Source organism: Chiloscyllium punctatum, chromosome 5 (assembly GCF_047496795.1).
Source record: "Chiloscyllium punctatum isolate Juve2018m chromosome 5, sChiPun1.3, whole genome shotgun sequence".
NCBI classification, from domain to species: domain Eukaryota; kingdom Metazoa; phylum Chordata; class Chondrichthyes; order Orectolobiformes; family Hemiscylliidae; genus Chiloscyllium; species Chiloscyllium punctatum.
The window spans coordinates 44,128,023-44,180,366 of record NC_092743.1 but is presented as its reverse complement, the minus strand read 5'-3'; the positions used below and the strand labels follow the sequence as shown (position 1 = coordinate 44,180,366).

At 39.6% G+C, this 52,344-nt stretch overlaps 1 protein-coding gene across 4 annotated transcripts; it reads left to right on the top strand.

The window, feature by feature from the left end:
• Positions 1 to 1,398: 1,398 nt before the first annotated feature.
• Positions 1,399 to 50,881, top strand: LOC140477026 (phosphatidylserine synthase 1-like). 4 transcript variants are annotated; one of them, XM_072570143.1, is made up of 13 exons: positions 1,399 to 1,621; positions 1,947 to 2,038; positions 2,162 to 2,206; positions 4,590 to 4,714; positions 7,899 to 8,057; positions 10,802 to 10,953; positions 15,254 to 15,395; positions 17,416 to 17,528; positions 25,348 to 25,413; positions 30,529 to 30,628; positions 33,383 to 33,451; positions 38,253 to 38,331; positions 49,423 to 50,881. In XM_072570143.1, the coding sequence occupies exons 1-13, from the start codon at positions 1,443 to 1,445 to the stop codon at positions 49,530 to 49,532; spliced, it is 1,431 nt and encodes a 476-aa protein (XP_072426244.1). In that variant the 5' UTR covers positions 1,399 to 1,442; the 3' UTR covers positions 49,533 to 50,881. The 4 variants fall into 4 exon arrangements, with proteins under 4 accessions (XP_072426244.1, XP_072426245.1, XP_072426247.1 ...); XM_072570144.1 differs by having other exon boundaries at positions 1,463 to 1,621; positions 1,947 to 2,013; XM_072570146.1 differs by having other exon boundaries at positions 1,556 to 1,621; positions 4,567 to 4,714.
• The last annotated feature ends 1,463 nt before the right edge of the window (positions 50,882 to 52,344 follow it).

Below are 52,344 nucleotides of genomic sequence, written 5' to 3'. Positions count from 1 at the left end.
TATGGTCCAACTAGTGCCTTGTATAGTTTGGGCAAAACTTCTCTTCTTCTCTACTCCATTCTCTTTGAAATAAATGCCAACATCCCATTTGCTCTTTTCCTGGTTATGGATGAAGAAAGTGAGGACTGCAGATGCTGGAGGTCAGAGTCAAAAAGTATGGCCCTGGAAAAGCACAGCATGTCAGGCAGCATTCGAGAAGCAGGAGAGCCGACGATTCGGGCATAATCCCTAATCCATGCTGCTCCACACAGGCTGGGGAGTTATTTCTTTCTCTTGTCAAGCTTAGTAGGCCTCTCTTTCTCTCTCCACTCTGTGTCCTGCTAGGTTGGGTATGAAGGCCTCTCTTTCTCATCTGCTACAGCTGAGATTCAGGACACTCTCATTCTAGGAACTCAAGATGGATTCATAGCTGTCTCTTTCTCCCTCCTGGTAGAGTTGGCTGGGAGATGTCTCTCTGTGTGTCCTGCTCGGCTGGGTTTGGAATTTCCACTGTCTCTTTGTGCTGTTGATCTATGTTAGCTGATGCCTCTGTGTCTGTTTTGAGAGACATCTCTCTGCCTTAGTTCAGAACATTTCTGTTTATGGCCTGTTAGTCTGTGTAAAGATATCACTTTCTGTTTAGATTAGTAAATGTATCTCTTTATGTCCTGAATATCCTGGGCTAGGGTGCATCTCCTGCTATCTTGGTTAGGAAGTGTGTGTGTCTCTTTCTCCCGCTCTGACTGTGTGGCTGGGGTAGGAGATATCACTGGCAGACTGAGTATCTGGGTTACAATGTTTGTGTATCTCTCTTCCTCTCTGTTTGGGTAAGAAGCTGTCTGGCTTAGTAAATCTCTCTCTCTCTCTCGGTTAAGTGTCTGGTTGAAGAGATGTGTCTCTCTGTCTGTCTGGGTTCGGAGGTCTCTATTTCTCTCTGTCTGCGTTAGGAGGTGTGTTTCTGCTTCTAACTGTGTAACGTAGGAAGTATCTCTGGGTCTGGGGGTTTGGAGGTGTGTGTGTGTGTCTCTCTCTCTCTCTCTGTCTATCTGGATAGGAAGCATCTCTCTGTCTGTGTTAGGAGGTGTGTTTCTGTCTTTCTCTCTCTCTCTGTCTGGGTTAGGAGGTGTCTGCAAATTTTCTAGCCTGCTCCCGTACCCCCACGTGCACCAAGGACGTTCTAAAATGTAACATTTACCAGAATGGAATAGTCCATCACAAAAAAAGAGGAGACATGTACAAATCTCTTTTAGATTTGCTATCAACAACACCTCTATGCAAAATATTCCAGCTTTGTTTTAAATCCTTTGCCATTTAATGTCTGATAAATGTCCTTCCGTTTTGACCTGAGGAGGTTGTTTGTATTTGAGGATGAGCTGATTTCTTCTCCCCCCCTCCCCTCCCGCAGAGTGTTTGGGTGGAGTCTCTCGGCTGCTGCTGGCAGTGGGAAGCGGAACGGCGCAGCTATGGCGCCCAGTACAGGCAGCAGGACAATCAGCAAAGATGATGTGAATTATAAACTGCATTTCCGAATGATCAACGAGCAGCAAGTGGAGGATATCACCATCGACTTCTTCTACAAACCTCACACTATCACCCTGCTCACTTTCACCATCGTTAGTGTCATGTATTTCGCTTTTACCAGGTACTGGTTGTATCCGGCTCTCTGTCTGCTATTTAACAGCTGACTCTTTCCATATCAGTTCATGTATGTCAGGCGAGTTCTGCTGCTAGGCCTGCTTGATAATGTAGCATTTTCCAAGCTAATGATTTGCTGGTTTGGGATATATGTCTCGGGTGGATCTCTCACCCCCGCGGTACACAGCCCGCTTTCGACTTAACCTCGCAATAACACATTTTTGCGAATGGATTGTAAAATGAATATTTTTTATCATTGTGAAACTTTATGTATGACCGATGCATTTCTAATACGTTGATATGACAAATTCTGCAATTATTTTTATATCTAGGGATGATTCAAGTCCGGAAGACAATATATGGAAGGGGGTTCTTTCCGTGGTGTTCTTTTTTCTAATTGTAAGTGTTTTAGCATTTCCTAATGGTAAGTTGTTTGTTACAAGTGAGAATTGTGATTGATCACACTTCTTGCATTTTATTTTCCACATTCTGAAATAATTTGTTTATTCACGCAATGTTGTTTAAGGATTTTCCCTTAATGTTTCAGGTCCTTTCACCAGACCACATCCAGCAATATGGAGGATGGTTTTTGGTAAGCTCTGAAGCTACACTATAAAGCTGAAAGTCTTTCCTGACATTTGGGACTTGAATTTCTTTTTTCTCCCAGTTAGTTTAGTATGTTATCGTTTTGAAAATTATTTGCGAATTGCTTATGAAAACTTGGCAAGTGAGTCCAAAAGGTGAATCATTAATTCTTGGTTTGATTCCATATGAATAAATGGTTGTGAATGCCTATAACTAATGGCGAGACCTAGCCAATACCCTCCTTGCCTCCCAAATTAAAAAGGTTTTGTTCCAGGAACTTATTAAAAACTTGAGCTGTGTTTGTTGCTTCTGATTTAAGGTGACACTTCAGTCATCGTACTGTACAACACCGGAGAAGAATATTCAGCTCATCATGCCGGGAATTCGTTTTAGTTAGACCTCACTGACCTGTTACAAATGCTGAGACACATAAGCATATATTACGACAGGTGACCAAAAGCTGAGTCAAAGAGATGTTTTATTGTCAAAGTAATTTACATACAGTACAATTTCACAAATAGATCACAGCAAATTCTTTGATAATAGCTTTGGTTTTGGAACAAATATTGCCTAAGATACTCAATTTCTCAACTCTTCAAACAAAAACTGCAATCCTTCTCATCTGGCTGAACAGGAATACAAGAAATAATTTAGCACCTTTGCTTTTGTGGGTCATTTTGGTCCTTGATCTCTTCACTGATAAATGCTCATGACCGTCATATTTGTTCTATCCATCACTTGACTTGTAATTTTTCCTGTAATTTGCAGCCACATAACAACCCTGGGCATGTTGCATGAAAATGGTGGGCATTTGTCTCCAATGTACATGTAAAACCAGTATAGGAGCCCACAGTATTGGAAGTAGTACATTAGTATTGATAACTAATAGAGACTTGGGATAAAGAGTGCATTTTTAGGTTGGCATACTGTAACAAGAGATGAGCCACAATTAGAGTTTGGAGTCATCGTCCATGAATCACAAAAAGCTAGCATTTAAGTTCAGCAGGTAATAGGGAAGACAAATGAAATATTGCCTGCTATTTCAAAGGGAGTGAAGTATAAAATTATAAAAGACACTAATCATGCCATAATTAGAATAATATGAGGAGCTTTTGGCTATTTATCGAAGGAAAGATATACTGGCATTAGAGACAATCCAGAGAACGTTCACTCTGTTGATGGAGGGACTGTCATATGAGGAGAGTCTGAGTAGATTGGGCTTGTACTCTGGAATATAAAAGAATGAGAAGCGACCTATTGGACATACAAGATTCTTTGCAGACTTGAGAGGAAGAGTTCCCTCTGTTTACTCTTCTGCACAGACCTCCAAGGACAGTGTGTGGAAGCAATTTCCAGATTCGGAAGTCAGTGCTGTGAACTGCGTCAGCGTGGCAATTGTGGTGCACAGAACATTGGAGTCACTGCATGCGGATGTGCAGCGAGTTTAGGACAAGAGTACATAATCTAAGAATAAGAGATCACACACTTAAAATGCAGGTGAAAAGGGATTTCTTCTGAGGGGAGTGAGTCTGTGGAATTCTTTACTGCAGAAAACTATTGAGGCTGGATCATTAAGTATATTCAGGACTTGGATGGATAGATTTTTAATCAGTGAATGAAGGGTTAATCAGTGAATAAAGGCAAGAATATAGAATTGAGGATTTTTCGGGTCTGTCATGATTTCACTGAATAGCGGACCAGATTCAAGGGACTTATTTCCTGAATTGGTGAGATGCAAAATTCAGAAGCAAGTTGACATAATGGATCACTGCTGACATCTTGTGTTGGAGTTTCAACTGCAAACTGGGTGATTCCAAATATGAAATTTAATTCAGCTTCTGCTTTGACTTAGATAACGTAGAATCAGTACAGTGCAGATAGAGGCCATGTTACCCATCAAGACCATACTGACCCTTTCCCCATCTTTACCATAGTTAATCTACCTTGCCTGGGCACTATGGGCAGTTTAGTATGGCCAATCCACCTAATTGGCACATCTTTGGACTGTGGGAGTAAACCAGAGCAGCCGGATGAAACCCACACAAGCACTGGCAGTCACCCAAGACTGGCATCGAACCTAGGTCCCTGGCGCTGTGAGGCAACTGTGCTAACCGCTAAGCCACCACGTTGGGGGTTGCTTGTTTGAAAATTTGCACATAATATGTATATTGGTATGCATTTTTGTTCTTATGCCATTGAATGACTCAAAAATTTAGTTCTTGAATTTTCACTTATTCTAAGCTGTTTTCTTACTTGGTTGTTCAGAGGGTCTGTTAATTGCATTTACTAAAAGCTTGTAGATCTGAACAAGTGCACTTCATGATTTCATCTCACCATTAGCTAACATGTTGTTTCCTATGTGTTTAGCTTTGTCTTGTGCATCATTTCAGGTCTCAGCGTGCTGTATTTCCTTTTCCTGGTATTTCTGTTGTTCCTGAATTTTGAACAAGTGAAATCTGTAATGTACTGGCTGGATCCTAATCTACGCTATGCCACACGTGAGGCAGATGTAATGGTATGTAGAACAAGAAGACGTTCAGATTATCAAGTTGCTGCCTGTTGTAGCAATACTTTCGTGAATATTAAAAGCCTGGGGCTCTTATCATTTGTCATTTTTTTAGCATTTTCCTACAATGAGAAAAATCCAAGATGCATTAAAGTTTTTTCCTTCATTTAAATTCATTTTGCATTCATTTACAGTATCCAGCTGTATTTAGCACTTTGATAATCTTATTTTTCTTCACTTCATGATATTTAATGAAGTGGCTGACTTGTATGGTTTCTGTAAACATCACATGTTTTATTGTTTCAGTTGATGTGATGCGCAATTCTCAAGTGATCAGGATATTATTTCATGGATGAGTGGAATTGCTGTTACTTTGCCGTAAATTGAACTAATGGCAACTGTGTTGTACATGAAATAGAATATTCCTGGAGTCAGTCAAACTCAGTTTAACAGATGAGCATTGATGCAGTTTGATCCTTAGGTGTACAAACGGTAACATTTTCATCGCAGCAGTGACTAGTCAAAGCTTGTCATCAGCATTAGAGTCATAGAGATGTACAGTGTGTAATCCGACCCTTTGGGCAAACTCGTCTGTGCCAGCTAGATATCCCCACCCAATCTAGTCCCCCCTGCCAGCACCTGGCCCATGTCCGTCCAAACCCTTCCTATTCATATAGCCATCCAGATGCCTTTTAAATGTTGCAATTGTACCAGCCTCCACCACATCCTCTGGCAGCTCATTCCATACACGTACCACCCTCTGTGTGAAAAAGTTGCCTCTTAGGTCTCTTATCCCCTCTCACCCTAGCCTCAGGCGACTCTCTGTGTGGAGTTTGCACATTCTCCCCGTGTCTGCGTGGGTTTCCTCCGGGTGCTCCGGTTTCCTCCCACATTCCAAAGATGTGCAGGTTAGGTGAATTGGCCGTGCTAAATTGCCCGTAGTGTTAGGTAAGGGGTAAATGTAGGGGTATGGGTGGTTTGCGCTTCGGCGGGGCGGTGTGGACTTGTTGGGCCGAAGGGCCTGTTTCCACACTGTAAGTAATCTAATCTAATCTATGCCCTCTAGTTCTGAACGCCCCCATCCCAAGGAAGAGACTGTCTATTTATCCTATTCATGCCCCACATGATTTTATACATCTCTATAAGGTCACCCCTCAGTTTCTGACGCTCTAGAAACACAACCCCAGCATATTCAACCCCTCCCTATAGCTCAAATCCTCCAATCCTGGCAACATCCTTGTAAATCTTCTCTGAACTCTTTCAGGTTTCACAACATCCTTCCGATAGGAAGGAGACTAGAATTGCATGTATTATTCCAAAAGTGGCCTAACCAATGTCCTGTACAGCCACAACATGACCTCCCAACCCCTGTACTCAATACTCTAACCAATAAAGGAAAGTATACCAAATTAATTTAGAAATATTATTTTTGGCTATCATTAGTTGAAAATGTTTAATTGTTTTCTGCTCATGTTATTCTTGCAGCATATAACCAAATGTTTTTGTAAACACATGTTGTATATATCCTGACATTTATTAAGAAGTTGAGAAGAAAATTGCACAATTTGGAATCCAATGCCTACCTATTCTGTTGTAAATAAGTAACCTTTGAAGAGTAATTCTATGGAAATTCTTGGCTAAGATTGCTAGTTTGTTCTAAAATAGGTCAGTACCTAGCAAGGAGACCCAAATTCAACAATAGACACAGTTCGTTGTTTGCAGTTGAGGTTTCTTCCTATTTTTAATCAGTTTCTGTGATCACAATTATTAAGAAAAGTTGCAACTGCAGTGCTTTTCAGAGGCAGTTGGAAGTTTCTTTCTCCTGCTCAGTGAAGGAACAACATTCATAATTTTACAGGAAATGAATTTAATGGTTCTTTTGTTGATTTGCAGTTGAATTTTTTTTAAATGTCTAAAATTTTTTTAAAAATTATACTTTTGGTCAATTTTATTTTAGTTTCAGGATTTTAAACTCTCTCTCTTTCCCAATGATTTTGGGTTCAATTCACGTACACATTATATTAAAAAAATCGCAGATAAAACACTATGTCCCATACAATTATGCTCATTTCCCCATCTCCCACATTATCCCAGTCCCAAGCCTCCAACTCAGCAGCGCACTCCTGACCTGTCCATTACCACTCCACCCCACCCCAACCTATCGCCTTCTCCCTCACCTTTATCCATCTATCGCTTTCTCAGCTACCTTCCACCCCCCCCCAAACCTCACCCCCTTCCATTTATCTCTCAGCCCCATAAGCCTCATTCCTGCTGAAGGGCTTATGTCTGAAACATCGAATCTCCTGCTCCTCGGATGCTGCCTGACCTGCTGAGCTTTCCTAGCAACACACTCTCAATTCTGATCTCCAGCATCTGCAGTCCTCAGCTTCTCCCTGTATAATTATGCTGCATGGATCAGCCTGAAACTTAAATACAAACTTTGGGAAGATTTTTTCCACTGGCAAGGGGAATGGAGTAAATTTCTGTTCAATAAACATTGGATGGCTTTGAATAGAAATACTGATCTAAACAAACCACTGTGTCAGGTTGTGCATCTGGTGGTAGAATAGTTTCCTTATTTTAAGTGAATATGCACAGAACTTTGATCTTTGGGAATGAATCACATTTTAAATGAGATTGTCTTTGTTTAAAATATTTATACTGTCTCAGCTTAAATATTCATTTAAATTCATTCATTTTGCATTCATTTACAATATCCAACTGTATTTAGCACTTTTGTAATCTTATTTTTCTTCACTTTCACTATGGGTATCCGATTATGGAGGGATTTGGGCTGGGTCCTGGCAGGTGGGACTAGATTAGGTTGGGATATCTGGTCGGCATGGACAAGTTGGACCGAAGAGTCTGTTTCCATGCTGTACGTCTCTATGACTAAGTGACTATGACCTGTTTATAATAACAGCTCAGCAAATTTACCAGCCAGGTTATTGTGATTGTTGTTCAAATCATGTAAACAGAAATCCAGTTAGAGTAACCAACCCCTCAGTGTCTTTGAGAACTGTTCCCCCTTTAGTTAGTGTGCTGTTTTATTGTTGTATGAATATCTCAGTTTAATCTTTTTCTCTGATCTTGAAATTATGTGAGAGGAATGCTGGATAAGGCAATCATCTATGTCAGGTTAAAGGTGATTTAAAGGTGATAGCAATTTCCTTGAATATTTTGTTTTTAATAGGAATATGCAATAAACTGCCATGTCATCACATGGGAAAGGATTCTCAGCCATTTTGACATCTTTGCATTTGGACACTTCTGGGGCTGGGCTATGAAAGCATTACTAATACGCAGCTATGGACTCTGCTGGACTATTAGCATCACTTGGGAGTTAACTGAGGTATGCACTAATAGAGCAATAATGCAAATGCAATTAAGTTGTGTTAACCAAATTACAGATGGTATTGTTTAAATAGGACCTCCTTAAGATTTTGAAGCAGTGTTGTATTATTTTGAACTGCAGCTGCATCTTGACATCTTAATCATTTTAAATGAGGAAGGGGACAGAATATAAACAAAACATTATTTTTTAACTACCAAACCAAGGAACATAGTGACAATAAATTTTCTTGTGCTGTTGCACAAAACCATATAATTGGCAGATGTTGGTGTTATATTATTTTGAGTTTTATTAGCATTAAATCTGAACATTTGAGCATTTAATAAGGAGGATGTTTCTTGACACAGTCTAGGTTCATGTCCCAATCTGTACTGAGTAAGCAATTTTTTCAATTGGTAAATTGTGACACACTTCCCTCGACTAGTGGGGGGAGAAATCAAAGTCCCTGATCCTGTTTGCAATCTAGTTTCCTATTGCTTGGAGTAAATCTGTAATGATTTTTTAAAAATTGAAAATTTGTATAAATTTATGAATCTCAATAGTATTTAGGAATTAGGAACAAATGCCAATAATGCCCATGACGGAATTTTAAAAATTTGATTTTGTAAAAATAATTTTGATAGGCAAAAGCGCTGTGGTGGTGGGAACTTGTTATTGGAAAAAGTGTGCTGCTTTTATGAAGCCTTCCTCAATTACAGTTTGCAATCTCTTTTGTATACATTAAGACACTTAATCCCACGGAGACTATAGCAACCGTTGAATTTACAGATCGATTCCAGGAGCATTTACTCATTAGATATTGTTCAGCCAACATTATAATTGATCACCAGACATTTTGTAACTGACCCAAGAATTGTTCCCTGGAGAGTATTATGTGGGTTTGTGTTTTCTGCTGCAACTATTCTTTGTCGGTCTGCAGAAAGTGTTAATTTGCAACCCTGTTATTCGTAGTAGCAGTTCCAGTTTTCATCACAGAATTGAGTAGTGGAATAGCATTTATTTGGTGATCTAATTATTAAATTGGCTCTTAAGATATACACAATGTTGGTAAGATCCCATTTATTCACATAAATGTTTTAATTTTTCTGCAGAGTTGTGGGGATAGTTTACTTCTCAGTAATGGGTGGAAAAGGCAGAGTAATCCCCTGGTAACAACTTTGTGTTGTTCTAATTCCAACAGATGATCATCCTGGAAATGTCATGTCATTATTCCAGAATGAAACCTGGCTTGATAAGATTTTTTTTTCAACATTTTGTGATTGGTTAATGTTGTGATTAGTTACTGAAACTCATGTATTTTCATAACATGAGGTTATTGTACAAAAGATGAACAAAAGCAACCAAAGGTAGACATATATAGAAGACAGTTGGAAACATCTTAACAAGCAGAATAAAACAGTTTCAACCTGTTTCCCAACACTCTCTGTTACAGACACTCCATTCCAGAGAAAGAGGAACTTTTATTTCTATATCAACTCATTAAGTTTTTACTGAATTAACTTCCCCCAATTTCTTTTCCTTGGAATTGGAGGCACTTTTTCAATTCCTTTCTGAGTCTGCTAGCATGAGCTCATCATAATTTTGAGAAACTAAACTTTCTCAATTCTAACACTTTAATTCCTATTCTACCTGCTTTGGCTTGTAAGTTCCATAGAGTAGAAACTACTTCTGCTAATGTCACTGGTTGAATTTCCCTGAACTGAGTTGATTGTTCTGTCAGGAGAAATTGTTCTCTCTTGTGACTGAGCACTGGATTATTCTGAACTGAGACATGGAACCTTCTGTTTTGAAGTCAAAACTGAACTGCTTTTTTGAGTCATAGTTATACAGTACAGAAACGGACCCTCTGGTACAACTTTTCTATGCCGACAAAGTTTCCCAAAGTCCCATTTGTCTGTATTTGGCCTATATCCCTCCAAACCTTTCCTAATCATGTACCTGTCCAAATGTCTTTTAAATGTTTTAACTGTACCTGCATCTACCACTTTGCTGGGAGTTCATTCCACATATGAGCCATCCTCTCTGCGAAAAAGCTGCCCTTCAGGTCCCATTTAAGTCTTTCTCCTCTCACCTTAAAAATATGCCCTCTAATTTCGAACTCCCCCACAAAAGGTAAACAGAAAGGTCTTTTTCCTAATCTATACTCCACATGATTTTACACACCTCTACAAGTAATGCCATTAGTGTTTTTATTGTATCAGTTATGAACTCAATATTATAAACATTTATCCATCAACTCTACAGGCTTCTCGCAAGTGCTTAACCGAAGTCATGTAACCTACCTGGAATTGACATATCCAGGTCACTATTCAAATGACTTTCTGACCTTTCCTTATTTAAAATAAAATCTTGACATAACTGACCAAAGTCCATCTGCCTATATTTTTTTGAAAATCCAAATTCCAGAAGTATTGTTGCATATTGTACATCTTAATGTGTAGTGACCTTGAGGCAATGCAGGAATTCTAACTGCTTCCTTACTATACCTGTTTGAAACTTGGTGTAATGGAGAGGTATTTAGGGAAATTTTCTAATCAACCTGTTCAGGGTTGTTATGACATAGCTCTGGAGCAAATGAGATGTGAACCCAGATCTCCTGGCTCAGATATAAGGACACTACCTGTAGAGCCCGGTGAGAGATATTTATATTATTCTGTTAATAAGTTTTAAACTGTTAACTGCTGTAAATTACCTTTGAATTTGTTCTTTTATATGATGTAGCATTCCTTTTGTTTGTCTTTTAGCTGTTCTTCATGCACCTGTTGCCCAACTTCGCTGAATGCTGGTGGGATCAGGTCATTCTTGATATTCTTCTGTGTAATGGGGGTGGCATTTGGCTTGGTATGGTGGCCTGTCGCTTCTTAGAAATGCGAACCTATCACTGGGGAAGTTTTAAGTAAGTGCTTTTAGTTATATGTTCCACATTGCAAAAAATAACAGCACATGAATCATTCCAGCAGTTCATGCTGGTGTTGACACATAGCACAGCGGCTTCTTACTACTTTATCTGACCCCACCAACTAGCATTGCCTTCCTCTCTTAGGTGCTTATCAAGTTTCCATTTAAAAGCATCAGTGTTATTTATTTTAGCTAGTCCTCCCGCTCTCTGGGTGAAAACCTTCCTCTTGAATTTTCCATTGCATCTGTTAGTGACTGCCTTGTATTTATGGCCCTTATTTCTTGTCTGGAGCACAAGTGGAAGCATTTTTCTTCATCTTTACCCATATAAAACATTTTCAAAATTTTAAAGAGACCTCTCTTGTAATTTTCCTTTTCTAACAAAAAGAGCCCCAAACTTTCCAGTCTTTTCTTATCACAGCCTGTTGTTTCTGATATAAGATCAGAAGATGTCAGAACAAGTATAGCCCAATTGCCAGCATTTAATCCATAATCTTTGATTCCCTTTACTGATTACAAATTGTCAGTTTTGGCCTTGAAGAGACTTAATGACTCAGCCTCGACAGCTTCCTGCAGTAAAGAGTTCTACAGATTCAATATCCTGTTAAAGGAACGAAACAAATCCTGGTCATCTCTGTCTAAATGTATGAACTCTTATTCTGAGATTATGCCCTCTGGTGCCAGACTCTTCCACAAGGCTAAACAACCTCTCAGCAGCTATCCTGTCTAAGACCCGAGGAATCTTGTATGGTTTAGTAAGGCTATCTTATTATTCTAAACTCCAGTGAGTACAGGTCCAGTCTACTCGTCCCCTCCTTCTTTTAAAAAAAAACACTGAAGAACCTGGCTTGACCTAATATTCCTTCCCTGGAGTGTATCCAGTAGTTCAGAGTATTCTTGCTGTGGTCTAACTAGTGCCCTGTATAGTTTTGGCAAGACAACCCTACTTCTATATTCTATTCAAATTAATTATAGTAAGTCTCTTTTTGCACCGTCTCCATTGACTTAATATCCTCCTCACGATGTGGAAAGTAATATACTTCATGGTGTTCCAAGTGAGATCTAACCGAAGTTATGAGACAGGTTTATCAAAGCTTCTCTGCTTTTCAGTTTTGTTCCTCTGGAAATTTTACTTTGTTACTTTGTTTGCTTTTGTTTTTAAGAATCATTGATCTGTGTACCTACTGGTAATGATCTCCTTTCTTTTCTATCCTATTTTAACTCACTGAGGAGGATGTTGCCTCTTATTTATCATACTATTATTTAAGTTCATTCTGCAAGTTTATTAATGTGTTCTTATATTTTGTTGTATTTCTGTATTAGTTACATGTCTCCCTCTCAAAAAAGAAAGGTTTCACTCTCAAATTGTGACATTTTACTTGCAGTTCTGAATAACAAATTCTCTGTGTACCTGGTGAATGGTGGTGGTCCCATTGCTGATTCTTGTGAAATACTGCTAGCTACCTTTTTCGATTCTATCTAATCCTTATTATCTTTTTCGTTTGTAACCAGCATGCTGTCCGTTTTGTTATTTGTTTCCCTAAATCCGTATGTTATGATATAATAATGATTCTACTGTGCAGTTTCAGAAACGTTTCTGAATCCAAATGTATTACCTTTAGCTATCCTGTTATTTCAAATCATTTAATAAGGTTGGTCAGGCATGACCTTTCTTTTTGGAATTCATGCTGACTACTCTCATTTTTAATTTCTCAATATTTTACGCGTATAGATTTGAGTAAGGATATCATTATCTCTTTTACCTTTTAGCATTTAGCCAATTTATGTATAGTTCTCAAGATGTTTTCTATCTCCGTTTTGATATATATATAAGAAGCATGTAAGCACATTGCCAGTTCTGTCGCACTATTCCCTTTTCTAATGACTTTTTATATGTGTGTAGAAATGCCTAATGTTTTTTAATCTGCACCTTGAGGATGAAGGGTCTATTATTATTTTATCTTCTTCACTAGAAGCCATCAATGAATTTCCAAATAAGCTCAAAAAGAAGATTGTCACCTTTTTAGATTAAGTATATTACAGCCTTTCAGATCTAAACTTGACTCCGTTGATTTCAGACTGCAATTTCCGCCTTCTTTTTGTGTATTCCTGCGCAGTTTTCGGTTTTCCCACCTTCTCCTTTGCTCCAGGCTGGCAGCCGTCCATCACACCTTCTCAAGCCATTTCTTTTGTTTCTTTCCTTGTTCTATTATTACTGTCACAAAAACAGAAATTGCTGGAAAAGCTCAGCAAGTCAGACAGCATCTGTGGAGAAAAATCAGAGTTAACATTTTGAGTCAGTCTTCCAGCAATTTTTGATTTGCAGCATCTGCAGTTCTTTTGGTTTTTATCTATATTATTACTGTTCTGGCCTTGCACCATCAACACCTTTATTTCATTTAATTTTGCCTCTCTTCCACGTTAAAAGAGCTTCCCTTTTGTTCTGTTCCAACTCTTCTCGTTTCACATGTTTAAAGACCAGCATGTTGCCTGACTTGAGTATTTCCAATATTTTCTGTTTCTTTCTTTTCCTTTCTGCAGACTGATTACTTCATTAATTATCATCCCTTCTTCTTCCCCTCTATCCCTCCCAATCTTTCTGTCCTGCATGTATTTATGCCTTTTCTTAGTATCTTTTTGTAATATCATATCCACCATGTTAGTTTCCTTATTAATTACTTAAAGAAAGCAAATTTGCAGAAATATTATCAACTGTATTCTCTAGTGAACCCATCCCAAACCTGAACTGTAATGTTTAAAATGGTGCTCATGGACTAATTTTGTTTTCCTTTTCTATTCCTTCATGGTTTTTCTTAATTCTTTCTTTTCCTGCAACTTTTCTCATTCCCCTTTGTTGTCATCTCCTTTCTTGCCTTTCTAGATCAACCTGATTCAGGCATGTTATGACATCGCTCTGGAACAGGTGGGACTTGAACCCAGAGCTCCTGGCCCAGAGTAGGGACACTACCACTGTGCCACAAGGGCCTTATTATTCCCCTTTCATTGGGAATTCTTATGAGAAGTGCACACTCAGGAAGCGAGTGGAACCTATGAGACTGCAGGTGTAACGATGTTTAATAATAAGGGCAATGTCACAGCAGTTGGGGTGGTCAGATGGTTCATGAGTTATTTTCACCAACCTACCCGGACATACTCTGGCAGGGACACTGCCGCTATGCCACAGGACCCCTTTCTTTATTTCTCTTTCTTTAGTTTCAGTTTTACTTTTATTTGCTTCTCTATCTGTTTGTCTGTGTGTTGGTCATGGCTGATTTGGTAGAACACTCACCTCTGAATCACAAGGTCACAGGTTCAAACCCGCTGCAAATCTTGATTGTGAAAATCGTGATGGACATTGAGTGTAGTTGTGAAGAGGCCCCAGCTGTCTCTTTGAACGGGATGAAAAATTCACGGCACTATTCTGAAGAAGAACGAGGGAGTTATTTTTGATGCTCTCATTAATGCATCCTTGATCAACATCACAAAAACTACAAAAGATCAGGTCATTATTTTTAAACACCGAAAGAACTGGATGCTGTAACTCAGAAGCAAAACGAGTTTGCTCAGCAGATCTGTCGGCATATGTGGAGAGAAATCAAAGTTAATATAATGTTCTGAGGAAGGGTCGCCGGACCTGAAACGTTAACTTTGATTTCTCTTCACAGATGTTGCAAGACCTGCTGAGCTTTTTCAGCAACCTCTGTTTTTGTGTAAGACATTATTTTTGTTGTGCGTGGGAGTTTGCTGAGACCAAATAATTAATACCTGCATTAGAACAGTTTGTACACTCTGAAAAATACTTAATCCCCTGGAAGGTACAGGTACTTGAAGGCATCCTATGCTTGTGAAGAGCACTATATAAATGCAATTTGTCATTCCTTATTTATACTGTGCTGTTATTAGCTTTCTCTTGTTTTATGTGCATTTGTTTCCTATTTATCACCATTGTACATGCTTCCTATTACTCTTCTATTTCCTTGTTATCTTTTTTAATGATTATTTTCCCTAATTTCATTCTTATCACCTCAAAAACTTTTTTTTTCCCAATTTATTAGTTTGGTCTTGGACTTATTTGCATCCTTCTTGACCTTGATTTTAATACACTGTAATTGCTGTTGCCTAAAGGTACCCCAACACTTGCTTCTTATTATGACCTCTCCTGCCAGTTTTGTAACTTCACAGCCACTACAACAGCTAACAAAAGCAGTGATTTACAAAACGTATACTTTTTGTGTTCAATGACAGAAAGGTTTTTCATTTTCTGTTATGCCCGTACTAATATTACATGTCTTCATCAGGGCAATACACACAACCAGTGGAAAGCTGAAAAGGGCAGTGTTGCAGTTTACTCCGGCCAGCTGGACGTACGTTCGGTGGTTTGACCCAAAATCCTCCTTTCAGAGAGTGGCTGGAATCTACCTCTTCCTAATTATCTGGCAGGTAACAAACCTAAATCTGCAGAACAAATGTGACCTCTCATTCTGAGAAAGATGTTTCTTTGTGACTTATTGGATGGAACTTTCAATTTCAGTGGGGCTAGAAATTGGGTGAAAGCAGATCAGTCCCCCATCCTGTTGTGTTGATGATGGATCTGCCTCAACACTCTACCTTCTAGCTCATACCCACTCCTCCTGAAATTGCACCTCTCACTCTTCTGTCACTTTGTTTAACCACATGTTGTAGTGTCAATGGTGTGGGAAGTGTAGGATAAAAATGAAGGAAAGAGAGGAAACACCAAATGAGAAAGAAAGAACACAATGGGAGAGAGTAAAACAAGTAAAGAGGAGAGAGGGAGGACTGGCTGTGTCAGTAAGATAACTGTGAAATCTCGGACCCATTTTCTCACTTCCATAAGCCAGTGGTTCCATTCCTGCTGAAGGGCTTATGCCCAAAACGTCAATTCTCCTGCTCCTTGGATGCTGCCTGACCTGCTGTGCTTTTCCAGCACACACTCAACTCTGTTGAATGTGGAGCTTTGAACTGATGGGATGAAAACCTGATGAGAATTGAAGCATATTTTGGTAGTTATTAATTAATTTTAATTTAAGTCTGGGTGGAGTGGAGGGAGAATGAAAGCTGGTGCTTTAAATTGTATGGAACCTTCAACATAGATACTATACTTGGTTGGAAATCTTGTAGTTATAAGGATAGCAACAGTCTCTGCAGCCTAATTCATTTCTTGTTTGTGGTACAAGGAATTAATGTTCATGTAACTGTGAAGGATGTAGTCTTATCAAATTTCACTGGTTATTTTTAATATACGATGAAATAAATACAAATCTGATGTCTAGTTTGCATTTCTACAACATGTTACTTGATTGATTTCGTTCTCCTCTGAAATGATCTTGAAATCCCTTCTTCTTGCCTTTGTTATCTGCAGACTCCATTATTCCAGTACACTCCGGGCTAATCTCCCACATAAACGTCATAAAGTTGAGCTTATTTAAAACTCTAAGGCCTGTATCTTAACTTGCAGCAAGTTCCATTTTTCTGTCACCATTGTGTTTGCTGATGTTCATTGCCTTCTAATCAAGCATCATAATGATTTTAAAATTTTCATCCTTGTTTTCAAATTCCTCCATGATTTCATTCCCTCCTGACTTTTTAGTTTGCTCCAGCCCCATAACTCTCTGAGATTAGCACTCTGCTAATTCTGCCAACTTGACCCCCTCCATTTTGACTTCTGCGGCATTGGTGGATGTTGTTCAGCTGCTTAGACCTCAAAGCTCTGGAATGTTTTTCTTGCATCTCTCTGCCAATGTCCCTTTCCTCCATTAAGCTACTCCTTTTAGAATTAGCACTCTGACCTAGGTTAAAAATCACACAACACCAGGTTATAGTCCAACAGGTTTAATTGGAAGCACACTAGCTTTCGGAGCGACGCTCCTTCATCAGGTGATCTCCAAATCTCCGAATCACACTGACCTTGTACTTGGTCACCCGATCGAATATCATCATATGTGACTTGCTGTCATATTGTGTTTTATGATGTTCCTGTAAAGTGTCTTGGGACATTCCATACTTATATTTATATTATGTCTTCAATTAAATTGTTGATATAGTTGCTGATCACAGATTTAAAAAGGTGAAGGTGGATATTTAAACTGCTCTTCAGGTTAATTCTGTACTCTTTATCAACATGTATGTCATTACATACAGATTTCATGTCGGTAACATGTTTCTTGTATACCCAGTAAGCTTTGACTGAGTAGATTACATTAATATCAACCTATTTTCATTAGAAAACCTTGAACACATCTGTTGAATATTTTATGAAGTTGTCATTCAGTCTATGGATGATACAACTTTTAGCTTTTGAAAGTTAGCAGGTATATTGTGAAATATTTAATTGTTCTAATACCTCCATGCGGGACAGTGAAATTATTTACAATTTTATGTCATGTTAAGAAGATTTAAAATGTTATTTGACTTTATTAAACTTTTTTTTCTGTTTTTTTAGTTGACTGAACTGAACACCTTTTTCTTGAAGCACATCTTTGTGTTTCAAGCAGGCCATGTGCTGAGTTATGGTAGAATTCTCTTCATTGGTGTGATCACAGCTCCGACTGTACGGTAAAGCTCCCTTATCACTTGTTTTCAAATGTACTGTTGATCTCCTGTAGCATTGTTTACGTGTAAAAAAAATTAATAACTTGTTTTCTAATTTTCATCTGCTGATAATTTGTTTCCTTCTGTTTATTTGTCTCCAGCCTTTTTCTCTTACATTTTCCTCAATCTTGTTCATCACTTTTCCCTCCCAAGTATCACCCTTCCATACCGTCTCTTTTGGAACAGCTACTTGTAGGAAATTTTACATGAAGGCAGTGGAGGACTTTCAAAAAGGAAATAATGAAAGCACAGGACCAACATATTCCTGTAAAAGTGAAGGGTGGGACCAAGTCCAGAAAATTCAGGATATCGAACAAGTACAAAATTAGATAAGATTTATGTAAAAAAGGTAGAAATGGAGGGCTCAAAGCACCAATAGGCCTAGAAGTGTATAGAAAGCTCAGATTACTTTATATTTAAAAAATATGTAAAAACGAGAGGGGCATGAAAATATATTGAATGGTAAAATAAAGAGAAGTCCATTTTGTAAGCATATTAAGGGCAAGAGGATGACTAGAGGAAGAGTAGGGTCCATTAGGGACCAAAGTAGAAAACTGCATGGAACCAGAAGACACAAGTGAGGTTTTCAATAAGAACGTTTTGCATCTGTATTCATGATAGAGAAGAATGATGTAGGATTAGAAATCAAGGAGACGTACTATGACATATTTGAATAAATTACAATTGAGAGAGAGGGAATATGAGCGATTTTAGCAGGATTGAATTTGATAACTTCCCAGGCCTAGAAAAAAAAATGTCCCTGTCTCTTTTCAAATGCAGTGGAGGTGATTACAAAGACACTGACATTAGATGTCAGACTATTTGAAAAATAATGTAACAGTGTTCAAATGGGTGATTGGGATAGACCAAGGAACTGTGGACCAGTAAGTCTGACATCTGTGGTAGGGAAACCTTTGGGTGAAATTTTGAGCAACAAAATTTTGACCTACTTGCAGGAGCAAACATTAATCAAAGATAGCCTAGCTTTGTCAGTGGGAGATAATGTGTGATGTAGTGTATGTGGATTTCAGCAAGGCTTTTTACAAAGACTTGCATGGGACATTGGTCAAGCAAGTAAGAACTCATGGAATCCAGGGCAATTTAGCAAATGGATCCAAAACTGGCTTCATGGCAGGAAGCAGAGGAACTTGCTGCCTGAAAAGTTGGTAGAGACAGGAACCATCACAAAATTAAAGAAGTATTTAGATCAGTTCTTGAAATGCCATAGCTTAAAAGGTATAGACAAGTGCTGGAGACAATAGGAGCAGAGTAGATAAGTGCTTGATGAATGGCGTGGAGATAATACGTTGAAGGGCTGTGCTGTAAAACTGTATGACTCTTGCTTCCTTGCTTATTTCACACTTTTTTGCTGTGTTCAGTTTTTCACTTGATCCTTTTTGATCCTTGATCCAAAATGTCCTACATTTTGTCTCACCATTTTACAATGTAAGTCACACACAACTGGTTGGAAGCAGAAGTTTACTTCCTGAAAGGTTGACATTGAGATGGGTGAAGACAGGCCATCGCTGGTCAGATCAGTCTAGCAAGTGTGACAGTGTGCAGAAGCTATGAGTTGGGGCAGGACTGAGGGACAGGAGACAGGAGGAGGAGGAGTTTGAGGCCTTCCATTGAAAAGGAGTAATAGCACTGGTGTGGGCAGGGAGTGATGGCAGGTTGGAGCATTTCTGGAGGAAGCTAGACCCATCAAATTTTGGTTTGTTCTAGAGTTTTGACCTTGTACATTTTAGGTCAGATGGTGTCCTGTTGATAATGTGGTCCTGATCAATGCTAGCATATTATGGGACCATTGAAATACCAGTAAAAATGAAATTAATTAGGAGAGCATCTTTGAGTGGAAAGACATCAGAAACTGTGGTTTGATACGAAGGGAACACATTGTTTCCCAAGGCCTAATGCAAGAATAGGGCAGCAGCAAAGCTCTGACATAGATCTGGTGCAAGTAGTTAAGAGGGTGAGCATGAAGACTAAAAAAGGAATTATTGAAAGTGTGATAGTATATAAACTTATACTGCTTTAGTCGTGCAGAACTTGAGTATTGATGAAAGAAAGCACATTTTGTCAAAGCTTTACATCTTGCACTCATCAGGACAAATCACAAGAAATACCAAAGTTAAGGGAAAACAGCAGTTATGAGAGGAGAATGCTAATTGGTCAGCAAGTGGACTGTGATTGATAGGACTGTTGCCATGGGGAACACAATTAGAGTCATAGAGATGTACAGCATGGAAACAGATCCTTCGGTCCAACCCGTCCATGCCGACCAGATATCCCAACCTAATCTAGTCCCATCTGCCAGCACCCGGCCCATATTCTTGCAAACCCTTCCTATTCATATACCCATCCAAATGCCTCTTAAATGTTGCAATTTTACCAGCCTCCACCACTTCCTCTGGCAGCTCATTCCATTCACGTACCACCCTCTGTGTGAAAAAGTTGCCCCTTAGGTCTCTTTTATATCTTTCCCCTCTCATTCTAAACCTATGCCCTTGAGTTCTGGACTCCCCAACCCCAGGGAAAAGACTTTGCCTATTTATCCTATCCATGCCCCTCATAATTTTGTGAACCTCTATAAGGTTACCCCTCAGCCTCTGATGCTCCAGGGAAATCTCCAGTCTCCCATGGGGAACCTTGATAAACGCTTTACTGAAGTCCATATAGATCACATCTACTGCTCCGCCCTCATCAATCCTCTTTGTTAATTCCTCAAAAAACTCAATCAAGTTTGTGAGACATGATTTCCCACGCACAAAGCCGTGTTGACTATCCCTAATCAATCTTTGCCTTTCCAAATACATGTACATCCTGTCCCTCAGGATTCCCTCCAACAACTTGCCCACCGCCAACATCAGGCTCGCTGATCTATAGTTCCCTGGCTTGTCCTTACCACCCTTCTTAAACAGTGGCGCCACGTTAGCCAACCTCCAGTCTTCCAGCACGTCACCTGTGATTGATGACAATTGACTGTTGAATTTAAACAAAACTTGGCAGTTGATTATCAATTATCTTTAACTAAAATTCCATTGATAGATGTTTTCCAATAAATTTCCCATTATATTCTGACAGAGTTCATTATTTTATTTTATTTTCAATGTCCTTTATTTGATCATGGGATATAGATATTGTGGGCAAGGCCAACAATAATGCCATTTTTAATTGTCTTTTCAGAAAATAATATTATTAAAACTGGAGTGTTTAAAAGAAGATTTACCAGGATGTTGTCAGGAATGGAGACACTGGATAGACTGGGACATTCCACACTGGAGGTTGAGGGATGACCCATTGAGGTTTATGAAATCACTGGGTGTATAGATAACATGAATGGCAGGTGAAATGTCCCTAGGGTGGGGGATTTCAAGAATAGGGGGCATATTTTTAAGGTGAGAGGAGAAAGATTTTTAAAAAGACATGAGGGGCAACTTTTTTTTAATATGGCGTGGTTAGTGTGTGGAGTTAACTTCCAGAGGAAGTGGTGGCTGCGGGTACAGTATAATGTTTAAAAGACATTTGGATAAGTACTTTGAATAAGAACTGTTTGGAGGGATATGGACCCAGTGCAGGCAGGTGGGACTAGCTTGGGATTATATGGTCGGCATGGCCCGATTGGACCAAAGGGTTTGTTTCTGTGCTGTATACCTTTATGTCTATGAGGGATAGAAGCAGGAATAGGTCAGCCAGCCTTTTGGGTATGCTCCGTCATTCCGGAAGATTGTGGCTGATCTTCGACCTTGATTCCACATTCCCACATACCTGACATATTCCCACATTTCCTGTCCTACATCCCATCCCTCCCTTTAGTGCCCAAAGATCTGTACTGAACCACTGACCATCTCCAGCTTGCTGCAGTAGAGAATCCCAAAGACTGTTAAGCCCATTGACTGACCAGTTGTTTTGAAACTGTGACTCCAAGTTGGAAACTCCCCAGTCAGGGGGAATTTCTTGCTGGTGTCTATCCTGTCAAGTCCCTTAAGAGTTTTGTGTTTCAATTAGATCATTTCTCATTCTTCTAAATTCTAGGGGAATATAGGTCTACTCTACACAATAAATCTTCATAGGACAATCCTCTCATCCCAGGAATCAGTCTAGTGAACCTTCGTTGCACTCCTTCCAAGGCAAGTATATCCTTCCTTAAGTAAGGAGACTAAAACTTCATAGAGTACTCTGGGTCTGGTCTCATCAGAGCCCTGTGTGATTATAGTAAGACTTCTTTATTCTGAAGCTCCAAGCCCTTTGTGATAAAGGCTAGCATTCTCGTTACCTTCCTTAAGCTTGTTGTATTGACATGTTGAGTATCTGTTATTCCTATTCAAAGTCACTCAAGTCCCTCTGGCTAACAACATTTATCAGTCTATCACTATGAACATATGTACTCTAAACAGAAGCAGGCCATTAAGCCACTCATACCTGCTCTGCCATTCAGAACAGTTGTGGCTGATCTGATTGTGTTTCAGATTTCTCATTCCCATCCATCTCTGATAATCTTTGACTTCCCTGCCTAGCAAGATTCTATCTACCTCAGTCTTAAAAAACCTAACTCAATGATACTGCCTCCACCACCTTCTGAGACAGAGTTCCAATTTTTTTTTAACCAAATTCTATTTCTGGATTTTTCCTTGCTAAGTAAATACGTTTATGTTTCCACATGTTAATATTCCTTTGTTCTTATCCACTCATTGATAATGTCTATATACCTTGTTTTCCCACATATTATTAGTCAACCTGGTTTGTGAAAATCAGTCCCCTCATCATTATTGATTTAGATTGTAAATGATGTAGCCCAGGCACTGCTCCTTGTGGGCCAGCTACATACAGCCTGCAAACCCAAAAATTCCCATCCATTCCCACTCTGTCTTCTGTGAGTAATTAATCCTCCATTCATGCTAATACATTACTCCCCATGCCATGTGCAGTAATTTTGTGTGATTCTTCCTGAGTCACACTTCATTGAAGGGATTTTGAAAAATCCATATACACTACATCTACTGATTTCCCCTTGTCAAAGTTTCCCTTTCCTGACTAAAAACAGAAAATGCTGGAAATCACAGTGGGTCAGGCAGCATCCGTGGAGAGAGAGAGCAAGCTAACATTTCAAGTCTAGATGACTCTTCAGTTTGCTCTGACGAAGAGTCATCTCACTCAACATTAGCTTCCTGTCTTTCCATGGATGCTGCCTTACACACTGTGATTTCCAATATTTTTATTTTCAGTTCAGATTCCAGCATCTCCAGTGATTAACTCCTTTCTCTTTCATGTCAACTCCTGTTAATCCCATTATGATTTTTGAAATAGTTGAATTACATTTGCTACCTTCCAGTCCATTAGGACTGTTCAGGAATCTAGAGTCTTCTAGAAAATCACAACAATTTGCGCATTCCCGTTTTAGATATCCCTTTTAAAACCCTACAATGCAGACCATCTGATCTAGGGGATGTGTCAGCTTTCAAAATCACTTCTGCACTATTCCTTTACTAGTACTAATTTCTTTAATTTTCTCATTCTCACTAGTCTCTTGATTCACTACTATTTCCAGAATGTTCTTTGTGTCTTCTGTGGGAAGACAGGCACACAGTTCTTGTTTGAAGTGTCTGTCATTTCCTTAAACTTGTAATCTGTCAAAGGACAATAAGAGAAATGTTGATGTAATGAAATATTGAAATGAATTGGTTAAACATTAATAGTGTCTGTGCTTGGAAGTAACAAGGAGCCTAACAACAATAGCATGGCATTTTGATCTAAGGTGACATAAACAAACACTAGAAAGAGTTAAAGCTACAAGCACTATAAATGAAGAATATTTCCAAAATAATGCATAACACAGGTGGAAGCTACTGGGTTTGATCTAATCATCATTGTGACAACAGGGAATGGAACTTTAACTCAATCAATTTAACTCACTTAAACTCACGCATTTTCAAAGTAAAAATAGACCCACGATTGCAGTGTGCATTAAGTTGGGTACAATATATTGCAGGATTTTCTTAAGAAGGCAAAGAGAACAATTTTAAAGCAGGATTTCTACATAAACTTCCTTGGGATGTAAAGGAATCCAGACGGTGAAATGGAACCAAGGGCTAATAGAAGAAACTGTATCGAACCCCAAAGAGGTCTTTAAAGAGGAAATATTTCAGGGACAGACTTCATACATTCCAACAAGTTCAAGAGACAGAAGTTTGAGGTGATTCCTTTTGGCAGGAACAATATTAATATAAAGAGAAAAGTATAATGTTCTGAATAGGTGTTGAAGCAGAGCTGAAGAGTGTGGTGCTGGAAAAGCACAGCTGGTCAGGCAGCATCCAAGGAGCAGGAGAATCGAGATTTCAGGCATTAGCCCTTCATTAGGAATGCTCATTCTTCATGAAGGGCATATGCCTGAAATGTTGATTCTCCTGGTCCTTGGATGCTGCCTGACTGGCTGTGCTTTTCCAGCACCACAATTACCGACTCTGATCTCCGGCATCTCCGTCCTCACTTTCTCCATATAGAAGCAGAGCTTCTGTGTATAAATGTGTATCACTGGAGCTGGTTGGAAAGGTTTAGAGTGCAGTGAAGTAAACATGTAGAATCTGAGGCTTCAGTAACAAGAGTTCAAGAGCAAGGAGGTTATGCAAAACCTCAATTAAGCACTAGCTTAGTATTAGTTGGACTACTGTGTCCAATTCTAGCTACCATACTTCATGAAAGATATGAAGGCATTTGAGAGTGTACAGAGAAGATTCACAGATGTATCTAGAGATAAGGAACTTTAGTTATCTAAGTAGTTTAGAGAGGGTGACATGGTTTTCCTTGGAGAAGGTTAAGAGCTGATGTAATAGAGATGTTCAGAGTAGAATTGGTGGAAGGCTCAGAATTCAGAGAGTGTACATTTAAGAAAATTGGCAGAAGAAAAGGGAGACATCAGGGAAACCCTTTCACACAAAGTAGGTAAGATTTAGAATGTGCTGCCTGTGAGTGAGGTGGAAGCTCAATCATGACATTTAAAGGGAATTGAATTACCCTCTGAAAAAACATGAGAAATTCTGTGATTCATCATTAAGGATCATTGGTTTATGATTGCCTGTCTGCAAATTTCTACTTCTGTTGCACTGCTCACAACACCAGTAACAACTTCTGTTGTGTCACCAATTGACATGGTCTTGCATAACTTTCAACTGTTGTTTGCCTTCTCAGCATTGTCTTTGCTTGCTTACACTGTTGGCTGTCACAATCTAACTAGCACAAGTTTAGCATTAGTATTGCTTCCCCTCCACTCCTGCCTCATTCACCTTCAGTGCCCAAGTTTGCAGCCTTGGATTCATTTTTTCATTACACAGTACTCATCCAATGTCATCTAATCAGTTTCCACATATTTTGGATAGTGCAGACTCACCGCTGCCCTGAATTTGCAATCCTTCATTCTCCACAGACACATCTCTGGCATAAGGTTGTGGATGAACTTGAACTTTTCTCAACTTTTTTCCATCCCAATTCCCAATTTCTTGCTATATTACAGAGAAAGCCTGAGCTCTAAACATATCTGTTCATTTATCAAAGTCAGAATAACTTTAGCATTACACTGAACACTCTAGTTATAAGTAGCTGTTGAGCAAAACTCACTTCTTGATGCACATGAGCTGTTTGGTAACTATGTTTGTTATGAGAGTGTTGAATGGCAAGTTATTTAATGTGTAGTAAAATGTAACATGAACTACAAAAATGAATGTGACATGCAGTATAGGTTTTGTGACACTTTTGTGAGTAACATACTTGTTTAATGCTTTGTTTTCAGGCAGTATTATGCTTATCTCACTGACACTCAATGTAAAAGAGTAGGGACACAGTGCTGGGTTTTTGGGTAAGTTGGTTATTTTCTTAACACTCTCTTCCTCAGCTGTGTTAATTTTATGCATGTTTTCTATGAATAATTGACTAAAGCAAAACCAGATGCTCTTCCTAATCAGCAATGCAGCTTTCCCTTGAACATTTTGATCAGTCCCCAATTCATCTAGCTCCCAAAAAGAAAGCAGATGTTCTTTCTACCCTTGTTTCAAACCTGCCCTAATACAAAGTGAACCAAAACTTTAGAAATGGAGAGATTGTGAATTAAATACAAACCTATCTAACAGTGTTTGTGTGCCCTCTGGTGGTAGGTTGAAATAAGTTGAAAATACATTGTGATAAGGAGAGAGCAAAATAATTTTACAAGTAATGTGTGATAGAATTGTATGATAGCTGATACCTTAATCACTTAAAAACATAGGTTATGGAATAATTGATTTATGAAATTATTATTATTACTACTAACAGGAGCATCATGAAATGTATCATTAAATTCAACTTTATAAAACTGAAATTTAGGGAGACATTGAAAGTATAGTTAATATAATCCTGGATTAAAGCAAACATCAGGAAGGTTTATTTAAACAAGGCTGCATATACTTAAGCATATGCCCTAAGGGGCAAAGAACTGTGTTTGTACCATTCAGAACAATAAAACTGGCTGTATGGTGAATGTAAAACAGAATGTTGGAAAAACTCAGCAGGTCAGGGAGTATTTGTGGAAAGAGAAACAATTTAATGTTTTAGATCTATGAACTCATCAGAACCAGGAATGCTGCTTGCAGTTAGAACATGTTGTCAAAATCCAACTTTTTTATCACTCTATACTACAAATGTTGATAAATCCATTTTGTTCTTAAATGTTCAATATGATTTTGTGACTAGGTTGTTAGCAAAGTTCTACTTGAAGGTACAAAATAGTGGTACAATTAGACAATGAGTTTTGTGCTTGTAATGTGTTATAGAGTGTAAGTAATATAACTAAGAATAATGTGCTGCTCGTCATGGATTTGTACTTGGTGTCAGGAATAACTCCGTGGTAATGTTTTCATCTTGAGTCACCAATTGGTGAGTCAAAGACCTATTCAAGAGTCCTGAGAACAAAGTCTAAACTAACACTCAAGTGAAATCATGCAAGAGTGCTGCACTGTTGCAAGTGTGGTCTCCCACATACAATACGTTCTCCCTGCTACTGGGCCCTAAATTGTAGAAAGAGGGGATGGCATGGTGTTAATGTAACTGCACTAGTATTCCAGGACCCTAGGCTAATGTTCTGAGGACGTGGACCTCATTGTGACAGATGCAAATAAAAAAATCGGTAAATAAAGGCTAATCTAATGGCAACTGTTGATTGTCATAAAAGCCCATAAGATATAGAATCAGGTGTAGGCTATTAAATTTGTTGAGTCTGCTTGGCCATGGGTTTATTAATGTCCTTTATGAAAGTAAATATGTCTACCTGATCTGGCCGACATGTGACTCCAGAGCCATAGCAATGTATTTGAGATTCCATTAATGGAAACTTAAAAAAAAATTCATAACAGATTATTTGGGCATCATCACATTGTTGTTTGTAAGATCTTTCTGGATGCAAATTAGCTTCTGTTTCCTACATTACAAAGTGACTTGGATGTTGATAGATTGAGAAAGGTTGATATACAAAGTGACTTGGGTGTTCTTGTATACCAGGGCACTGAAAGTAAACTTACAGGGACAGCAACCAGTTAGGAAGGCAAATGGTATCTTGGCTTTCATTCCCAGAGGGTTTAAGTTGATATTTTCCTTATCAGCCTGTTCAGAGATGTTACTATGTACCTCTGGAGTAGGTGGGATTTGAAACCAGGCACACAGTACTGTTGCTGTTTCATACCATTCTGGCATAACCTCATTGCTTTTAAAATCTATGCCTAGATTAATAAAGGCAAGTATACCGTATGCCTTCATAACCACTTTACCCACCTTTTCTGGTACCTTAAGGGACCAGTGTACATGCACACCAAAGTCCCTCTGATCCTTGGTTTTTCCCAGGGTCCTACTGCTCACCATGTATTCCCTTGCCCTGTTTGTTCAAGTGCATCACTTCACACTTAATCAAATTGAATTTCATTCGCCAGTGGGTGGTCCTGCTGCCTCACAGCACCAGGGACCTGAGTTCAGTTCCACCCTGGGTGACTGTGCAATCTCCATATAGACATTCTCCTCGTGCGTTTCCTTCGGGTGCACCAATTTCCTCCCACAGTCCAAAGACGTGCAGGTTAGTTTGCCGATAGTGTCCAGGGACTTGTGAGTTAGGCAGGTTAGCCATGGAAAATGTAGAGTTGTGGGGATTTTGAAGTTGGTTGGTTTGGATTGATTCTGTATGAAGGATTGGTGTAATCTCTATAGGCCAAATAGCCTGCTTCTATACTGTAGAGATTCGATAATCGATCTGTCTGATCAGTTCATTTACATCTTCCTATAATATAAGGCTATCCTCCTCACTATTTACCCCACCACCAATTTTCACAACATCTGCAAACATGCTGATCAACCATCCTACATTCAAGATTGAGTCATTTATATAAACTACAAATCGCAAGAGACTCAACATTGACCCCTGTGAGACAGACTTCCAGTCAGAAAAACACCCCGCAACCATCACCCTCTGCTTCCTGCCATTCAGTGTCTTGTGGATCCAATTTGCCAAATTTCCTTGGATCCCTTGGCCTGTTGCCTTTGTTATCAGTCTCCTCTCAGGGACCTTATCCAAAGCCTTGCTGAAGTCCAAGTAGACTGCACCAAATGCATTGCCCTCGTCTATACACTTGGTTACCGTAGTAAAAAAACTCAATCAAGTTGGTCAGACATGAATTCCCTTTAACAAAACCATACTGACTTTTTCCTGATTAACCCCTGCCTCTCCAACTGCAGGTGAAATGAGAGCCCTATGCCTGCTCCTGTTTTAGGATTAGAATTAAATGTTATTGTCACATGCAAAAGAATACAGTGAAAATTGTACAAAGTTGCTTTTCTCCAGTGCCATTTTGGTAATGAAAACCAGATTTTTTTTAAAAAGCAGTAATAATGAAACAGAGTCAAAAGGAAAGAATAACATCCTGATACTAAAGAAAGAATTATGTCCGGATTTAAAAGTCCCATCTCGGAATGCTCAGCCTCCGATGCAGGCTCTCTGGCCAAGCTGTGGCCTACAGCTTTTTTACTGACGCTGCCACCTCCAATCGCTGGGAGGAGTTGTGCTGCTTTCCACTTCAGCATAAGCTCCAGGAACAAGAAGTTAATTGTTTAGATACTTTACAGCCATTCTTAATCATGGTAGAATTCAACAGTTTATGAAAGGTTATGATTAAAGTTTCCCCATTTATACCTCTTCTGTACACTACCTTTTTGTTTCTTTCTTTGTTCCATAACAACAACTTTTTGCCTTTCACTATCTCCTGCTCTTTGGTTCATCATTTTGGCTTTCCACTGTGTGTCTGTTTGTTAAATTCTCCTCTTTCACTTTCCATGCCTTACTTTACAACTTGTCTCTGAGCATTCCGTTCCTTGAGAATACCTTTCATGGTCACAGGAACTCCTAAGGTGCTTTGCGACTATTTTTGAGGTGACCCTTCCTCGGAACTGATCCAAAACCTTATGTCTGATTTCTCTCCGCAGATGCTGCCAGACTGGCTGAGCTTTTCCAGCAATTTTAGTTTTTGTTTCTGATTTACATCATCCACAGTTCTTTTGATTTTTACTTTTGAAGTGTATTATAGGAAATACAGCAGATGACAAATCCCACAAACAATGTGATAACGATTGAGCATCTGTTTGTTTTTCATTTTGGTTGAGGGATAAGTTGTTGTCCAGGATAATCAAACTCTCCACTGCTCTTTTTGAAATAATATTACGGAATTCTTTATATTCAGTCTGATGGGCAGAAAGAAGGCACCCAGAATAGTGCAGTACTTGCTCAGTTTCACACTGGAATGATAATCTTGATTTTTTTTTGTGCTTCGCTCCTGGCATATGTTTGTATCCCAGTCTTGTCACTTCAAGAGCTGAGAGTGAAATTCTTTCCCAGCCACTGTGATGCACAGCAGTTCGCAAGTTCCTGCTCATGCCATTCACAAGTGCCAAAATGCCCGTGGACTCCAGAGAAATGAGTGAATATGTTATGTGAGAATAGTACTGATGGAGCCACAGCTAACACCTGCATACCAGTTTTAACCTCCGATCCTCCCAGAACTCAAACATCTTGTCTAGGCTTGGAATGAGGAACTATAGAAGTTTCCCACACCACCATCACCATAGTCTCGTTTCTGACTCACTGCCAACAATGTGACATTAAATTTGTTATTGTAGCCGTGATGATACTATGGCTTTAAGAGATGTATTTTATTTTTTTTATTCCTTGAACAGGAGTTTTGAGGCAGAGGTGTTGAGCTGACTATTGAAAGTTCTTAAATTAAACAGCTTCGAAAGCCTTGGGTTTGTTTTTATTAAAGTTTGAAACAATAGAGGCAGCCTGAATGGGTGGGGAAAGCTCCCACAGAACCAAGAGTTTTAATTGTTAGCTTTCAGCAGTTGTTGCTGGCATCTCCACGCATCTCTCACTGACTCTAGAAATAGTTTTCTCTTGGTGTGTTCCTGCTACGAGAGTTGCATGTGAGACCATCTGTTTTCTTAGTTTGCCTTTGTCAAGGATGTGTTTATGGGATGTTACTATATTGGAACAGTTAATTAGTAAAAGCTAGTGTATCTATTATTTTGTTAAGCATTTCAATAGTGTTAAGCCAATTCTCCTCTTTATTTTTTCTTTTGTATTTTACCTGTAGTGTACAAATGAAGTGTGTTTTGCTTAATGTCAAGTAGTTTGACCAAATTGCATCTGGAATGCAACAACTTACGCCTACCTTTTAAAATAAGAAAAGGTTAGAGTCTAGGCTACCTTCTTAATACGTCTGAGAGAGTTTGGTCTTGTCCATAACACAGCAAACTACATAGCAAGAAGAAATTTGTTTTTATTGAATGCATTTTGTGACATCCAGAAAACTTCAATTTAACCCTAAAAGCTGTAGACTATGGACTGTAGGTTGTGACTTGGACTTATTTGATGAGATCTGTCTAACATTTTTTTAATTGTTAACAGTGCCATTTCCTTTCTGGAAGCACTAGTGTGCATCAAGTCTGGTCAAGATTTGTTCTCCAAAACAGTGGGACTATATGTTATTCTTTGGCTTATTTGCATGGTGAGTATTTTGGTGTTATTGTTCTGGTAAGTTTCATATTAATTTCAAGTTGTAGCAGGATGTCTACATTCAGCCTAAAGCCTGTTAACTGAGGCCCTGGTGTTTATGTTGAGCTGGCTGTCATGGGATAGTGTGTAGTCACAGTAGCCATGAAATTCTGGCTTAGTTTGACAGCAAGGGCTCAGTAATTTCTTTTCTCCCTCCATGTCCCAACAGCAGCCAGTTGGATTGAGGCTTGACCTGGCTGGCTGTAGGATGAGAAGTCTGCACCAGGGGGTCACAGTCAGGAAATGGAGAGGTGTGAAAGAGGATTGGGGTATGGAGAGACCCTTTGTGACGATCCCAGATTGCACAGGGTCATTTCTGGGATAAGGCATTGATTTTGTTTGTGGAGTGAGGGGAAGTACACCACCATATGAGCTGAGGTTGGTGTGGAGGAGATGGATTCTCAAGGGCAGTCATCTTTGTTTTCCTTGTGAGCATGTGCAATGTGGCTATTGCCCACCTGTCCTTGTCACTTGGTACTTTTCTGGTCACTGTGCAAAGTATTCCTTTTTTATTTAATGAGAGTCGGCCACTTTATTGGGAGAAGAAGGGAATTTGGGAAAGTGTAAATTTATTTATAACTGATAGAGTACTTTACCATTTAATTATAATTGAGGGAAGTTCAAATTTTTGTGAAATTGTTTCCTTCACTGCTATTATTGTAACTCAGTTTCCCTCAAGTTATAGAGTCATACAGCATGAAAACAGACCCTTCGGTCTAACTAGTCCACACCGATCATGTTTCCCAAATTCCTGCTCGCCTATATTTGGCTCATATCCCTCCAAACCTTTCCTATTCATGTACTTACCCAAATGACTTAAGTGTTGTAACTGGTACCCACATTCACCACTTCCTCTGGCAGTTCATTCAACACAGCGAGGGACTACTTTTATCAGTCTAGTACAGTATGAAGTTAATACTCCTTTCAAGGTTTAATATATAAAGTTGAAAATACCTCAGGTTTGATTTTGTTCTATTATTTTGTGACAGAAAGCTGGTAATCTTTACATATTACAGTGCAGTGTTTTGTACCCAAAACTGTTAATGTTTCACTTCTGTAATATTTCTGGTTTATAGCTCAGCTTCAGTCTCATAGAATAGAGATTTTCAAAGTTTTTGCTTCTGATGCATTCCTGCCTTGTTATGAAAGTTCCACAGGCATCTATAACTTAATCAAAATTCTAAATTAAACTTATTATTTTATCATTTTTGCTTTACTTGGCATGAAACTTGTTACCAATGCCTAACTACATTTATGTTAAGATGTGAGTGATACCTTTGACAGTCATGTTTGTCTTGGTTAGTGTTCACTCTGACTCAACACTTTATTTTGATTGGTGTTCCTGTTGAAAATCGAGTTTTGCATATGTGGGTTGTACAGTAACAAATGGGGCTAACCATTTGTACTGCTGCACAGGCAGCAGTGTATTTCTATGCAGGAGGACCTCCACTTCTTGGCTGCCCCATATACCACGAGCTCCCTTTGCATAGAAGCTTAAATCACTGAACAGTCCAAAAATTCAAACACAACAGTTGATTTAAATTCAGGGCTGGGAAGGTTGGGTCAGATAATGTCAGCAAATACCAGTTTTAATTTGTTGTATGTAGTGAAAATTTATTTAAAGCATTGTCAGCTGTACAGTTTTAATGTCGGACTTTGTACATGACTCGATGTCGCCAAGTTTAAAGGTTAGTCAATTAGACACTGCAGATTTCAAGCCTCAAGTGTAACACACAAAAGAAAATATCTGCATAGCTCACTGAGTGGATAAGTTTTAAAAAATGAAAAGCTTCCAACTGGAAATCTAAAATGAAAGCAGAAATGTCTGGAAATGTGCTCACTAACCTTCTGCACATGAGAGAGAGAAAAGGCTAGTTGCTGTTTCAAATGAATCATTTTCCCAGAATAGTGCCACACAGCACAGAAATGGACCCTGAGGTCCAACCAGTCCACGCTGACTGTAATCCCAAACTAACCTAGTCCCACCTGTTTGTCCCATATCCCTCCAAATATTTATTATTCATGTACTTATCTGAAAGTCTTCTAAACATTGTAACTGTACCCACATCCTCGGGAAGTTCATCCCCCGCACACAAAAGTTGCTCCTCTTGTCTTTTTATAGCTCTTTCTCCTCTCGCCTTAAAAATATGCTGCCTAGTTTTGAAATCACTCACCCTAGGGAAAAGACACCTGCCGTTCACCTTATCTATACCCCTCATGATTTTATAAACCTCAATAAGATCACCCCTCAACCTTTTATGCTCCAGTTAACAAAGTCCCTGCTTATGATGCAGTGTATTTGCAGCATGTTTTGTTTATTTCGTGAAAAAACATTTTGTTACCAATATGTTTCTAGATAAAAGGGAATGATTTAATTATTGGATCATTTTTCCTGCCTGTATATACGAGAGGAATTTATTTACAACCTAATGCAAATTAAATTGTATGTAGACCTCTTGAGTAATGCTGGACATAGCTTTGAGAAAGCTCCTTAGCCAGGTCTTGGTCTTTTGAAGTTTACTGATTAACTCCCAGCCTCCTCTAAAAATATCATTTTGTGGTCTTGCAAGAGTTTTGTACAATGGCAAAAATGAGTGAAGGTGTTAGATGATACTTCATTTTACTTTTGTTAGATTGCTTGTGAGGTAGACCTGGAATATATAGAATTCAGTACAGACTACCTAATTAGGTGTTTGGTTTATTTCAGGCTTTCATTACCTTCCTTTGCCTTGCTGTAATGGTGTGGTACGCTGAACATTTTGGACAACGTGAAAAAGTGAGTTTTTGAACATGCTATAGCCTCCCTTGTAAACTTTGTTTTGCTGTAAGGTTATTTAGATTTGGGGTACATTACTGTTGAGTGTGAGCTCTATTTTAATTCCTTCTGCATTGTGAAATCACAGAAGTGTTATGATGCAGAAGGAGGCTATTCGGCCCATCAAGCCTGCACCAGCTCTTCGAACATGCATCATTACTTAAAGCCAGTCTCCAACTTTTTATTTCTATCCAAATAATCATCCAATGCCGCCTTGAATACCTCAATTGAACTTACCTCCACCACATTTCCAGGTAGTGTACTATATACTCCAACTACTCACTGTGTGAAGAAGTTTTTTTCCTCCCATCACATCACCTTGCTTCTTTTGCACATCACTTTAAATCTTTTCCCTCTCCTCCTTGTTCCTTTTAGAAGTGGGAACAATTTCTCCCTATTTACTCTATCCAGCCTGCTCATGATTTTGAAAACCTTTATCAAATCCCCTTTTAGACGTTTTCTCTCCAAGGAGAACAGTCTCAACTACTTCAATCTCTTTATCCTCAATTGCTGATCATTGTCAGGCCAGCCATGAGAATGCTCTAGTTTGCTGTCTTTCTTCTGGATTAGTGAGAGGAAAATGTATCAGGTTTCTGATCCTTAGCTGTTGTTCTTGGGTTGCTCAAACAGACTAGCAGCAAGTTTTGAGAAATTAACTAATGCTAATTATGTTTTTCTCCTCTTGGTATTTAGATTATAATGACACTTAGTGCACATTGAGAGATCACACCCTCCTTTTGCCCTTTGCATCAGTTTTCACCAATAACCATAATAAAATCACAAAGTTATTAAATATTCAAAGTATATAGAGAGCTCCTCTGCCATTTCTTGAATCCCAATTATTTCCATAATCTCATTCTCTAAGGGGCTGACAGTCACTTTGGCTTCTCCCTTTTTTTTATATATTTAAAGAAGCTCTTGTTCTCGATCTTGATTTTATTTACAAGCTTACCCTCAAGGTTTACTTCCTTCCTTTCTTTCGGTTGTGGTTTATTGGTTCTTAAAACTTTGAATCCTCTGGCTTACCACAAATCTTTGCCATGTATGGTTTACCTTTCAATCTTATGCTATCTTGATACTGAGTTGATTAACCAGCTCAAAGAACGAAGAAAATTTACAGCCCAGGAATAGGCCCTTCGGTCCTCCAAGCCAGGGCCGATCCAAGTCCACTGTCTAAACCTATCGCTCAATTCCTAAGCATCTGTATCCCTCTGCTCCCCATCTACTCATGCATCTGTCCAGAGCACCTTAAATGAATCTATCGTGCCTGCCTCTGCTACCTCTGCTGGCAACATGTTCCAGGCACCTACCACCCTCTGTGTAAAGTACTTGCTGCGTATATCCCCCTTAAACCTTTCACCTCTCACCTTGAACGTGAGACCTCTCGTTATTGAATCCCTCATCCTGTGAAAAAGCTTATCTCTATCTACCATTTCTATTCCTTTAATGATTTTGTAGACCTCAATCAGGTCCCTCCTCAATGACCTTTTTTCTAATGAAAACAACCCTAACCTACTCAACCTCTCTTCATAGCTAACATCTTCCAGACCAGGCAATATCCTCGTAAACCTTCTCTGCACCCTCTCCAAAGCGTCCACATCCTTTTGGTAATGTGGCAACCAGAACTGTACACAGTATTCTAAATGAAGCCAATCCAAAGTCTTATACAATTTTAACATGACCTGCCAGCTCTTATACTCAATATCCCATCCGATGAAGGCAAGCGTACCATGTGCCTTCTTGACCACTCTATCCACCTGTGCAGCCACCTTCAGAATGCGATAGACCTGAACTCCCAGATCTCTCTGCTCATCAACTTTTCCCAAGGCTCTTTCCAAAATGCATCACCTCACATTTTCCTGGATTGAACTCCATCTGCCATTTCTCCGCCCAACTTTCTAGTCTATCTATATTCTCCTGTATTCTTTGACAGTCCCCTATGCTTTCTGCTACTCCTCCAATCTTCGTGTCATCTGCAAACTTACTGATCAGACCAACCATGCCCTCTTCGAGATCATTTCTGTATATCACAAACAACAGTGGCCCCAGGACTGATCCCTGTGGAACACCACTGGTCACCTTTTCCCCATTTTGAGAAACTCCCTTCAACTACTACTGTTTGTCTCCTGTTGCTCAACCAGTTCTTAATCCACCTAGCTAGAACACCCTGCACACCATGTGACTTCACTTTCTCCATGAGTTTACCATCGGGAACCTTTTCAAACTCCTTACTAGAGTCCATCTACAGTCCTTCCTTCATCTATCAACTTGGTCACTTCCTTAAATAACTATTACGTTTGTAAGGCCCAATCTACCCCACACAAAGCCATGTTTCCTATCACTGACAGGCCCGTTCGTTTCCAAATGTAAATAGATTTTATCCCTCAATACCTTTTCCAGCAACTTTCCCACTACTGACGTCAGGCTCACTGGTCTGTAGTTACCGGGAATATCCCTACTACCCTTCTTGTACAGGGGGACAACATGAGCAACCCTCCAGTCCTCTGGCACTTCACAAGATGCTACAAAGATATCGGTCAGGGCCCCAGCTATTTCCTCTCTCGCCTCCCTCAGCAACCTGGGGTAGATCCTATCCGGTCATGGAGATTTGATCCTTCTTTGATTGACTTAACCCCTCCTTAGGATCCTCCTTCCTCACTGGAATATGTATTGGCTATGAGCTATGAACTATTCTCTTAAACATTGCCCGTTGTTCTTTAACAACTTTTGCTGTTTCACCAGTCTATGCCAGCCAGTTCTGCCCTTATGCCTTAATAATTCCCTTTATTTAAGCAGCTGTTTCAGATCTAAGTTTCTCCACCTCAAACTGAACGCTAGGTTCTACCATGTTTCAGTCACTGTTTCTGACGGGATCTTTTACTTTGACGTCATTGGTTCAATGCCTCATTACACATAAAACTGATCCAAAATAGTCTGATTCCTGCTTTGATCCATGACATAATTTCTATTAAACTGTCCTAAATATATTCCATGAATTCTTCCCCATGTCTTCCTCTGTTGATCTCACAACCCCAATCTCCATGAAGGTGAAGGCCTTCATGAAGGTAAAAGCTACCCAAGATTAATTCACTGCCTTTGTAAGTCGTCATCTCCTGACTTATTCTCTGTCCCACCATATAGCTACTCCTAACAGTGTCTTCTTTCCATTTTTTTGATTGATGTTTTATACTTTCTCAGCAGTTTTCATCTCCCATATATATTCTGCCATTCAAGCTGAAACCAAAAGTTGTGCCTAATGAGGTGGCAAAGGACTAATTTCTGACTTTCAATTGAATCTGCATACAATATGTCAGCACTGTTATGATGTAAGTCGAACTGTAATAGAGAAGACTAGCCCTGATGGACGTAACTCACTTGAAGAGTTGCTATTTTTATGAAGCGAAAGAGATTTTACAGAACTGGAGTAGTGCTAAAGCGGGGGGGGGGAAGCTATCAAAGCCCTTACCTTGCACTCATCAGGACAGATACCCAAATACGCAGCTAAGTCAACCTCTTGTCTATCTCACAAATAATCCCAGTGGTGTTTAAATTTCACTGCTTAGTTTGGCGCTACTTACATAGGCCATGCATCTCAACAGCTGGTGGATTATACGAAACAGCATGTCCCTTTGGCTGCTCACAGCAGGCAGGGAACTTACCGTATTGTATTTGCAAAACTCAGGTAATAGTGACCAACATTAGATGTGATTCCGTCGTCAGCAGTAACTGAACAATTCTGAGTATCCCAAGAATTACACTAACAGCCAATCTAAGCTTATCAGTCATGCTCAAGTGTGGATCACATATAGAGTCATAGAGACATAGAGATGTACAGCATAGAAACAGACCCTTCGGTCCAACTCGTCCATGCCGACCAGATATCCCAACCCAATCTAGTCCCACCTGCCAGCACCTGGCCCGTATCCCTCCAAACCCTTCCTATTCGTATACCCATCCAGATGCCATTTAAAGGTTGCAATTGTACTAGCCTCCACCGCATCCTCTAGCAGCTCATTCCATACACGTACCACCCTCTGCATGAAAAGTTGCCCCTTAGGTCTCTTTTACATCTTTCCCCTCTCACCCTAAACCTATGCCCTCTAGTTCTGGACTCCCCACTACATATGCTTGCTTATTTAAACTACAGCTGTTCATACATGAGGCCTGACCCTCTGCAAAATAAAACATTTTGACAAGGCATTGTGCCTTTTCAATTAAACAAAACATTGTGGATCAATCTGAGCCATGTTGCCTTTTCTGAATTTAGACAGAAGCTTTGGGGGTATTGCACCCTAATGTGTACTCTGTGGTGCCATTTAGAGTCTACTTATCGAACGATCAGCACCCTTTTTCTAACGCAATGTAAATTGTTCCCTTTGAAATTCTTATGTCTGTCCTCATTAGTGCAAGATGCAAAACTTCAACAGCGTTCCTCTTTTGAGCAACAAGAAAGGACCTTTTTGTAATGGAATCTCCAGAAGTGCAGAAGGTGGGGTGTGGGATAATTCTAAAGCTTAGCCCATAGTATTATTATTCAGGGTGTTTCACTTCAGCACTTTGTTATTTTCATAGGCTGATATCATTAAATTATATATACTAAGAGGAGATGTTCTGGGGTCAAAAACCAGTTGGACCCAATAGAATGTTTCACTTCTGTAATGACAAAGTAACTGAAGTCTGAAATTGCCTAATCATGCTTGAACATTGCTGAACAGGACGCTTTTCACTGACTCCCACACTCAATATTTTCTTTCTTTTTTAGACTCTTTCTGAATGTGAATGTGATGAAACAATCAGCAGCACTGATTCCTCACCAGTACATTTTGATGCATATGCCAAAGGTTTGTGAATTCATATTTATAATTGAAAACACTTCGTTAGGCAGAAGCCAACTGCAGGTCACTGCATCCAGTTGTCTTGTCTGTTATCAGTCTACTTATGAGAGCACTGATTCAGTATTAGTGATAACATTGAAATTGTTGTTATCCCTTCAAACTGACACAAATTCTGTAGATTGCACATGCACAAGAATGATCATAAAATGCCAACAGTGTTAAAGCAGACTGTTCAGTCCATCAAGTCCACCAACCCTCCAAAGAGCTCTCCACCCCGATCCTCCACTATCCCTGTGACCCTACATTTCCCATTTGCATTCCCAACGCCCCTCCCCCAAGTCCCTCCTCCCTACCTTTTATCTTAGCCTGCTTAGCACACTTTCCTCATTCCTGAAGAAGGCCTCAGGCCCGAAACGTCGATTCTCCTGCTCCTTGGCTGCTGCCTGACCTGCTGCAACACATTTTCAGCTACATTTCCCATTGCCAATCCACCTAACCTGCACATCTTTTGACTGGGAGGAAACCAGCCCAAGCGGAGGAGACCCACACAGACACTGGGAAAACAGGCTAGAATTGAACCCAAGTCCCTGGTGCTGTGAGGCAGCAGTGCTAACCACTAAGCCATCATGACTTGCATGCAAAAATCCAAAAATTGCTCTGTGATTCATCACTATAGGATACACTACTAAAGTTCTTACCCCACCCCAGCAATTAATTAAGTAGAAATGGCAGAATTTGCCAAAGAACTATTCCATTGACAGCATTAGTCTCACTAAAACATTGGAAAAGCTATACCGCGCTGATCGGGATGCTATTGAGTACAAAGTTAAATATTACTGCTGAACAAACACAATTTTGTATTTGTGAAATGTTATGATGGGAAAGGAAATTATATTTTTTAAAGCATATTTAAAAGTTATTTGACAATTTTCACTTCTCCCTTAACCCCACGTGCATATCCTAGCCACTTATTTTGTTCCCAGTGAAAACAAAGATTGGTGCATTTTATTTCCAGAGCTTAAAAATGTGTTGCTGGAAAAGCGCAGCAGGTCAGGCAGCATCAAAGGAGAAGGAGAATCGACGTTTTGGGCATAAGCCTGAAGAAGGGCTTATGCCCGAAACGTCAATTCTCCTTCTCCTTTGATGCTGCCTGACCTGCTGCACTTTTCCAGCAGCACATTTTTAAGTTCTGATCCCCAGCATCTGCAGTCCTCACTTTCTCCTTGCATTTTATTTCCAGCTTTATTGGCTATGAGAATATTGCAGTGTGATTGGCTGCTTGCCACACTTGATGATATCACTGTTGGTTGGCCACTAGACACAGTGGAAATCCAGACCACAGAAATGGTTAGATAGTTAGAGGCAGCATTTGTTAGGGCATGTGGTGCACACCATCTTTTTGCCATTGACTAAAATGTGTGTCAATGACTTCTGAAACTGATAATATCGATCCTTCTACCATTAAACAACTCTATTGATTTGGGTTCTGACGTCAATATTTACTCTTTGACTCATTTTTAGACAAAAACTTGAGTGGAAACACTCTGGATTCAAGATTTCAAGTTCTTTTTATGATCAGAACAGCTTGCTCTGTGCCACAGAACTATCATTTAACCAGAGAGATACTGTGTTGCAGCAACAATGCATGAAGTCATAGAGTAAAGATTCAAGCTTATGCTTAGAATTCATAACTATGCAGAGTCTTTTCATTGTGAGGAAGGACAGATCATCACAGGGAAAAAGAAGAAAAATTATGAAGCCATCATTGGGCCACTCTGTAATGTTCCTGTTGGTCTAGTGCAGGATTATGAGGGGTATCATGACCATCCATCCACATATATAGTTCCTTTTGAAACAAAAGTTGCAGTTTTTAATTTATATTTGTTATTGTCCCCTTAAACTATAGCTATTTAATTGTCCCTTCATTGGTTTCATAAGTGTTCACATCATGCCATAATACTGAAATAAAAGAATGAACTGCATAAATATCACAACAGCAAAGCACACCAACCTGCTGTGAGGGTTCGACCCAGGTTAAAGCAGTCTCAGCTATCTGGAGGAATGCAGAGCACTGTAGGAAGGTCAGTGACCTTCACTATTCTGCTAGGATTAGTGCCACCATCTTCTCTCTGATAGCTCACACTCTGCTCTCTTTACTAATGTACTCTTTTCACAATAAGATTCTTGCTCTGTCTCTCCATTATCTGCAACATCTTTCCTCACCTGCTGTCACCTATGCCCATCCCTGACACTGCCAACTCTGCATGCCCTCTGGGCTACCTGCTCACTCCCCACCTTCCCACCTGCACCAACAGTGATAGCTGTGGGAAACACTTCCATTTCCTGTTATGGCCACCTCTCTCTCATTCCATTGGAATAGCTCCCAATAAGGCAGAAAGACTCAAAGGCTGGTGCATTACTTGTCATTTGGCTTCTCACTCCTTATTAGGAAATGACCGCACTGAGCAGGGCCTGGACTGCCATCCGAGACAGTCCTTGACCTACTGTGCCAGGAACCCCTGAGTGAAGGTTATCTCTCTTGATTTGATCGAGACTCGCTGACAACTAAAGGATATTAAGGTGGACAAATCCCCAGGACCGGATGGGATCTATCCCAGGATGCTGAGGGAGGCCAGAGAGGAAATAGCTGGGGCCCTGTCAGATATCTTTGTAGCATCCTAAAAGACAGGTGAAGTGCTGGAGGACTGGAGGGTTGCTAATGTTGTCCTCCTGTACAAGAAGGGTAGTAGGGATATTGCTGCTAACTACAGACCAGTGAGCCTGACATCAGTAGTGGGCAAGTTGCTGGAGAAAGTATTGAAGGATAAAATCTATTTATATTTGGAAAAGAATGGGCTTATCAGTGGTAGGCAACATGGTTTTGTGCGGGGGAGATCATGCCTTGCCAACTTAATAGAGTTCTTTGAGGAAGTGACCAAGTTGATAGATGAAGGAAGGGCTGTAGATGTCGTATACATGGACTTTAGTGAGGCATTTGATAAGGTTCCCCATGGTAAACTAATGGAGAAAGTGAAGTCACATGGTGTGCAGGGTGTGCTAGCTAGTGGATAAAGAACTGGTTGAGCAACAGGAGACAGAGAGTAGTAGTTGAAGGGAGTTTCTCAAAATGGAGAAAGGTGACCAGTCAAGTTCCACAGGAATCAGTCCTGGGGCCACTGTTGTTTGTAATATACATAAATGATCTGGAAGAGGACATTGTTGGTCTGATCAATAAATTTGCCAATGACACAAAGATTGGTGGAGTAGCAGAAAGTGTAGGGGACTGTCAAAGAATCCAGGAGAGTATAGATAGACTAGAGAGTTGGGCGGAGAAGTAGCAGATGGAGTTCAATCCAGTCAAATGTGAGGTGATGCATTTTGGGAAGTCTAATTCTAGAGCCAACTATACTGTAAACGGAAGAGCCTTGGGAAAAGTTGATGAGCAGAGAGATCTGGGAGTTCAGGTCCATTGTACCCTGAAGGGGGATAAAATGGTCAAGAAGGCACATTGTATGCTTGCCTTCATGGGATGGGCTGTTGAGTATAAGAGCTGACAGGTCATGTTAGATTGGCTGCATTTAGAATACTGTGTACAGTTCTGATCGCCACATTACCAAAAGGATGTGGACGCTTTGGAGAGGTTGCAGAGAAGATTTATGAGGATGTTGCCTGGTATGGAAGGTGCTAGCTATGAAGACAGGTTGAGTTGGTTAGGGCTGTTTTCATTGGAAAAAAGGAGATTGAGGGGGACCTGATTGAGGTCTACAAAATCATTAAAGGTATAGAAAGGGTAGATAGAGATAAGCTTTTTCCCAGGGTGAGGGATTCAATAACGGGGTCACGCGTTCAACGTGAAAGGTTTATGAGTGATATATGCGGAAAATACTTTACACAGAGGGTGGTAGATTGCGTTGCCAGCAGAGGTAGTAGAGGCAGGCACGGTAGATTCATTTAAGGTGCGTCTAGACAGATGCATGAGTAGGTAGGGAGCAGAGGGATACAGATGCTTATGGAATTGAGCGATAGGTTTAGGCAGTGGATTTGGATCGGCACAGGCTAAGAGGGCCGAAGGGTCTGTTCCTGTAAATTTTCTTTGTTCTAACTATAACAAACTTCTTGGCTTTGTGTCTGTACTTAACAGCATTGCAAGGTCAACAGTAATATGAATCGATGCCCCTGGCTGAGAGGGCAAAGAGCACAAAGGCAAGGCAGTGCAAGATAGGAATGTTGTGAGCATCCAGATGGCTTAGAGCAACTGAGCACTGAGATCAGGCAAAGTGCCTGGAGATGCAAGCTGGCCCAGTCCTTGTGCTGTGTGCATGTCCCTTTGGAGTGCACACCGTCCTGCAGCAGCACTACTTGATAAGTTGTCAGTGCAACATCCAAGTGCAGAAGTTTACTATAAGTGGATCAGAGGTGTGCCACGAAGGATCTTAAGAGACTGTCACTTGTTAGATAGCGATGTCCTTGGATGTGTGTGGCCTGTGTCTATGGAACATGCCTGGGTTGTTGGTGCCCGGCTTCCAAAATGGGGATTTTCTTGTTGAGTTTTCCCAGGGTTGAGTTTTTTTGTCAGGATGGGAAGCTAAATATTAATGGGTTTGACTGTTAACAAGGCATTCAGCAAGCAGTGATGACTATCGGTTGGTGACTCACTGCTGCCTACCAAGAATTTGGCCATGCTACATAAAAGATGGAGCAAGTTGCTCCCAATGATGCCTCATTGTGCTTGATGCCTGATTCTGTCACACATCTCACCATAGCCCATGTCACTCAGACTCCTGTAAGATTCCACCCTGTATTTCACATCAATGACTCATCAACAGCCCCGGAAACTTAGTTCCAAAGTAACCATAACTTGTATTTATCTGGCACCTTTGACATAATAAAATATCATAAGGCAATTCACCAATAAAACAAAATAGGACACTAAACCGTATGAGGTGATTTGAGGGCAGATGACCAAAAGTTTTATCAAAGAGGTAGGTTTTGTTCAGTCATGCTGAAGAATTCCTGAAGAAGGGCTTATGCCCGAAACGTCAATTCTCCTTCTTTGATGCTGCCTGACCTGCTGTGCTTTTCCATCAACACATTTTTAAGCTCTGATCCCCACCATCTGCAGTCCTCAGTTTCTCCTTTGTTCAGTCATGTCCTAAAACAGGAAAGTGACTGGGAGAACGGTAGGGAAGAAATTCCAGAAATTGCATCCTCTGCAGCTGAACGCAGATTAAAATCGGGGAGCTCCAGAAACCAGAATTGGAGCAGCAAAGTTATCTTTCAGGAAATTACAAAGATCGGGACGGATCAAGGAATTACCCGTGTAAGATCTGTACATTTGTTAATGTGCATGGGATGACTGGAACTTGAGTATGTAGAAATCTTGTAACAGAGTTTGGATGTCCTCAAGTTTACAGAGATTAAACTGTGGGAAGCCAAACAATTGGGTATGAGAATCATCAAGTCTGTAGTTGAAAAAGGATGATGATTATTTCAGTAGCAGTAAAGCTGAGGCAGCAACAGACATAGGCAGTGTTACGTAGCTGGAAATTGGTAGTGTTTGTGTAGATATTTGATTGAAAGCTCATCTTCAGGTAAAATGCAACACCAAGGTTGTAAACCATCTGGTTCAGCTTCAGACTGTTGATGGATGGAAGTGGTGGTGAAGGAAATGGGGATTAAGTCATTCGATCAAATTATTTGTTCTGCGGAATGTCAGAAACCAGACACGTGACCGAAGGTAAGCTTTGGCACTCCATAGAAGTTCTCATCTGCAGGGAGGAATGCTTCACCTTCCAAAGTGAAATTCTCCTGCTCCTTGGAACAATATACCAACTCTAATTCAGACTTTGAATGGTTTCAGTGTACCTATCTGGATAATTGCACAGGAAGTGTTCGGCCGATTCCAGTCACATCCACGAGCTGAAATTATGTAACTGAATACCTCGCTACCCCTCCTGACCCAACCTGACTACTTCTGCTCTCCCCCTAACTCTGAAACAGACCGGACTTGACTACATCCTCTCAAACTACCATCCACCTTATTCACTTACCAACCCCTTTACCCACTTATCCATTCACCCAACGACTACACTGCCCAATCATCTCCACCTCTCCAACCAAGATATCTCAGCCTCCTTGCCTCACCCACCCTCACTTACCTAACCCACCTATCCATTCATTCACTCGTCCCTTTGCAAATGTTAAAAGACTAGGCATTTTATAATCATCATATGGCAGGTAGTGCCATAAAAAGGACACACATTCTGTCTTCCTTCAATGATCATTACCGACGCTAAGTCCCCCATTATCAATATCCTGCAGTTTACCATTGACCAGAAACTGAACTGAACTGGCCATGTAAATACTGTGGCTACAAGAATAAGTAAGGGTCTAGGAATCCTGCAGCAAGTAACTCACCTTCTGCCACCCCAAAACCAGTCCACCATCTACACGACACAAGTCTGGGATGTGATGGAGTGCTTCCCACATGCCTATATGGGTGCAGCTCCAACACCAGTCAAGAAGCTTGACACCATCCAAGACAAAGCAGACCAATTGATTGGCACCATGACTACCAACTTCAAGATGTACTTCAATAACTCAGCAAGACTCATTTTCTAAACCTACAATTCCTACCTCCAAAAAGGCAAGGGCAGTAGAGGCATGGGGACACTACCATAGAGTCATAGAGATGTACAGCATGGAAATAGACCCTTCAGTCCAACTTGTCCATGCTGTCCAGATACCTTAATTAATCTAGTCTCATTTGTCACCACGTGACCCATATCCCTCTAAAGCCTTCCTATTCATATACCCATCCAGATGGCTTTTAAATATTGTAATTGTACCAGCCTCCACCACTTCCTCTGGCAGCTCGTTGCATGAACATACCACTCTTTGTATGGAAAAAGTTGCACCTTAGGTCCATTTTATATCTTTCTCCCCTCGCCCTAAACCTATGCCTCTAGTTCTGGACTCCACCAGCCCAGATAAAAGACCTTGTCTATTTATCCTATCCATTCCCCTCCTGATTTTATAAACCTCTATAAGGTCACCCCTCAGCCTCCAACATTCCAAGGAAAACAGCCCCAGCCTGTTCAGCCTCTCCCTAAAGCTCAAACCGTCCAACCTGCAACCACCTGCAAGTTTCCCTCTAAGCAGGTAAATAGATTAGATTAGATTACTTAGAGTGTGGAAACAGGCCCTTCGGCCCAACAAGCCCACACTGACCGTCCGATAAGCGACCCACCCAGACCCATTCCCCTACATTTACCCCTTCACCTAACACTACGGGCAATTTTAGCATGGCCAATTCACCTAACCTGCACATTTTTGGACTGTGGGAGGAAACCGGAGCACCCGGAGGAAACCCATGCAGACACAGGGAGAATGTGCAAACTCCACACAGACAGTTGCCTGAGGCAGGGTCTCGGGTGCTGTGAGGCAATAGTGCTAACCACTGTGCCACCGTGCCGCATAGTTTAGGGACAATACAAGAATCAGGAGCGATAATTTAGAGCTGGATCCTGTTAGTGTACATATGGAATTTGACTTGTTGCCATCAAGGTGCTTCCAATAATTAAGAAGTGGAAAGTGACCAAGAATCAATATTTGAGGGACACCAGATTCTGTCATAATACTCTTAAAAATTAGACAAATGCTGATTTAGATGTGAGATTTTTTTTTTAAATGGGTTAGTTTGAAATCTTGGAATGACTTCGCATCTATGTTAATAACTATAATTAAATGAATCATAGTGAGAAGAACTTTGGAGTATGTGAGATTTGTAATTAATGGTTTGTGTGACATTGTAGTTTACACTCTTGAAAGATGAGTTAAAGGGCACAGTAACAGTGGGGAATTCTTTATGGCTTATATTAGACAAGCAACTCTAATAATGTTTGCAGGAGTGCATGATGGCTGTATTTAATTCAGTGCAGATAATGCAAACTGGTGGTTAGTACTGTAAAGACAATTATTACAAAAGATGTAGAATAAGACTCCGAATACTACATGAAGGATAATTCCTGCCCCTCTTTCAGAAACATAATACAATGTAAACTCCAAAAGTGAGAATCTTTGTTCCTCACTAGTCATTTTGCTTAATCTGCAAGAGTGGCATTTCAATTTATAAATTTACTGTTACCAGAAAATTGCTTTAGTTACAAACGGTAGTTGCACATTGTAAATGGAGCCTCTTGAAATATATTTCACTGGAAAATGGGGAGGGATCTTTTAATCTATGCTCATTTGCGTTTTTAGTTTCTGTTAAGGAGAAGAATTACTTCTCGGAGCTTCTAAAACTAGGACATTTGAGATTTTATATATATTCACTAAAGCGGCTTTGATTTAATATTTACTGCATTCAGAAACAAAATTGTAATTTAATAGTTGGTACAATGAGTTGAAAATTGTCTCTTTACATCTGTGACCTGGTCCAAATACAGTTCAGTTGGATAGACTTAATGAACTGGACTTTGTGATCAGGATGAATGGATGAATTAATTATACTTACCGCTGTCCTGGATTGTACCTTACTCTTTAATTCTTATAAATTTTGTTAATTTCAACGCAGCATCCTCTATGGGGAATTTGGAACAAATGTGAATGAGTGTCTCTCAATCAATTCAGTTGAAGAATCCTTTTTGAGAATTTAAACCAGAAAGTCTAAGTGAGAATATTTAATTCAGTATAAGACATTCAAAAGAAAGCAAAATAAATAGGGAGGAATTAGAATTAAAGGATATGTGTCATTAAAAAGTAAAAAAGGTAACTCAAGGATTTCTGTGCCAGCAACTGATAATTAAGACTGATTACACTGTTAATTTTTGACTTGCACTAGAATGGACAAGTCCTTTTTCTTGACTATTATTACTGGATATCAAGTGAGTAAGCAGCACATCTTCAATACCCTTCATGTGTTTGAACACTGAATCTTTCAAAAATATACTAGTATAGCAATACTTCAGGAGAAGCAGTATATGTCCAGCAGCAATTTCCTGTAATTTTACCATGTTGATCTCTTTCTCTCCCCCCCCCCCCCCGCGCCCTCCAAACCGCCATCACTTACATTTTGCCTGGATGTTTGTACTTCCTGCAGCAGCCACTGCCGCCCATGTGGTGCTGCTGAGTGCGAGCTGTCAGCAGCTCTCAGCTAGTGGGACTTACCCCTGGGGATTTGATCCTAACGATGACCACTAATTACCTGTTTGACTCATAATTGAGCAGTTCTCCCCCAAAGGAGGCAATGCAAGTTTCCCACTGTCTACTTGCATAAAATTCTCCCCATGGATTTGAAAATAGGTTACAACACATGACAACACCTTTGAAAAATGTAAATACCAAGCACATACAGATAGAAGAAATGTTCATGAGTCTTACTGCTGGCATTAAGAGGAATTCTCTGTATTCCTGAGAGAAAACATATATTTGGTATAAAATATTTTATCAGAATCACAAAACATATGCAGTCAGTGATAATGGACACTTGGCAATTTCTGATTTTAAATTATTCCCGTTGAGACTGCTAGGAGGAAGTTGTGCAATATTTTTCTTCTTGACCTTGGGGATTGTGCTTGCTATTGTTGCTACAAACCAAGAAGTAAATAACAACAGAAAGTGTCTGGCAACATCTATGAAGAGAGAAACAGAATTAACATTACGAATCCATTATGACTCTTAGTAAGTAAATAAATTGGTTTTGGCTGATTTTAGGGCATTTTAAAACTGTTCTACATGATAATGGCTACTCTGAAGTCATTCCCTGCTGTATATCAAGTAAACTCGAGGCTTCCACCTTTGGCCCTGGTAGATGCCCAGTCTACCTCAGAACACCCTGAAAGGTGAGGGTGTCACAATAATTTGAGCTTCGAATGAAGCTAGCTGTCTCACGCTGCTATTTTTTAGTAAATACACAAGTGGTATTCTCCATAGACAGAATGCAGCTGTCATGCCAAAAGAATATTCTGTCTACAACACAATTAAATGATGTTTGAGTCTCTGTACCAGTATGTATGTAGACCATATATCTTATTAACTGGCAGAACATACAAAACTTTGGCAGTGTGCCAACTATGTAAATGCCTGCAAAACTGAATGTAGTGTCAAACCATGCATGTGTTTCTACTATTGTACAAAGTTTACTAAATAATTCTGACTGTAATAAGCATTACACTGGGACCCAAACTAAAATCACCACTCAGGCTCAGTGTGATTTATTTGCATTTTTTTTTGCAGATGTTACATTTATTTCACACAGAGTATTGATTTCTTTGGGCAAATAGATGCCCCTTTCTCCTGTGAAAAAATGATGCAGTGACAATCAATCTGTGCTCCATCCCAAGGCAAAGCCCTGATTGATCAGAATAAAATTGCCTGTTTTGAATGGAATCAATTAACTAAGCTAACAGTCTGATGTTGCAATTACTGTTAGGTTGGCAGTGTTTATCATTTTTTTTTGTTTAACTAGAAACACATAATTTGGTGGAGGAAAAAAAATAACATGGGTTACTTTGTGATGGTTAAAAAGCAACATTCAGAGGTGCATAAAAACCTTTTCTGGATGGAAAAGATAAAGCAAATAAATATACAGTTAAGGCCTTGTTGCAATACAGTGGACCTGGTTTTCATCTTACCTGCTGTAGAGATGTCTGAACAGATTGGTCAAAAATATCGAAGACAGTTGATGGTTTCTGTTGCGTCACCATTCCAACCATGGTCCAACCAATAGCCACCCTCCTGTCATGGTGTATACATTTCATTTTCCTTTTTAAAAGGTGATCTTCCCGTGTTTCAATCCTCAAACTTACAGGACAAAATCTTCTGATTTTTGGCTCTTTTGAGCAATGCTTAAAATGGTTTTGACCATTTTTAACCCACCAACCTTTACATGATTCCATTGATAACTTTAAGGGACCAGCTAAAATGAGTGAGCGCAATGAACAGGAGTACAATTTTTACGTTGCCTGTAAATGTCATTTGAATGAAATGCTTAGCATGCAGACAAAGCGAAGTGATTAATGTAAACTTTGTAAAGGGCAGCCATCCATTTTTCTTTGACATCGAATTATCGTGGTCTTTCTGCTTCCTCTTTATCAGGTGAAGGAAAGTCTGAAGTCTTGCACCTGAACACGTCCGACAAGGGTGTAACTAAGCGGAAAAAAGCCTCTGCTAAAAGTAAAGTCAGTAATGGTCTCAGCAGAAAGTAAGGTGGTTTCACAGTGAAGGAGACTGCCTTGCATAAGGAAATTTGGAGCTGGATCCAAAAGCATTTGGAATGCCAGTGAGCACAAGGAAAAGATTGAGTCTGGAATAATTGTTTCAGTAGTCAAGGGACAGCACTTGAAGACTAAGCAGTTTCACTGTTTTGCTAGATACCAATTCATAGGCTTACATTATGGTAAAATGTTTCTGCATTAGATCTTGCATTTTTTTAAAAAAAGAAAAGTAAAGAAAAAATGCTGGAAGCCTTTTTTATATTTTTATTAAAAAAATTTAAGTTTTTGCAGATTTTGTTTCATTAATATGACTGAATACAGCATTAACAAACATTGACCTCAATTTAGTTAGCTTGTAAAGTTAAAAAGCAATATTTCACAAAGCACATGTTTAATGCACTTTCTGACTAGTATCTGCTGCAAATTATCTTTCTGCACATTTCATGTGTATCAAAGTCATACCATTTTGAATAGAACTTGCTTCACTTGTACATATTGATTGTACAAATTGCTGTATTGACTTGATTTCAAATTTCATTGACCAAACTTGCTTAATACTGCTTGGTTTATGAAGGTACAACCCTTGCTGACTACTTAATTGATTTTATAAGTTTCGTTTCTGATTGACTATTTTTTCCCCGAAAATAATTTTTAATTCTTGAACATTTCACCTATTTTTATCCAATGCATAATATATACATGATGAAATTGAAAGAGATATACAATACAAATCAGTTACTGCTGTACACTTGAATCTGGTTTAAAGGACAAATCCTAGATGGGTTGTGTGTGTTACTGTTTAATAACTTGATATGTACCATTGTATAATCTTGTGTCACTATTTTGAAGGGAATGAAATAAATATTATCCTTGCTGCATCTTTCATGAATGCAAGTTATGGATGAAGTTAATTTGCCACCTCTGGTATAATAAGCAAAATGAGACATTAAATTCTTCTGCCAAGTGGTAAGGATTACTAATTTTTATTTTTAGGCCAATCATTTTGTAAATTTCATATGCAGTGAGAATAATCTTATAGAATATCAGTTTGGTGAAATGCAGGACAATGCAGAATCTAGATTTGCTGCCATTCTGTGTTTGTAAAATGATAATCCAAATCTGAGTTCCTGTGTACTTTTGAACTGCTGAGTGATACAGTACACTATCAAATGCCCAAACACTGTCCATTTCTTGCAGTATGCACAGTGTTACTTGTATGGTGAACCTCTATATCATAAAGTGAAATTTGTTACAGAAACTGTGACTGTCTTTTCTCAGGAAACTGTTACATTTGTGATACTAACAAATTAGTTCCAAATAAAACACTTGGGGAATAAAAAGATCTCTGTCTGGTTTTTAAAATATTTTATATTCAAAATAAATGATTTAAAGGTGCCTTGTGTACTATAGGTTTCTATCATGGACGATTCATTGTGTCTTTAATATGTTGTGTTAACTTCAGAAATTTCTTCCTCTTGTGAAAACAGGAGGGACCCACAGGTGATTCAGGAATAATATTACCAATTTGTCCTGTCTTTTGCGACTTGCTGTAAAACTTAATATAGAGACTATCTTTAGGTTGACTATCTGCCCAAGTATGAAGTTGAAACAATATGTAGCACAGCATAATTAATGAGGACTCTAGTATTTAAATTCCAGTTAATGTGCATCACCTTTTTCAATGTATTATGTTCTCAATGGAAGATGGATTCTCTAGGGCAATGCTCACTGTAAATGAGATGTTTTGATTTTGAGCACAGTGCAATGTTTAAGGTTTTCGGAAGGGCACTGGAAGCAGTTCAGGATGGCTAGGAAATTGAGAATTTTGGGGAGGAAAATGTGAATATTTGAGCAATAAAGATTACTTGGGGTAGAGAGGTTGTACATGAGCTAGGAAATATCATAAATGAGTGGAGTAGAGGGTCACAAGGATTAATGTTCTTTTTTTTGTATGTTAACTTACCTCAAATTATTTGTAATTTTTAAAAATTCATTTCTGGACATTGTTGGATCAGCCAACATTTAATGCACATTCATAGAGAAGATGCTGCGAAACTGGCTTCATGCACTTGCAGCATTCATCAGAATGTAGGGCAACCCAACATGACTGTTTGGAAGTTTCAGGATTTTCACCCAGTGAAGATATATTTCCATGTGTGACTAAAGCAGAACTCTTTAGTAATGGTGTTCCCATACATCTGTCGACCTTGTTCTAGAATATAGGTTTGGAAGATGCTGTCTCAGGAGCCCTGGTGAGTTACTTTAGTACGTCTTATAGATGGTTCACACTGTTGTCACTATACCTCGGTACTGAAGGGAGTAAATGTTGAAAGTAGTAAATGGGATAGAAATCAAGCAGGCTGCTATGAATTCGATGGTGTCCAAATTATTTAATGTTGTTGGAGCTGTACTTAGCCTGGAAATCAAAAACATATTCCATCACATTCCTGACAGCTTTGAAGATGATGGACAGGTTTCATGGAGACAGAAGAGAAGTTGTTCACCACACATTTCCTAGCTTCTGACCTGCTTTTACCACAGCATTTATGTGTCTCACCTAGTTCAGTTTCTGGTCAATGGTAATTCCCAGATTGTTGATAGTGGGAGATTCAATGATGGTAATACCAACCCTCTGGTTGGAAATCAACATTGTCTGGCACTTATGAAGTGTAAATGTTATTTGCTTCTACTCATCCAGAGCTTGGATGTTGTCCAGCTCTTGCTGCATATGGACATCGACTGTTCAATGTTTGAACCGTGAATGGTGCTGAACATTTGTTCATTGTTGTTTGCACAAAGTCTG

Excerpts from the sequence above, each read along its gene's own strand:
- LOC140477026 (XM_072570143.1), top strand. The coding sequence starts at position 1,443 with ATGGCGCCCAGTACAGGCAGCAGGACAATCAGCAAAGATGATGTGAAT. Across the intron at positions 30,629-33,382 it reads TTCTTTGGCTTATTTGCATG|GCTTTCATTACCTTCCTTTG; the intron begins GTGAGTATTTTG and ends GGTTTATTTCAG. Across the intron at positions 33,452-38,252 it reads ATTTTGGACAACGTGAAAAA|ACTCTTTCTGAATGTGAATG; the intron begins GTGAGTTTTTGA and ends TTTCTTTTTTAG.